Source organism: Bidens hawaiensis, unplaced genomic scaffold (genome assembly GCF_021521415.1).
Source record: "Bidens hawaiensis isolate Kalapana, Puna unplaced genomic scaffold, B.hawaiensis_p1.1 tig00002671_1, whole genome shotgun sequence".
NCBI classification, from domain to species: domain Eukaryota; kingdom Viridiplantae; phylum Streptophyta; class Magnoliopsida; order Asterales; family Asteraceae; genus Bidens; species Bidens hawaiensis.
This window is the reverse complement of record NW_027491145.1, coordinates 3,324,176-3,396,264: the sequence shown is the minus strand read 5'-3', so window position 1 is coordinate 3,396,264 and position 72,089 is coordinate 3,324,176. Positions and strand designations below refer to the sequence as shown.

Genomic DNA, 72,089 nt, shown 5'->3' with positions numbered 1-72,089 from the left:
TACATAATTACACTACTTGATGTTGGGTTTTAACAAGATTTTCAAAGTCATAAAATCCCAATTTTATGAAAAACGCAGAGGAAATTAGTTTTAAATCTTGTTAATTTCATATGTATAAAACCTATTTTACACATGTAAAACCCAAGTCCGGATCCATATACGAAATACATACTATCAAACACATGCATGTCACTATAAGTCCATGCATGTTAAAGCTACCTTTCAAATCCAAGGAAGAGGAAGGAAATGATGATGAAGAAGGCAAGAACTTGAATATGAAGCTCCTCAACCTAGCATACCCCAAGCTTTCCCACAAACACCACTTATAACTAGGATTTGGTAATACTTGACAACACTCCTTGGTTCCCTTGCTCTTGGCCGTCCAAAGAGAGGAAGAGAGGAAGAGAGAGTAGAGGATTTTTCCTCTAGTTTTGTGTTGTATGAATGTCTTGTGTTCTTCTTGTGTGTGTTATTTAAGTTATGAGAGATAGAAGAAATAAAGAAAACAAATAAGTATTTCATTATTGGCACCTCCCATGGAACCAATCCACGCCATTGCATGTCTCCGCTATCTCATATATAATAATAAAATAATAGAAGAGAACAAGGGGGGGGGGGGGCTCCTTCCTTTCTCATTATTATTATTATTATTGTTATTTTTATAACTTTCCATTTATTTTATAAAACATTATAGGTGACATACTTGGTAACCATTAATCACATATTGTTATTTAACCATCTTAAGTAACATTATGGAATGCTATCTCTCAAAATATAAATCATCCATATGATTTATTCACTACACAAGTACATTGTATTTAGAAACTATATTTATTTGAGCAATCACACCCTCGTTGTCACAAAAGATCTCTAGAGGGTCTTGAATGGTACGGACCACCCCTAGGTCGGCAATGAATTTCTTAATCCACGCAGCTTCTTGAGCTGCCAATGAGGCGGCGATGTATTTCGATTCCGTGGTGGACAAAGCTACCACATCTTGTTTTGAGCTCTTCCAAGAGACTACCCCACCATTCATAACGAAAATATATCCTGATTGTGATCTAGAATCATCTCGATCGGTTTGGAAACTCGCATCCGTGTAACCCTTTACCACGAGTTCCTCCTCACCCGAACCGTATATTAGAAACATATCCTTAGTCCTTTTAAGGTATTTCAATATACTCTTGACCGCCATCCAATGGCTACTTCCTGGATTATGTTGGAATCTACTTGTCATGCTTAAAGCGCATGACACATCCGGTCTAGTGCATACCATTGCATACATGATGGATCTAATAGCCGATGCGTATGGGATTCCATTCATTCTATCTTAGCTCTTCCTTTGAGCTTGGACATTGAGATGTACTCAATATTGTTCCTCTTTGAATAGGTACCAAACATTTCTTAGAGTTCTCCATCTTGAACCCTTTCAAGATTTTGTCAATGTATGCACTTTGGTTTAAACCTATCAACCGCCTTGATCTATCCCTATAGATCTTTATTCCCAGAATATAGGCGGCTTCACCAAGATACTTGATTGAAAAACAACTTCCAAGCATACTTTTACACCCTCCATGGTTGGAATGTCATTCCCAAATAGTAGTATGTCATCAACATACAATACTAAGAAGGTAATGATGCTCCCACTAGCTTTCTTATACACACAAACTTCATCACCATTCTTGATGAACCCAAATTTCTTAACTTCTTCATCAAAACGGTGATTCCAAATTCTAGATGCTTGTTTCAATCCATAGATTGATTTCTTTAACTTGCATAGTTTATTAGGATGTTGTGGATCGACAAAACCTTCAGGTTGAACCATATAGACATCTTCCTCAAGATGCCCATTTAGAAAAGCGGTTTGACATCCATTTGTCATATCTCATAGTTATAATATGCGGCTATGGCAAACAATATCCTAATAGACTTTAGCATTGCTACGGGAGAAAAAGTTTCATCATAGTCAACCCTTTGAGTTTGAGTGAAACCTTTTGCTACAAGTCTAGCTTTATAAGTGTCCCAGTTTCCATGCATATCGGTTTTCTTCTTGAAAACCCACTTACTTTCATCCGGTTTGGAATTAAGTGGTGGTACAACCAAATCCCATACTTGGTTGTCATGCATGGATTACATCTCAACGTTCATGGCTTCAAGCCATTTGTCACAATCGAATTGTGACATTGCATCACAGTATGTGGTGGGTTCATCCGAATCTACCACATAGCATCCATCCATGAAGAAACCATATCTTTCGGGTGGATGACTAATTCTACCGGATTTACAAACATTTTGTGTGTCTTGATCAACCATTTGATCATTCTCAACAACCTCTTGTTGAGTGCTAGTATCAACCAAACGTGTATCGGCTTGTGGTTCTCGATCCTCCTCGAGTTCCACCGTTCTACTAGTACCTTCCATAAGAAACTTAGTTTCCAAGAACTCGGCCTTTCGAGCAACAAGTACCTTTTGCTAGGTTGGGTTGTAGAAATAATACCCCATAGAATCTTTGGGATATCCTACAAAGATACACTTAGTGGATCGACTTTCAAGTTTGTTTTGGGTGTTGTTCTTGACATAAGCCTCACAACCCCATACCTTTAAATATGATAACGATGGAGCCCTTCCATTCCATATTTCAAAAGGTGTCTTGTCCACTATCTTGGTTGGGGCCATATTGAGAATACGGGTCGCGGAGAGCAAAGCGAAACCCCAAAATGATAGAGGCAATGTGCTTCTAGCCATCATAGATCGAACCATATCCAATAGAGTTTGATTCCTCCTTTCGAACACACCATTGTGTTGTGGTGTTCCGGGTGGAGTAAGTTGTGAGATGATCCCACAACTCCTAAGATGATCTTGGAAAGCATCACTTAGGTATTCACCTCCTCTATCCGAAAGAAGTACTTTGATGGTTTTATCGAGTTGATTTTGTACTTCATTTTGGAAGACTTTGAACATTTCAAAGGCTTCATATTTGTGTCTTAACAAGCAAACATACCCATAACGACTATAATCGTCGATAAAAGTAATGAAGTATCTTTCAGCATTCCTTGTCATTGTCTTAAAAGGACCACATACATCCAAATGTATGATACCTAATAAGTCTTTCGCCCTTTCGTTTGTTCCACTAAAGGGGTCCTCGGTCATATTTCCAAGTAAACAAGACTCACACTTGTCAAATGAATCATCTTCACTTGATTCCAAAAGACCATTCTTTTGAAGTGTATGTATGCGATCTTTGTTTATGTGACCAAGGCGACAATGCCAAAGATAAGTCTTACTCAAATCCATTTTGAGTTTCTTGGTGCTTGATTGGTACAATATGCTATCAAAGGATGTGTTATCATGAACTAATTCATAAATGCCATTAGACGGCATTGCTTTAAAATAAAAGACATTGTTCATGAAAACACAAATACCATTGTCCACAAATTTAAAATCATACCCATATTGTCTTAACAAAGAAACGGAGATAATGTTCCTAGTCAAACTAGGAGCATACAAAATGTCTTTCAAAATAACTTCCAAACCATTTGGAAGCTTCAATATGTAGTCTCCTCGGGCTTCGACAACAACCTTTGCTCCGTTGCCCATGAAGAGACTAATATCTCCTTTATTGAATCCTTCATTTCCCTTGAACCCCTGCAATAAATTACAAATATGAGTTCCACATCTACTATCCAATACCCATGTGTTAGAGGAAATAAGATTAACATCAACATGAATCATGAAAGTTGTACCCAAGGTTTGCCCCACATCCCTCTTAGTTTTCAACTCTTTGAGACGAGTTGGACAATTCCTCATCCAATGCCTAATCTCCCCACATCCAAAGCATGGATCCTCCGAGCTAACCTTTAGGTTCTTCGGTCTAGGTGGTTCCACTTTTGCCTCTCCCTTGTACTTGCCCTTGACTTGTTCCTTACCTTTGGCAACCTTTTCCTTGGGTTCCGGGTAATGCCTCTTCCTATTGCCTCCCTCATTGATCGTGAGAACGGGCAAACCTTTTTACCCATTCCCGACTCGGTCGTTTGAGCATTACGTGAAGCTCACCAATGCTCTTGTCCCACCCATTCGTGTTATAATTCATAACAAATGTCTCAAACCTTTTAGTTAAGTCATTTAGGATCAAATCCGTGGCTAACTCATTTGAGACGCGACAATTAAGGCGCTCGAGACGATCAATGTGGCTTTTCATCTTAAGTACATAAGATGAAACCGATTGGGTTTCTTCCATACGACATGCATGAAGCGCTCAAACCGTTTCGAAGCATTCCACCCTAGCTTGTGTAAGGAACATTTCCTTAAGTTGGGTGATCATGTCGTACGCCCCATGAAGTTCAAAATCCTTTTGAATCTCGGGAATCATAGTTCCCAACATGAGGCAAGAAACTTGCACTGAATCCTCATTGTGCTTAACCCAATCGTTATGGTCTTGGACATCGTCAACGCTAGGTTCATCGGGAATAGGATCCTCTAATACGCAGTATTTCTTTTCTTGCTTGAGAACGATTCTCAAGTTTCGATACCAATCCATAAAGTTGGTATAGTTTAGACGATCCTTATCGAGAATAGATCTTAGTGATAGGTTATTAACGGGTGGAATAATAACGTTAGGTGGATTGTTGATTGCGGCCATCTACAAATATTACAAAGCTCAATTTTAGTATTTTCGATATCAATTAATTTTAATCGTTAATACCCTTTATGTCTCCAAGACAATTAATGATTAAAATCTAGAACCCAACGTTACATTCAAATAGTAGTTAGGTGACCTTTATCCTACTATTTAAATTAACAAGGTAGTCAATGTTTGACGATTGCAACCCTTTGCAACTTCTAGTTTTATGGGATCGGTTAAACATCTCATGTTTAGTCGGCACGTTTAATCCCATCAACACCATTGTACGCCATGCTTCGGTGACCCTATTCACATAGTTTCCAATTTAAGTTGTCCTACTTATACACACATGTGAGTTTACACATACAAACGATTAGGTGACCTTTATCCCACAAATATGGCAAACCCACCTCAAACTCACAAGTTTCCTCTAATGCGGTTAGGTGACCTTTATCCCACACCGAGTTCCCAAGTGATTCGAGTGTCATATAAAAGGATGGTGTTCAACTTATTTTATAAAAGGGATTTTAGTTTTCAAAATTCTAGATTGGAAAACCTTTTATGTACCTTTCATTTGCATGCATTCAAATGTATGGTACTTAATTAAAAAACCCATTTTCAAAGTTCTTATTAATAAAACCCATTTTATTATGAAATCATTAGTCTTAAATAAAACCAATTTTTATTACCTAACGATTTTTAAGGAACCAATTTTATGCTAGTTATTGATTTTAAGTTGTTGACAATCCAAATTGTAATAACATACACAAAAGTAAATCAACCATGCAAGCATAAAATACATAATCACAAGTTCATAACCATAGCCTCATAATGTTGACTACACTTGTTGACCGAAGACAAGTGTGTCAAAAAGTCTCTCCTAAGGGACCCAAAAGGACATGAGCTTGTGTCGGTGAACTCTCACTTGATCCCGCATCCAAATGCTCCAAGTGTTCACCCCCGTGTTGTGGTCTCCATCATTTTATTTGGGCTCTCTTCCTTGCATCTTCTTTTACAAAACATATCCCAATACATTTTTCTAGTAAAAGAAATGCTCCTAATTTACTTATTATTACAAACCAATTGAAAGAATAAATAGATTACAAACCCAACTAAATATTAGAACCATATTGAATGAACAAACAACCATTTGAATGAACAAACATATCAACACAATCATTCAACCAAACACAAGGCCATGGCTAGGTTATGAACATCTATTACATAACCAAATATGCAATAACACAAGACCCAAATGGTTCCCCTTTGACCCTTGAAACTTTCGGCCAAATATGACGAAACCGAAAGTTCCGGGTTTTGTCCAAACAACACAATTAATCATCCAAATGACTTAGTTTTTCAAGTTTACCACATGCATGTAAAGTATAACCTTGGAAAACCATGGGGTAACCAAAACCCCCAAAATTTTCGGCCATATGGTAAAACCCCACCATAAACCCGAAAATTTTTGGGTCTAATGAAGCACGCATCCGTATAAGCGGCTCTTGATGCCATTGTTGGGTTTTAACAAGATTTTCAAAGTCATAAAATCCAAATTTTATGAAAAACGCAGCGGAAATTAGTTTTAAATCTTGTTAATTTCATATGTATAAAACCTATTTTACACATGTAAAACCCAAGTCCGGATCCATATACGAAATACATACTATCAAACACATGCATGTCACTATAAGTTCATGCATGTTAAAGCTACCTTTCAAATCCAAGGAAGAGGAAGGAAATGATGATGAAGAAGGCAAGAACTTGAATATGAAGCTCCTCAAGCTAGCATACCCCAAGCTTTCCAACAAACACCACTTATAGCTAGGATTTGGTAATACTTGACAACACGCCTTGGTTCCCTTGCTCTTGGCCGTCTAAAGAGAGGAAGAGAGGAAGAGAGAGTAGAGGATTTTTCCTCTAGTCTTATGTTGTATAAATGTCTTGTGTTCTTCTTGTGTGTGTTATGTATGTTATGAGAGATACAAGAAAGAAAGAAAACAAATAAGTATTTCATTATTGGCACCTCTCATGGAACCAATCCACACCATTGCATGTCTCCACTATCTCATATATAATAATAAAATAATAGAAGAGAACAAGAGAGGGGGGGGGGGGGCTTCCTTTCTCATTATTATTATTATTGTTATTTTTATAACTTTCCATTTATGTTATAAAATATTATAGGTGAAATGCTTGGTAACCGTTATTCACATATTGTTACTTAACCATCTTAAGTAACATTATGGAATGCTATCTCTCAAAATATAAATCATCCATATGATTTATTCACTACACAAGTACATTGTATTTAGAAACCTCTTTCTAAATAACTCAAGTGTTAATTTATTTGTTATGATCATATCATATATAAACAAATATTATTGGTGTTTGTCTAGCTTGTTATTGGGTATGACCCGACTTGGATCATGACGTACTAACCAAATCAATATTAATATTTGTCTTGGGCATACCGAGTCCAACACTTGACATATAATTACACTATTTGATTCGCATGTTTAGTACAATATTTTAATTTGTACGTTGACTTTTTTCTACATACACACACACACACACACACACACACACACATATATATAGGGTAAGGATCCTAAGAGAACCCTTTGCAAATCGAGAACTTTAAAAGCCATTTTGACCACTAAAAAAACCTCTAAAAATATTTTAAAAAATATAAATAAAAAAAAACAAAAATTTATAAAAAATAAGAAATAAAAATTCTTATATTTCATTTCGGTTTCATAAAAAAAATTAATTCGTATTATACCTATACACATTTTTATAATTTCATTTAATTTCTAGTTATGTAATGTACACATATGTACATTACCATTTACCTTAAATTATATATATGTGTTTAAAAACATGTGTGTATATATATGTGTAATTTAGCTAAACCGAGAATTCTTTTTAATGAAACCGGGATGATAAATAAGAATTTTGGGTTTTTACTTTCTTATTTTGTGTTTTATGATTTTTTGTTTTACTTTTGGGTTTTTTGTGGTCCAAAATGGTTCTCAATTTTCAAAGAATTCTCACATAATCCTGATCATATACATATATATAAGAGAACCCTTTGCAAATTGAGAACTTTGAGAACCATTTTGGACCGCTAAAAACTTCTAAAAAATATTTAAAAAATTATAAAAAAACAAAAATTTTAAAAAAGTAAGTAAACCAAAATTCTTATATTTCATTTCGGTTTCATAAAAAAACAAAAAAAAAATTATTCTTATTATACCTATACACATGTGTATAATTTCATTTAATCTCTAGTTACGTAATGCACACATATGTACATTATTATTTACCTTGAATTATACATATATGCATAAAAAACATGTGTGTACATATATGTATATATATGTATAATTTAGCTAAACCAAGATTTTTTTTATGAAATCGGGATGATAAAAATAATTTTGGTTTTTTTTTACTTCTATTATTTTTGTGTTATTTTTTGACTTACAATTTTTTTTAATTTTGGGTTTTTTGTAGTCTAAAATGGTTCTCATGATTCTCTATTTTCAAATAGTTCTCACATGATCCTTATCCTGTAATATATATATATATATATATATATATATATATATATATAGGGGTGGGTTTTAGTGAAAACTCCTCTTAAAGAGAAAACTTAAAAACTCCTAAAAACTTCTAAAAAACTATTTTTAAAATTTTTTTTGAAGATTCTTTTTTTTTCATTATTCTTATATGTTGTTATTGGTTCAAAAAAAAAAAAAACTTGTCGGTAACCTCGTCGGTATAGTGCGCATGTGTAATAGTGTGCATTGCATATATGCAAAAGTGTTTGTATTGCATAGAATACAACACTATTGCACATATTTGATATACACTATTGTATATATGCAATATAAGACTAATTCACACATCGAATACACATTAGTACGTATGTGCAATACAACATTAATGCACATGTGCACCACATCGACTTTTATTTTATTATTTTTTTTTCATATAATACAACACTAATACACATATACAATACACAAATATTGAATATATGCAATAAAACACTATTAAACTCAAAAATACATAGTAATACACATGTGTAATACAACGGTATCGCACAGTAATACGTATGTGCATTACAGCGGTTTTTTTTATATTTTTCGAGTGAAATATAAGAAAATATAAGAATAATGGCTAAAACAGAATTTTGAAAATATTTTTTTATTTTTAATTAAAAATAATTGTTTAGGAGTTTTTTAGTTTTCTCTCTAAATGTGAGTTTTCTCTTGATCCTCTTCTTATATATATATATATATATATATATATATATATATATATATATGGTAAGGTTAAAATAAAAACACACTTGAGTTGTGAAAACTCCAGAAACTCGTTCTCAACCACATATTTTTAATTAAAGTTTAAATCTTATGGTTCACAACTAAAGTGAATAAAAAATGTACATATAAATATGAAATTTTCTCTCTCCTGAAAGTATATTAAAAATTAGTAAACAAATGTTAAGAAATAGGAAAACAATTTTTTTTTTAGTTTTCGATGTTTTATATTAAATGTTACAACATATATTTCGTGTGTAAAAAAAAAACAAAAAAACAATGTTACATAGGGTTTTCACGGGTTTTTACAACTCAAGTGGTTTTCATCCTATTCTTTTCCTATATATATATATATATATATATATATATATATATATATAGACGATGACACATTCGTTAACTTAAACTTAACGAATGTGTCATTCGTTACATTAAACCTAACGAATGAACACACTCATTCGTTTACATTAATTCCTAACGAATGCCTTTCATTCGTTTGTCACATTCGTTAAACAGGGCTAACGAATGTGGCTTACAAACTTAACGAATGTAGCTTATTCATTACGGGGTAACGAATAACTTTACATTAGAGCGAATGGGGATATATTTACCAAAATACCCCTTACATTATCAACTAATATAATAATACTATTATAAAGATCGAGACGCTCAAGTCGTGTATCAACAAACTCCCCCTCGTCTCCAGCTCTTTATACTTTATTTCTGGAACATCTTCGTCTTCCAATCGGTGCAGCTGTATCTTGAATGCATAACAAACTTGAACAACTCGCTGAAACTGCATATAATCGCTTACGTTAGCAAATCTGATCTGATTTTGCAATAACGCGTCGTTATCAGACTCAGATAAGTTAACGAGCCACATCGGATCGATTACACGAATAACGCTCGTGTTTGATCCGCTGCCCAATACAATAACCGGTTCACCCGTCCTGTTATCATGATACCATCTGTTAAACGTGGTGAACAAACTCTGAGGAAATATCTTAATTGGAGCCCTCTTCATAGTCTTCGGCGGCTTGACCTGCAAAATCATTTTTCTCCAGCAAAATCATTTTTCTCCAGCCAGTGCGAGGATCGATCTCAACAATATATATGTGTTTCGGCACCTGCGGCTTGAAGAATTTGAAACCATAACAGGTTTCATGAAGTAGATGCTCATAGAACCACTCAGCCCATTGATCTTTTCCCCGATTCACAAACGGTCTGTTGGCTAGTGTTCTCACATCCCATCTCGGCATAGATAAAATATCGTGTGGGCGCTTGAAATAATAAATACCATGTTCCCACTTAACGATATATACCTTAAGCTCTGCATCATACTGCCATGCTACCAAGTCACCTCTGACGTATTTAGCACTTTTGTACTTCTTCATCTGGTATGCAGATGCTTGGACCTTCGCTAATCTGACTTCCTCCTGTTCGTGATATCGGAAGGTGTCGATCATCTTGTTCATACGTTTCACATCTTGCCCAAACATACCATCCAAAGCACGTTTTCGTTTCTTCTCTTTTGCAGATAAGTGACTTGTTTCGGCTTCTTTATTCCATCTCTCCCTCTCTTCATATAGACGTTGTTCTGCTGACTCAAAATGTTCTGTAGTAAAAAATGGAATATCTGAATCGTTGTTGTTATCAGAATAAAGATCAGGATACTCCTCAACAGTCACATCTTCTACTTCCACCTCTTCATACTCATGCAAATTCCCACGCGGAATGCCTAGATTTGTACTTTCTTTAAAATCTATTTCCACCTCCACTGTCTTTCCCAGTTCCTCGACCTCATCTTCATTCAAATCTAGAAGTAGGGCAATTTGTTCTTTGGTTAGCGAATGATCTACAAACTCACCCTCTTCAATCTCATCAGCATTTACCATACTATACACAATCCCGTTCATACCCACAAACAGAATCATATTTGCCGGTATGACGTCAATCGGTTTAACTCGAGTATAGTCCTTGTATGGTACAATCTGCAAATTAGTTCCCTCACTACCACCACCAATACTCGTTCCACCAGCCTGATTACCTGCCGACGGTGTAGAACTACCACCCGGTTCAAAACACCCCCTTCATCCGGATCATCTTCATCATTACTCAACTTTTTCAACTCGTCATCTTTGCAAGTAAGTTGTAGAATAATCTCATCTTGTTTTTCTAACCTCTCTCCCCGAGCAGCAACTAGGGCTTTAAGTTCCCTGTTTTTTCTTTGAATGAACTGAATATGTCTAAACATATTCCGTTGCGCTAGCTCATTAGCCGCTCGATCTGCTTGCATTTGAGTTTGTTGTAGATGCAACAGATTCAGCATATAAAACCATTGAGCTTGAGGAGACATACCATAGAAATTAGGATGAACTGGTTGCATAGGACCTTGAGGACGATTGAAAGCCATAAATGAATGCTCAGGTCTTGGCAACTGAGTCAGAGTGACTGGAGTAACAGGTGTAGTCGGTTGAGGACTATACATGCGTGCCAATACAATTTGCAACACATCACCAAAATACGGATCCGACACATATGTAATCGTCAAAGTCATTGTCGGAGGTACTGGAGAAATTGGCATATGAACTGGAGTCGGAGATTGAGTAACTACAGGAACAGGAGATCTCTGAATCATAGAAGTAGGAGAAGTAGGAATATAAAGTGGAATAGATACTGGAGGAGTCAGTCTCTCGAACGGTTGGCTTGGTATCTCAATACCCGAACCTCGTCTGACACGTTGCTTCTTCGGTTTCTCCCCCTTATCCATCATCGAATCTTTACCTTTACGTTTGCGCTTTTGTGCATAAGTTAATTCAGCGCTCGGCCCTTGACCACCATCACCACCATCATCACCACCATGACCACCTTCACGCTCAGAATCAGAATCATCATGAGCCCAATGATCATTAGGTAGCGCTTCATAATCAATATTGGCAAGATGGCCAATCAAACGCTTAAACCTCGGTCGATCCTGAATACTTTGACCACGGTAAGATCATAAGTGTCTCATGGTATCAGCATTAATATGTTCTAATCTCATCAAATCATTAAGATTAGCTGGATCTTTGATTAAATCAGGCTGGAGATCATTAATGATGAGCTGGAGAAATCTTGGATACATTAAGAACTTATGTCGACTTGTGAGATTCTCCTTTAAGTGTTAAAAGACCAATTCAGAGAAATTGAACGGTTTGTTTAGCACTAAGGCAACAAACACGGATTGCAGCATGACTCGGCATTCATCAAATCCTCCTTTTCGTCCACCGAGACAATGTATCAGTACATGTAGCAAATACTTGTACTGTTCCCAAAACGCCTTGTTATACATAGACTTTCCTAAGTCTCCATTATATTTAACCCTTCCAAACAATCCACGTATCAAACTCTTATCAAATTTGCATCGGTCATCCACAGTATCAACAAATCCCAAAGTATCTCTAATAACTCCAACATCAATCACCACAAGTTTCTCCAGAATGACAGCTTCCATCTGATTCTCGGCTTCATTAAAACGAGCTGTATTCCAAAAGGCACGTATAATGCTTTGGTTAACCACTGTGTCGATATAGCCTTGTAGATCCTGGAACGTGTCAAGAAATTAATCATCCCTCCAAAAATTGGTGAATCTTCAAAATTATCGTTTAAAAAGGCACATATGTCGTGCTTTTTATCCCACGATAATTGAACAGGAGCTTGTTCGGGTTCATCCACTTATTCTGGAATCTGAACCTCTGGTTGTAGCACTGGAATAATATCAGGTTGTTGCTCGGGAGCTGGATTTTGAATGATCTCGTCTGCCATACTGTTTAACAAGAATAAACTATTAGTAAAATATTCAAGAATATTATACTGATTAACGAATGAGATTCTCATTCATTAAAATATACTATATGAATGTTATACAATTAATCATTTACATTTAACGAATATACTTATTCGTTAAGACATTCGTTACAACAACGAATCAAGTCTTATTACTTTAACGAATCAAGTCTTCTTCGTTAATTACACTTATTCGTTATAAATTAGATAACCCAATCGCTGCCTTAGCGAATAAGATGATCATTCATTAAATCACAACGAATCTGAGTGGTCATTCGTTAAAAGAATAACGAATTTAATTGACCATTCATTAAACTAATAACGAATCTAATTTTAAATTAAATTTTGACTAACAACTGTCAAAATATCAATAATTTTAACTCAAATAAGTCAAAGACGATAAACATCGTCATTGATTCAATTGATTGTCGTTAATGTTTTTGATCAAACCACAATCAAACCTATTGGAAACATGATTAATACATTATCCTATGATCACACATCACTAATTCTATCAAAACATTAAGTATTTGATCAGTTAATCGATATGTTCATATCAGATTACTAAATATCCGTTTTAACCCTGAAACCAGATCATATATCAGAATTCTTGTATCATGTTGATTGCCAATACCTGTATAATCACAAAGTGTTAATCAATCAATCTAAAACGAGTGTAAAAAATTCTGATTAAAATTTGATAGAGTTTCGTTAAAAGAGACGATGTAATAGTGAATAGGCGAATGACGATTCATTCGTCTGCCTTGGGATTAAAAACCCTCAATAATTTCACGCAAATCGAGGTCATTCGTTCAAATTTGAACTAACGAATGTCCTCAATCATTAATTTAAAATAACCTAATTCGTTAAGCATATAACGAATCTAATCCTCTTCGTTAAATTAAACCTTATTCGTTCAAAATTTAAACAAATGTGATCTACATTCGTTATCAACTCAACGTGTGATACTTTAACACTACAATCATTAACTATTTACATGAATGCCTTCCATTCGTTATGCACAACGGAAGCGAATGACTTTCATAACGAATGAGATCATCCGTTATGTATAAATAACGAAAGGCTTGACATTCGTTATACCATTGTTAACGAATCACCAAATACCCTTAACTAATGAGATTAATTCTCATTAATGATTTAAATAATCATTTAAAAACAATTAGGGTTTAGTAAATGAATTAAATAATCAATTAAACCAATTAAAGTTCCAATTAAATACATTAAAATTCCCGATCAACCAAGGATCGGTAAAGTTTAACTTAAACGGATTTTTACATTAAAAATCAACTGTTACCAGTTGAGAATACATTAAGCACGAAATAACTTAAACTTTTGGGGTTAATAACTTTTCTTTTTGTTTTGAATGATTCGCTAGCTCGGTAAATCGAAAATAAAGCAGAAATATAAAATCTATTTGGATTAAAATTTTCAAATAAAGAAACAATGTAAAGCAGTAAACAATTAAACTGTCAATGCAGTACATATTTTTGTGAGTTCGAGAAGGGAATCATATTGATCAAGTTTTCCTTCCATCACAATTTTATTTTCGGTTTTTATTATCACTGATGTTAAGTCGATTATTGTTATTTTTGTCCACTTAAATCTTCTAACAAGTGTTTTAGAACTTTCAGTGATATGTTTAATTGGTTCAAATAGGCACGAATATTAGAAATTATCAGTTCCAATCTTGATTCAAGCTTAATTTGATTTTCTCTAAATCACCCCAACTTAACTTAAACCTAAGAATCAATTTGATTAAAATCAAATGATTTTAAGCAAACATAATCCGTAATCCCCACTACAAGATATACCCCCGTTTTCAAGCAAAACCCCAAGGTCCTTCCCCATGGATGAATATGCACAATTTTATCTGTCGGTTTACAGACATTGTGTCCCTTATGGTCCGTTTCTTAATGGTAATAAGACACGAGAAAGGGGACAATGTATGACTCACAGCGTGGTTTGATCAAGTCTATAATTCATTTTGTACACAAAGTACATTTTGCGATCAAGTTTAGAGACTTAAGCAGTTATACTACGGGTTCGCTTTTTCAAGCATTTTTAATATTCATTGAAATGAATACCAGATGTAAAACCGCATAAAGTCCCAATGGAGTCAGGAACCCTAAAGCATCCCATCAATATAGGATTTAAGGCCATAAGACCATACATCATTGAAGCGTTAACCACCAACTAGGTGCTTTTCCTTTAAAAAAATGTTTTTCAAATTGATTAGAAGGCTTGTGTATGACCGGATTATTACATTTCTGCCATCCTTATCAAGACCTTTCCTAGAACCAATAATCTAAATTATTCGGCAATTTAGATTTGTATCATTTACTTGAACTTACTTTTTTGTTAAAAGACCTGCCAATACATCAATGCAATTAAGCATACAGTCTTTTATTAAGCATACTTACTTGAACTTACTTGTTTGTTACATTTTACTGGACTTGGGAACAAATGACCAACGTACTATCATTTTCCCTTTTTGCTCGAGAACTCATTTTGAGGAGCGTTTTTGAATGTTTTTGTATTTTTCGATATTTGAATGTTTTTGGAGTTTTTAATTTTCTCTGTACAAACCGAAAATCACAATATTTTTGGATTTTTATATTTTTCTCCCCTAAAAAACGACAAACAACAAAAAAACAAGAAAAATAAAAATAAAATGATTCAACTGAGCTGTTAAATATCAGTTAATCTTTTTAAACCGTTTATACCCAGAAAATATTGAAAACGTGTTTTATCAAATTCCTTGGTATAAAGGTCAGCCTTTTGAAAATCCGTATGTATTATTTCAATATCAATAAGTTTATTTTCAAAGCAATCACGTATAAAGTGATAACGGATTTCAATATGTTTAGTTTTTGAATGTTGAACCGGATTTTTGGTGATAGAGATAGTGGCCAAATTGTCTATGTAAATAGGAGTAGTAAGAAACTTCAAACCGTAATCCCGCAGATGCTGTTGGATCCAGAGAACCTGTGAACAACAATTCGAGGCCGCCACATACTCCGCTTCGGCTATTGAAGTTGAGACCGTTGTCTGCTTCTTACACTGCTAGGAATCAAGCCGATTTCCTAAGAATTGACAGCCCGCTGTTGTAGATTTGAAATTGATCTTGCATCCTCCATAGTCCGAATCAGTATAAGCCGTGAGATCAAACTTATCGTCCTTGGGTATCACAACCCGATGTTGGGATTTCCCCTTAGATAATGTAAGATACGCTTAACTGCCGCCAGATGAGTCACTCAGGGACTCAATTGGTACATGGCACACAAACAAACACCAAACTTAATATCATGACGCGATGTAGTCAAATGCATAAGAGGTCCGATCATAGCTCCATATAAGGTTGGATCAACGGTATCCTCTAATTCATCCAGTGATAAATTGTGACCCACTGGAAGAGGTGTCGAATGGATTTTGCCATCAGATATCTTGAATCGGCTCAAGACATCGTTCATATATTTGGTCTGATGGATAAAGATCCCGCAATCAGACTAGTAAACTTGCAATCCCAAGAAGAAGCTCATCTCCCCCATCGAACTCATCTCGAATTTGGTTTGCATCGTCGCCTCGAAGTCTTTGCATAAGCTATCGTTTGTCGAACCAAAAATAATGTCGTCCACGTAAATTTGGACGAGGAGCAGATCTTCACCAACATTCTTATAGAATAAGGTACAATCCACAGTTCCCCTCTTAAATCCACTATCAACCAGATAGTCAGCCAGGATCTTGGGGCCTGGTGTAAACCATAAAGAGCTTTCTTTAAACGATAAACAAGCTCTGGATAGTCTGGATCCTCAAAGCCGGGAGGCTGTTTCACGTACACTTCTTCATGAATCTCTCCGTTTAAGAATGCCAATTTAACATCCATCTGATAAACTTTAAAATTCTTGAAGCCTACGTATGCAAGAAAGATACGTATAGCTTCCAGTCATGCCACAGGAGCATATACTTCGGTGTAGTTAATGCCTTCTTGTTGATTGTAACCCAGTACAACCAATCGTGCCTTGTTTCTCACGATTACCCCACGGTCGTCCTTTTTGCACTTAAAAACCCATTTCGTCGGTACAGCTTCTTTGATTTGATCGGGTTTGTCAATCAGATCCTTTACACCCAGTCTTACGAACTGTTGTAGCTCCTCCTGCATAGCCTCAACCCAAAATGGTTCCTTGAGTGCCATCGTGACACTGGTCGGTTCAATCTGTAATAAGAAGCAGGTGTATCATGCAATATTAAAAATCCTCGATGAGTGTAAATCCGCATAAGCACACAAAATTGGATCATCTGTAGAAGATAAGTTAACCACATCATCGCATACATTAGCCAATTGATGTCTAGTGCGAACACCATCGTTCACATCCCCAATTATCTGTTCCTACGGATGATTCGTGTGAATCCTTAAATAAGGATTCGCAGGCACATATACATTATCACCAAGATTGGTGATATTATCCTCCGCTGTGTCTAACGAGACACTTGATGATAAATCTTCAACTAAAATTGGCTCATTTGTTTCTTGAGTTTCATTCAAAGGAATTGAAGACGAGTCAACAAACTTAGCATCATCGGAAGATTCAGAAACATCATTAGATGCCTCAGATACATTAGGAGATACTGTCACATCAACAGATGAAGAACTTGGAATAGGTAGACATTTTTCTTCCAAATATGATCAAACTAAGTCTTCAGGTATTTCTTCAATTGTTGGTGTAAACGAATTAAATAATCGATCGTAGTCGAACATCCAATCGGGACCTGTACCAGCAGGAGGTGTAGTGTAGCTTTGACAATCTACGTGATACCTTTCTTCTACACAACCCGAAGAGAGATTGAAGATACGCTTCTTAGGAGAATTATAGCCCAAAAAGTACCCTCAAATGCCTTTTCGTCAAACTTTGTTGGGTCGGATTATGATAAGGAAGATTGGAATCTTCTCAACCTCCTCAGAAAACAGATAAGTATGGACTTCGAGCAAGCCTAGACGATCGAGCATGGTTTTACTACTTCGAGCAAGGTCTTCAGAACCTTAAATGGTTAATTCTTATAAGTGTTAACGCTTCGAGCAAGCTACACTTCAACAAGAAAGAGTATTCTTCTATCGAGCATGGATTGCCAATCGAGCAAACAGCTTGATCATACATGTTTTAACCAAGTGTTACGAGCACAGGATGATCGAGCACATGGGGATAAGCATGTATGCAATAAGAAGATGTCACGTGATCAAAGCAAGGACTTCGAGCACAGTTCAGTTCCCGAGCAAGATTTACATCCAAGCATGATAAAGATTGCTGAATAAGAAAAGCTGAAGACATCAAGAAGAATGAGCTTGCTTGATGGATTGGTTCGAGCAAAGCATGGACTAGTCAAGAAGAATGAAGTCTACTGTAAGGGAATATCTTCACTAAAGATATTCTAAGTAAGGTATGCTCGAGGACACTCATCGAGCATACCTATCAAAGGAAAGGTTTGAAGATGACTCACAAGGGAAGAAACGGGTTTGAAGAATGGAAGATTATTTGATAATCACATTGAGTTTATTTCTTTTGTGATGACCTTGTTACTTGAAGTTGATCTTTTAAGTTCAAAGCCTCATCCATATGCCCATACAACTATATCAAAAAGTGATATAAGAGTGATGATGGGAACAATGGTCTGGAGGGTGGACATGGTGTGGTCATTGGTAATGTTGATGCACAAGAGATTATTGAGGGACATATGCCTTTGCTTGAACAAGTTACACAAGAGAAAGTTAAAGCAAAAGTGGAGGTGCAGGAGGAGATAGATGCACACGATGAGGATGTAGTCAACCAAGCTGCAGAGCCAATGGATGATGATATTTTTGTAGCTTAGGTTGTAACATGTAAGGCCTCGAACCCCGGGAAACCCACAGTTGGTATTCATTCAAAACACTCGTAAAAATAATTAAACTTAAAATATTCATTTCATTAAAATAACCATCTCAGAGTATAATTCAGCGGAAAACATAACTAATAAAATAAGTTCCCAAAAATTCCGGGAATATTGCCCAAAACCAATTCAATTATGTTTATAAAACTTTTTAAATTAAAATGTTCAAAAATAAAATATTCCATCCACGTATGCCCTTCACCATCCAAGTAGCTTCGTGCACGTCCAAGCGATAAGACATCCTCTTCCTAACCTGAAACTCACACTAACATGCACACAAAGTCAGCTTGAGCTGAGTGAGTTCAAGTTTTAAATAAATAACATCAGTAAATAATAATCATGATAGTCATTCCAAAAGTTTTAAAGTAAAAAGAATACATTGGTTAAGCCATCATCATTGATAAATAATCATTCTCGTACATATATATATATATATATACATATATATAAACATCCTTATAAGTACATCCCTATATATATAAATATATATATAACATCCAAGTAATAACATCAGGGTCGAGCAAACGTACAACCCAAACACGTAACATCTCATCAACACATGCAAACACAAAGTAGGCATACCTAACATCAGTAGTCGATACGACTACAACATCGCCAAATATAGGCCATACAATAATTTATATATATATACACACACACACACATACAATAACATCCCAAGGCCAACTATATACTAGCAAGCCTATATAAAATAGTTTAAACGTTTCATCAAGAAAAATCGTTTAAGTGTGCATGCTAGCCCAAAACTTAAAAAGAGTAAAAAGGGGCATCATGAACTCACCTGACACGAGGCACGGATTCACCCCAAGCTAGGAAATCCCTAAGTGATCCCAAAACTCAAACACCTGTCGGTTTACATACAATCGTTACAATCGACATCGAAAGGACTCGTTTATCCTATAAGACGTTCTAACATGGTTCGAGTTACCTAAACCCTCGACCACATAAAACTAAACCAAAACAGCCCCTGAGGCCTCACATTCACCAAAACGACCCTTAGACACTCCCAGGAATAAAGAATTCCCAAATTACCCCCGGAAGCACTAGGTGATACCAATACCCGCGTTTAGGAGTCGTCTAGGCCGTTAACATCCAACTCAGCCCCATGTGGACCCATTATGATAGAATCACAGCCAAAAAGTCCACACGACGCCACACGAGTCAAATGGGTCGGTAACCCGCAAGTACGACGCACCAACTACTCAATAAACGCAATTGCGCGTTGTACCGACCCGTTGGAGTAACCGGCAACCAATTCAACCCCATAACTTATAAAAATGAATTTTGAACAGCTCGTACATCAAACCGAGTGTCCCCGAGCTGAATTGGTCATTAATCACTTCAACTGTCGCGTTAAACGCACCAAACTACAATTATAGTCAACCAAACACTAACAATCAAGCTACAACCAGTTGACCAATCTAACAAACACCAATGAACACGATACCTAAGTATGTTATACTAGACATACCTAGGAAGATCTCGGTTCACAAACCTCACTTCAAACAGCCTCGACAAGAACACAATTGAATATCCACCGGTTAAGCCTAAAACGAACCTATCGATAAATAACAAGTAAAACGTGCAGATTTTAGCATGCGAAGATGCATTTAATTACATAGGATAAACTTTGAAATAAATTATTAATATTTTACCATAACTTAATAAATGTCTTAGGTTTATAAAAATATTTTTATTATACTTTTCTAGTGGACATATAAATTATAAAAATTCCTCCAACACAGCAAGATACGTGCAGCTATTTCAGTGCGCAACAAAATGGTTTTATTTTTATAAAATTCATTACCGAACCAAATTAAACTATTCCAATTGGGTTTGATTCTTAACTAAAAATATTAAGTTCCAGAAGTGGAACCAACTAATTTGGACTTGTTGAAAAAGAGTTATGATGTCGGGAAGACAGACCAGAGTTCGTCATCCCGCATCAGCTTTGACACTCGATTTTTTAAATTCATAAAAACCATTAAAATGTCGTCCAAAAATTACATATTATACCTTTCTGGAAACTAGACTCAATGTAGAACATCATGGAATCAAGAATCGATCAAAAACAGACCCTACAATAAATATATACGAATCTGTCAGCAAACTGTTATCATCAAAACTCAACCTTAACGTGTTCAATAACGGGTTAAATGGTGAAAAAGACTTGTATGGACATTAGACTAACCTTTAATTGATGTTTTAGGCTCACGACATAGCCAGAAAATGAAAAAAATCACGGGGGGGGGGGGCAGAAAAGTTTCCGATCGGACAGAATGGGGCTAGGGTTAGGTTTTTATTTTTTATGTTATAACACTAGCCTTTCTAGTTTAAGGGATATGGAAACTAGAGAGGAAAGATTAGATGACTTAACGTACCGGGGAGATGGTTGGGTCAACGAGAGATGCCGGATAACTCCCGAGAAACATACATACTCTACATGCTGAAAATATTTAAACCGAAAAATTAGCGGGCGTTACAAGTCCACCCCCCTTACAGTGACAGGAACATCTGCGGATAGAGTTTCATCATCTCACCTTCGGACTCACAAGTAGCCTCGGAACCCCTATGGTGCCTCCACTACACCTTTACCTGCCTAACCACTTTATTTCTCAGACGCCTTTCCTGACGGTCAAGTATAGCAATAGGTTCCTCAGCGTAGTTCAGCTTACTATCAAGCTCAATATCATCAAGAGGCACATGGGCCTCTTCATCCTCTAAATATTTCCTCAAATGGGACACATGAAAAGTAGGATGAATCCCCGCAAGCTCTTCAGGCAATTCCAACCTATACGCTACCTCACCAACACGAGACAATATACGGAACGGACCAATAAACCTCTGACTCAGCTTCTCCCTCTTACAAAAACGGATAATACCCTTCCAAGGAGAAACTTTCAACATAACCCGATCCCCAGCCTCAAACATAATAGGTCTTCGCCTTTTATTTGCATAGGACTTTTGGTGATCCTGAGCGGCCTTTATACGGAACTGGTCGGTACAAAATCCCCAGATCATACTCCTTACTCAACTCCAACCATCGGCACTGACGCATAATCAGTTCCTTTTGTTCGAAGAAATACTTTAAGCTCTTATGATCGGTATAGATAACGCAAGGAACACCATACAGATAATGTCGCTACAACTTAAGTGCAAACACAACCGCCGCCAGCTCCAAATCGTGAGTAGGATAATTCGCCTTATGAGGCTTCAACTGCCGTGAGGCATAAGCGGTGACTCAGCCTCGTTGCATCAGAACACACCTAAGCCCCTGGTAAGAGGCATCAGAATAAACCACTAAATCATTGGTGCCATTGGGTAAAGCTAGAATCGGGGCATGCGTCAACCTGTTCTTCAACTCGAGAAAAGCCTCTTCCTGCTCAGTACCCCAAACAAACTTAACGCTCTTCTTAGTCAACTTGGTAAATGACGAAGTGATTTTTGAAAAATCGGGAATGAAGCGGCGTTAATAACCCACCAAGCCCAGAAAACTACGAATTTCGGATGGAGACTTAGGAGATTCCCATTCGTTTATGACTTCCACCTTTGCAGGGTCAACCAAAATACCACTCGGGTTAATAACATGACTCAAGAACTGAACCTCACGTAGCCAAAAGGAACACTTAGAAAATTTCGCATACAATTTGTTCTTTCGCAGAGCTTCCAAAACTTCCGTAAGATAACCGGCGTAATCGAATTCACTTTTGGAATACACTAGAATGTCGTCGATGAACACAATAACCGAATGATCGAGCATCGGTCTACCCTCCCGGTTCATAAGATCCATGAACGCAGCCGGTGCGTTGGTCAAACCGAAAGACATCACGAGAAATTCGTAGTGCCCATAATGAGTGCGGAAGGCAGTCTTAAGAATATCTTCCTCCCAAATCTTCAACTGATGATACCCGGACCTAAGGTCGATCTTCGAGAACCAACTAGTTCCTTGGAGCTGATTAAATAAGTCGTCAATTCTTGGGAGAGGGTATCGATTTTTAACAATGAGCTTATTCAATTCACGGTAGTCAATGCACATCCGCATGCTACCGTCCTTCTTCTTAACGAACAGGATCGGGGCACCCCAAGGTGAGATGCTCGGTCGAATGAAGCCCTTGTCGAGCAAATCTTCCAATTGAGCCATAAGTTCTTTCATTTCATTCGGTGCTAGACTGTAAGGGGCTCGAGCAACGGGTTTTGCGCCCGGTACAAGGTCTATCTGGAACTCAACCTCACGATCCGGCGGCACATCTGACAAATCATCTGGAAATACATCTGGGAAATCCCGAACAATGGGAACATCACCGACGGTAGCCACCGCGGTTTTCACGTTTATAGCATACGCTAGATATGCCCCGCAGCCCCGCTGCATCAACCTTCCCGCCTTAAGCATGGATATGATATGTGGCGTCGCACCATTCCGGTCACCGAAGACCGTAATTTGGGTCCCATCCGGGGCCCTTAGAAGTACAAGTTTCTGACAGCAAACGATCTGAGCATCAACACTTGCGAGGCCAACCCATCCCAAGCACCACATCGAAACTGCCAATCGGCATCAAGTACAACTACACCGGAAATCTATACCCAGAAAACTCGATGGAACAACCCTAAATAGCCCTAGACATGGAAACGGACTTTCCTACGGCGACTTCAACCTCAAACACATCGACTACGCGCTCGGGTGATTTATTTAACGAGGAGCAGAAAGCGGTCGACACAAAACTTCTATTGGCACCTGAATCAAATAAGACCGAAGCTTGTAATCCATCAAGTAAAAAGGTATCTGGGATAACATTACGCTCCTACTTAGCTCAACAGTTGCACATACATTCTTGAAGGAGCGAGTAATTTAAGCGGTCAAGTACCAAGGAACTCAAAGTGATAGCATGCTACTCCTCAGCTTAACAATTACGAGCAAAGCGTTCGAGAGGATGGGAAACGAACAGGAGAATTTAGGGAATAAGATCAACTTTAACGCTAACGACTCGAGAGTTAGCCAAATCCTATCCCTACAAAGACGGAACCCTAACATAGTCAGACACAAGTGGTATTTAGAACATGGAAGGTAAGAGTAAACTGCTAATAACGTTGATCAAGTGTTATTAGTCGTTTACTTCACTGACCCGTCCTAAGCACCCCCTGCCCCTAACCAAATTAGCATTCTATCTAACACTTAAACAATTAATCACATACTTGAACTTTAAAATTCAAAGGAATGACTAAACAATTTAAATTACCTCTTGGCGTGCAGCTACTCGCGGTGGGCATACTAGTTTCTTTCTTACAGTTCGAGTCCAAGCATTCGGGGATGCTCGGATCACTCGAACCATGGCTCTGATACCAACTTGTAAGGCCCCGAACCCCGGGAACCCCACAGTTGGTATTCATTCAAAACACTCGTAAAAATAATTAAACTTAAAAACAATTCATTTCATTAAAATAACCATCTCAGAATATAATTCAGTGGAAAACATAACTAATAAAATAAGTTCCCAAAAATTCTGGGAATATTTCCCAAAACTAATTCAATTATGTTTATAAAACTTTTTATATTAAAATGTTCAAAAATAAAATATTCCATCCACGTATGCCCTTCACCGTCCAAGTAGCTTCGTGCACGTCCAAGCGATCATCTTCCTAACCTGAAACTCATACTAACATGCACACAAAGTCAGCTTGAGTTGAGTGAGTTCAAGTTTTAAATAAATAACATCAGTAAATAATAATAATGATAGTCATTCCAAAAGTTTTAAAGTAAAAAGAATACATCGGTTAAGCCATCATCATTGATAAATAATCATTCTCCTACATATATATATATATATATAAACATCCTTACAAGTACATCCCTATATATATAAATATATATATAACATCCAAGTAATAACATCAGGGTTGAGCAAACGTACAACCCAAACACGTAACATCTCATCAACGCATGCAAACACAAAGTAGGCATACGTAACATCAGTAGTCGATACGACTACAACATCGCCAAATATAGGCCATACAATAATTTATATATATATATATATACACACACACACATACTATAACATCCTAAGGCCAACTATATACTAGCAAGCCTATATAAAATAGTTTAAACGTTTCATCAAGAAAAATCATTTAAGTGTGCATGCTAGCCCAAAACTTAAAAAGAGTAAAAATGGGCATCATGAACTCATCCAGAGATAGTGATAGCAGCAAGAAAGGCTCAACAAGACTTCATTAATTTGAGTAAAGAAGGAGAACCAAGAGTTGAAGAGCATGTTGAACCAAATGAGCCCATTATTCAAGAAGTAACTGAAGAATCTGAAGAGACTCATGTAGATGAACCTGTTATTGAAAAATCTGAGTTAGTGGATGAGGAAATCATAATTGAAGAACCAGAAACTGAAGTAGAGCAACCTGACACATCCACTCCATCTCAATCAAATTTGAAAAGAAAAGATACAGATGAAATAGAAACACCAAGGTCTAAAAGATAGAAATCCGTGAAGAAAACGGTGTACAAATTAAGGTTAGAAAAGTTAGAAGAAAGAAGAAGGGCTCAAATGCAAGAAATAATTAACCAATAATTGAGGCTCTTCATAACCTTGAAGAAGAAATTGATTCAGAGGATGAAAATGAAGATGAGGAAGGATCAAAGAATGTTGAAATTGAAAATGAAGACAAAGATTATCTGATTAGCTTTGGATATGATCCGTTATATCTCCAAAGACTATCAAAAGAAGATATATCAAAAGAAGCTGAAGGGTGGAGAATAAGAAAAACAAAAAGAGAATTGCTGATGAAGGCTGGTCACAAGCCTGCATTCCTTAACTTGCAACCATTTGATAAGATAGACAGAATGTACAAAAGGGCACTAGTAGATGATATATCTGACTATGTGAAGAAGGTATCAAAGAAGAAGGAAGAGGGTGAAAAGGTTTTAAAAGAATCGGACAGTAGTAGAAAGAGAACTAAAAGGAAAGCAACTGATGAAGCAGATTATGAAATGTTAAAGGCTAAACATAAAGATATCTGATTTCTTCAACTGTACGGCTACAGTTATAACTATTTGATAAATCTTTCTCTTGAAGAATTAAAAAGAAGAATTCAACAGATAAAGGATTCTCGCAAGGATCATACAAGTAGAGAAAAATTTGAGAGAGAACAGGAGTTAAAGATGAGGTTACAGAGGGGAAAAGATGAAGTTGAAAAGAAAAATCAAGAAGTGAAGAGATGGTTTGAAGACCCTCAGAGGGTAGATATGTTAAAGAAGATTGTGATGGAGAAAGGAATGACGGAAGAACAATTTCAGAACATGCATCTTGAACAATTCATGGAAATATATAATAGAGAGCAGAAACTGTATATTGAAAGATAGGATGAGAGCTGAAAAAGAAGTACGAGCTGAAATGATGAGTGCTCTACACAAGAAGGGAGTAAGAATGTCAAGGTTGTTGGTGCAAACAGACGAAACAATTAAAAGATGGTATGAGGAAGAAGGGCTTGGTGCACAAAAGAAAACTCAGCAAGGAAGCACAAGCCAGACTCCAAGGTCAGAGGTTGTGAGGCCTGAGCCACCAAGGAACTTAAACTTGCCCACACATCACTATTTCGACAAAAGATCAAAGACCTTGAGGGTTATAATTGAGGATAAAGAGGAAACTCTCATAATATTCATAGATGACTTGAGGAAGTTTTCAAAAGAACAAATGAAGAAGATGGCTGAACTAACACTATATGACAATCAATTCAGAAATCAGCCATCTGGTCAACAAAGAAATGATCTCTCGAAATTTATCAAAGAACAAGCAGAAAGGGGGTTCCCATTCTTGCTACAAAAGAAAAGAGAGCTCAAAAGCCAGACTGAGAGGCAGAAGAGAAAAAGGAGGATCAGTGAAGTGCACAGAAGAGAAAAAGGAGGATCAGTGAAGTGCACATCTCAGAACTCTTCCTTTTTGATACCAAGAAACAAATGCCTCAAGCAAGCAGCTCACACTATAAAAGGAAAACCTTGAAGGAGTGCTTGGCTATAAGAGAAGTGACGCCGAAACCAAACTCAAGGGTGCAACAATTCGGAAGAATCACGTACATAACGTACAATCATCATAATGATTCAATCACTTTGAGAAATGAGTCTGGAATACCCATTGCAGTGATAAAACATGATGAAGATCTCAAGTTTATGCATCCACAGGATCTTCAAGACTTAATTGATGCAAAGTTTCCAAATGACTCCTCAGATGTTGTGGAACTGGATATGATAAAACAAAGAGCTGCTTATGTCAAGAGATTAAAGGAAAGATCTGATACAAGGAGCAGAGGAAGAAGATGACAGAATGGAGCTATTGGATGATGGATTTTATTTCTGTTTATCTTTGTATTTTTGTTTAATTTGTAAAAACTTTAATTTGTAATGCCCATGAGGCAGAATTCCTAATTATGTAATGAAATGACATGTTCTTGAACGTTATATATTCTATGTCTGATACATGTGTAACTCTATGCAGGTATGTTTTGGGGCATCTGAGCTTGTTCCAATCTAGGGGGAGATTGTTGGGTCGGATTTATGATAAGGAAGATTGGAATCTTCTCAACCTCCTTAGAAAACAGATAAGTATGGACTTCGAGCAAGCCTAGACGATCGAGCATGGTTTTACTACTTCGAGCAAGGTTTTCAGAACCTTAAATGGTTAATTCTTCTAAGTGTTAAGGCTTCGAGCAAGCTACACTTCAACGAGCAAGATTATTCTTCTATCGAGCATGGATTGCCAATCGAGCAAATAGCTTGATCATACAAGTTTTAACCAAGTGTTACGAGCACAGGATGATCGAGCACATGGGGACAAGAATGGATGCAATAAGAAGATGTCACGTGATCAAAGCAAGCACGTGGAGCACAGTTCAGTTCCCGAGAGAGATTTACATCCGAGCATGATAAAGATTGCTGAATAAGAAAAGCTGAAGACATCAAGAAGAATGAGCTTGCTTGATGGATTGGTTCGAGCAAAGCATGGACTAGTCAAGAAGAATGAAGTCTACCGGAAGGGAATATCTTCACTAAAGATATTCTAAGTAAAGTATGCTCGAGGACAGTCAACGAGCATGCCTAGCATAGTGAGCTTGCTCGAGCAAGATTGTTATCTTGCTCGAGGACTCAACACTTGTATTATTTTGTATTTCATTATGTAATGATTAGGAACTTTTAGAAGGAATGTCAGGGACTATAAATAGGGGTCCTAGGATACCTTTTAGGACATGGATTTCCAGACGGAATACAGGCTGGCACGCACTGAATACGAAAAACATTCCAAAGAATATTCTCTTTGTTTTCTCATACAATCGCCATCGCCGTCACACAAAACCCTAGACATTCCTTTCTTTGTTCCATTAATGATGTATTTATTACAGTGAATCTTTGTCTATTGAATGAGCTTTTATTGACCATTTATTTCTGTTTTGTGTTTGTTATTCACACCCCTTCATTCCCACTCGTTGGATATCCTGATTCCGCCGGGATATTCAACAGGCCTTTTGGGTAATCAAGTCGGTGTGTTCTTGTCAACCTCTAGAAGGTTTCACCCGATTCACGGTCCTGACAAACTTTCTGGCATCTCTCTTAAATACAGTACAAGGACACCCAAAAGGTTCCAAATACTTTAGATTCGGCTTACAATGATCTAGAAGTTCATATCTTGTTTTCTTCAACTTCTTTACAGTTAAGACGCGATTCAATGTTTAGTAAGTAGTATGCACGGCTTTATTCCAAAATTGAACAGGAAGCTTAGAATCTGCAAGCATTGTTCAAGCAGTCTCTATCAACGTCCGATTCTTCCTTTCAGACACACCATTCTGTTGAGGAACATATGGTGTACTGAATTCCCGATGTATTCCCTTTTGAATACAAAAGAAATCCAATACATTGTTTTTAAATTCCATCCCATTATCACTCCGAATTCGTCTCACTTTCAGTTTGTAAAGTGATTCGATATTTGTAATAAGGTTTTGAATTAAAACAGGTGTCTGATCTTTCGAACCTATAAATAACACCCATGAATATCTTGAAAAGTCATCGGTTACGACCAAGAAGTATAAATCATCCACAATACTGGCACGATTCACTGGACCAAATAAATCCATATGAAGTCGTTCCAGTGGCGTGATAATCGAGTTGATCGATTTGCATGGGTGTGACTTTTTTTTCTGTTTCCCTTTCTTGCAAGCAACGCAATGATCATTTAACTTGAAGTGGATGTGGATATGCCCCATGCGTCGATGCCATAGAATCGAGTCTTTCTCTGTAGCTTTAGAGACAAAACACGTTTCCGAAGGGTGAAACGTTTACATTAATAATCATGTCAATGACATAAATATCATTTGATCTACGAAATCGCATGACAACCATTTCTTCAGGAATCGTGTATCCTGGTTGAAGGATAACACATTCCTTGTCTGTGAAAATCGTGGTATATTTCTTATCACATATCTGTGAGACACTCAACAGATTATGATCCACTTTTTCACAATAATTAACCTTCTCAAACGTAACTGTCCCGTTTGAGACTTCTCCTTTAGTGATCATCCCATCGTTATTACCAGCAAAAGCCACATAAGCTCCCTGAATATCTTTGACGTTTTTAAGAAGATCAAGGTTGTCGGTGATATGTCGAGAACATCCATTGTCCAATATCCATTTGTGACCTGATACAGACCTGGATGAACTCTGCACAAAACGTAAAATGATTAGTTCAAAAAGGCAGCCCAAACCTCATTCTTGGGCTCTCGTTTTGCGATTTTCAAAGAAAAATTTAAGTTAATACCTTTGTTTGGTACTTAGGAATATGTGACCGGTTTCTTGGTTTTCTTTTTCAGATAACCGTCATGAATTTTTCCCGAGTCCGTATTGTTACAAATAGGTTGAGCATGGTCAACGAATTCGTTTATTACATTTGGAACTTCAACCTGAACCACTTTCTCGGGTTGACGTTTGAATACATTATAAAACATTCATCAACTTGAGTTTGTTTCAATTTATGATTCATTTCAACCATTTGATTTAGTTGCTTAGATGATGAATTGATATTATCAACCATGGAGTTGCATTTCTTCAATATATGACCAGGTTCACCACACTTAAAACACAAACGAGTGTCTAAAGATTTTTGTGGTGAAACACTTTTCTTTATTTTGTGCAAAGGTTGAGGAATATCAATTTTTGGTTTTTCAATAGTTACTGACTTTGGAACCTCATGAATCAACCCTTTCTTATTTTTATAAAATTCCAGATTGGTAGAATTCGATGAATCCTCCAAACCTGAAGATTTCATAAACTTAATAGGTTTAAACACATTGGTGATTGGTTCCTTTTGAACATTATTTGATTTAGATTGGTAAAATTTTCGTTCGAGTTCAGTTACTTTTGAAGTATCATCTTGAAAGACACTTTCAATCATTTCGGGTTTTCAGAAGATTCAACGGAACTTCCTTATCCGAAAGTACTTTAGACAACCCTTTTAACTTAAAGACCTTCCCATTTGAAGATTCAGGTTGAGGATTGATAAAATTCATCAAATCCTCATCAGACACTAAAGGCTTGTCTGATTTCTTTACTTTAGAAGTTACCTTAGAATTTTTCAATGAATCACCCGAGGGCTTTGAACCATATACAGCTTGTTCAAACTCCTCGGGTTCACATAGAATGTGATTGTTAGAAATTATATTATCATTTTTAACAATCACCTCTGGCTCTGTTAATTCTTCAATTGATCCATCCAATTCATTTTCAGTAAAAACTGATTTACTCTTAATATGAATCGGTTCTTGAATTGTTGATTTAGTTTTTTCAACATTTTCAGATTTAACTGAATCAACAACAGGCATTTCTGGACTTATAGATTGCTCTACAACAAGAATGCTGCTATAATCTCCTTTGAAAGAAGGGGGAATCTCAACATAACCCAATCCTACTTTACCATTTTTCTTGTGATTATTATTGACTTCAATAATCTCATTTAGGAGAAATGAAGAATCACAGAATTTTCCAAGTTTATTTTTTAATTTCAAAATTTTATTTTCTAAGTTGGTAATGCAGGTTTGGAGTCTGAGAATCTCCTTGAAATGTTGTTCAACTACCACAATTTTGCAATTAACTTCAGCTTTTAGGTCATAATTGCTAACAGACAAATTTTTAATTTTCAAGGTCGATTGCTTCAATAATTTGGATTTTTGTCTGTAACATTCATTTACCATGAAAAGCTCTTTTGTGAGATTAGTATTCTGTTGTAATGCTGACTCAAGTGTGACTTTGTGTTCTACACAATCAGTACACTCAGTAACAACTTGAGAAGTTACTGTCTCTTTTGATTCATTAACAGATACATTAAATGAAGATTTGGTGCTTACCTCTTCAATCTTTGCCATACAAGCAAAGGATTCGGTTACCTCAGGTGCTGAATGCTCTGAATCAGTTTCAGAATCAGACGTATCACTTCCTTCTGTAAGTTATCACCGCTTGCATCTTCAAAATGTTCAATCGGTTCAACCATAGCAAGGTTTACTTGATTTACCAATAGTCGTTGAGACCAATCCAGACCTTCATTGGCAACGAGATCTTGTGAATTAGCCGGCTTACTCTAATCCCCTTCTGAAGAACTCTTCTTATTCTGATCAGTTCTAGATGAACTATTTCCCGAAGATCTCTCAGCATTACGAGGACCCGAGTATTCTTTCCTCGGCTTATCACATTCTTTGACGAAATGACCTAAATCTCCACAATTATAGCATTTAACTTTCAATTTGTCAAACCCAACTCTCTTGTTTAAAGTCAGTAGATCTTTTCCCATTCGTTGCATGAATCTTTTCACTTTCATGAAAATCATAGCCATATTCCACTTAAGATCCATCAACTCAAGATCATCGGGGTCATTCTGGTCATAATCCTCATCAACCAATTCACTTGTAGCAATCTTAATCCCAACGAGTTGTTCGTAAGATGCCATGAAAGTACAAACAAAAACAAATTGTTGCTTTGCTTCTTTATGATTTACGTTAGGCAAAGAGCTTGAGGAACTTGCATTTGACCCTGAATTGGAACCAGATGCCATGAAACATACATTAGGGGAATTATTACCATTAGTTGACTCTTCTTGTGTTGTCTGTGTGAAGAATGCTGTGATTGGGACTGAGCTTGAAGTATTATTAGCAGGTAATGAACCACCATAAAGAGAAGGGCTTTGATTCTGATTATCTGTAATGCCCGTTAATTTTCGGTTCAAGGACTCGAAGCTTGTAAAGTATGTATATTTCTTGGGATTTAAACGACATCTCTCGAAAACCTTTTCGTCATCCCGGTATGTTAAATCATTTAAATTTTCTTTCAAGTTGCCATATCTTTCAACTTTGAGGGGCTAGAATGAAATATTTTATATTATAACACAAATAAAAAAGAACCTAACCCTAACCCCTTGCTGTCCGATCGGCACTCTTGCAGCCCTCCCCCCCTGCGATTTTCTTCTTTCCAGCCAAGGTGTGAGCGTAAAAGATCAATTGAAGGTTAGTTCTATGATTCCCCAAGTCTTTTACACCTTCATTGATCGTTATATCACGCGTATTGATCGTGAAATTGCGTGTTGTAGGCTTACCGGGTGGCTGTCAATTCTAACCTTTTCGGGACTACTTTGGTTGAGGCTTTTGCACCAAAATCCTCCTAGGTATGTCTAGTATATCATACTTAAAAATCATGTTCATTGGTGTTCGTTAGATTGGTCAACTAGTTGTACTTTGATTGTTAGTGTTCGGTTGACTAGAATTGTAGTTTGATGCGTTTAACGCGAGGGTTGAAGTGATTAACGACCAATTCAGCTCGGGGGAACTTGGTTTGATGTATGGGCTTTTGAAAAATCATTTTTATAAGTTATGGGGCTAAATTGGTTGTCGGTTACTCAAACGGGTCGGTACAACGCGCAATTGCGTTTATTGAATAGTTGGTGCGTTGTGCTTGCGAGTTACCGACCCATTTGACTCGGGTAGCGTCGTGTGGACTTGTTGGCTGTGATTTTATCATATTGGGTCCACACGGGGCTGAGTTGGATGTTAACGGCCTAAACGACTCTTAAACGCGTGTGTTAGTGTCACCTAGTGCTTTCGGGGATAAATTGGGAATTCTTTATTCCCTGGAGTATCTAAGGGTCGTGTTGGTGAATGTAAGGCCCCGGGGGATGTTATGATTGAGTTTGATGAGGTCGAGGCTTTAGGTAACTCGAACCATGTTAGAACGTCTCGTAGGATAAACGAGTCCTTTCGATGTCGATTGTAATGTTTGTAAACCGACAGGTGTTTGAGTTTTGGGATTACTTAGGGATTATCTAGCTCGTGGTGAATACGTGTCTTGTGTCAGGTGAGTTCATGATGCCCCCTTTTTACTCTTTTAAGATTTTGGGCTAGCATGCACACCTAAGTGATTTTTCTTGATGAATTGTTTAAAATTATTTTGGATGGGCTTACTTGTTTGGGGTAGGCCTTGAGATGGTATTATCGTATGTATGTATGTATTATTGTATGGCCAATATTTGGCGATGTTAGTAGTCGTTATCGACTACGGATGTTACGTATGCCGACTTTGTGTTTGCATACGTTGGATGAGATGTTACGTGTTTGGGTTGTACGTGTGCTCGACCCTGATGTTATTACTTGAATGTTATATATATATATATATGTATATATATAAGGATGATTATTTATTGATGATGATGGCCTAACTGATGTATCCTTTTTATATTTTAAAATCCTTGGAATGACTGTTATGATTATTATTAATGATGTTATTTATTAAAACTTGAACTCACTCTGCTCAAGCTGACTTTGTGTGAATGTTAGTGTGAGTTTCAGGTTAGGAGGAGGATGCCTTACCACTTAGACGTGCACGAAGTTACTTGGATGGTGAAGGGCATACGTGGATGGAAGATTTCAATATTAAACATTTATTTTTAAAATGGTTTTATCAAATACATTTAAATTGGATTTTGGTCATAATTCCCGGGTTTTGGGAACTTATTTTATCAATTTCTGGTTTTCCGCTGAATTATACTCTGAATTAGTTGTTTTAATGGAATGAACTGTTTTCAAGTTTAAGTATTTTTATAAGTATTATGGATGAATACCAACTGTAGGATTTCCGGGATTCGGGGTCTTACATTATCCTTCAATGATGTTTGGCATTTCAAATCATATTCTCTTTCTTCAAGCTTGTTGATAAATTGCTCAGCAGTGAGTTGGTTGTTACGAAAATAACCGTTTTCTTTCAACACCAGTAAAAAAGTAGAATAAGAAGGTGGTAATGCATTCTTCAAGGTGTCAATCTTGCCCACTTTAGTCGGTTCAAGATTCACAGTAGTCATTTCCACAACAAGATGACAGAACCGACTTATCATCTCTTCCACAGTCTCGTTTTTCAACAAAGTAAAATTTCGAAACTGAAATTTTACTAGAGTCTTTTTACTCTCGAGTGTGTTTCCCAAGCTTCGAGTATTCAAAGTAGCAAATAGAGAAGCACAGGTCTTAAAAGTGCTATGTTGATGAAAGATTTGCTCGGGCAATGCCATCGTGAGAGTAGAATAAGCCTTGGTCTCACTTTCATAATCTTTAATCTCCTGAGCTTCATAATGATCATGATCTTTCGAAGTCCAACCAAGTGTGTCACTCCCTACAAGAGGTGCCTTGTAGACTAAATCCAGAAAACGTACACTACTCGGATGTACCGAACCCAGATGAGCACGAAATCTCGGTTCCCAACAAGCAAATTCAGATAATTTAAAAAGTTTTGGAAATTTGTTGTGGGTACCAATTTCGTTGTCCATTGTTAGCATCTGTTGCATTAACGCATTTTGGGACGCTAACGCATAATACGTGGCATTTTGAGAAGCCATGTTATCACAAGTTTGAATAGTCAATGGACTAAACTTGTCAAATGAAAGATCTTACAATTACAATTCACGAATAAGCACTGTTTTAGCGAATGAGATGAAACGAATGTGATACTGTTTAGCGAATAACAGGTATGCGAAAGAGTAACTAATGTGAATTACTCCATCTAACGAATGTGTGATGAATGTGAGTGTTGAAAAGGTAACGAATGAGAATTCGAATGTAATACTGTTTATACGAATGAGGATCAACGAATGATGAAACAAATATGATTAGCGAATGAGATTTGAACGAAGCGAATGTGTGAATGAAATTTGAATGAATGATCAGTTAATCCTTAACGAACCAGTCTTCAACCTGATTAACGAATCAGTTTTTAAATTGATTAACGAATCAGTCTTCAAACTGATGAACAAATCCTAAGTCCAAGTATGTCCAAATTTTGCCCAAATTCAACAATACATATACCAAACATCTCGAAATCCAAATCCGAACCTCAATTAATCAGTCTGTTTCTACAAACCTTCCAAATCCAGACTCAATTGAACTTTACGTTAATCCGCCATTAACGTCAATTCAATTCAGTCCAATTAACACTCAAATCAAACTCAATCCGCCATTAAACATTCAATTACTTTAAATTTTAAATCAATTATGCTTAATAGAAGTCAATTACTTTTATAACCTGTAACCTCTGTTTCACAGGAACATATTCAAACACAGATTCAAATCTATCTATGAAGAATTAGAACAAAGTCTAGATGTATGTATGAACGTAAAGTATATATGAATGTGTATTAGCAAATAAAGTACGAAATACGTATCTCCGGATGTGTATAAGTATGGATGTGAACGTATTGTATGTTAATTGATTAACTAGAACTCACTCGGCGTAACTGACTTTTAGTATGTACGCAGGTGAGTACGATGAGACAGGTGGCTTGAGGGAGACACATGGCGAATAAAGGAAGACTGGCATCAAAGAAAAGAAGAGTCACGTGTTATTTATATTTAATGTTTAAGACTTATGATATTTCCGTTTAAGACAAAGTATTTAAGTTATGTAAGAATGAATGACTATTATTTCCGTGAAATGTTTTAATTAACTCTGATTTTACGAATTATGTGAAAGAGTAAATCCAACCACCGAGAGAGTAGGGCACCCGGGTCAGGGGCTTTACAGGTTGGTATCTGAGCATAAGTTCCAGAGAATAAGCATCCTATATGCTTAGACTCGAACAGAGAATGGGACGTAAGGAAGAAAAGAAAGAAGATGCCAGTCAGAGAATGCCATGTGTCACTCAAGCAAGTTTAATACGAGAATTACCTTACGTATAAGTAGGGATAGGTAAAGAAAGTTATATGAATTGTTAGTGATAGAATTGTTTGTTTGTGTTTGAAATGTTTGATTATTTGATTGCTTTAAGTAGAACCGAGCACAAGTAGACTCACGAAAGGAAGTGTATGGGACATGGAGAGAAACGCGAGTAGCTAATCTCAGCTGGCCACTTTTATTACCTGCAGCTTTACTGTCCTTGTACTAAATATTTCCTGAAGTGACGATTTTTGTGTTTTTCCAATAGAATTCGAATGGCTGATGCTAAGACGACTGTTAAGCGAGGAGGGCGCACGGGACACATTGGTAGGCAACGTGTTAACCGGATACCCTCTGAAGAACCGATTACTGACTCTAGTGAAGAGGAAAGCATGACCGTACATGAAGAAGAGAACCAGATTGACCCTACTGTTCAAGCTGCCATTACTCGAGCAGTAGCTGCCGCAGTAAAGAATCTTCAATGGGAAAAGTCTACTGAGGGCCATGCAAGAACTGTGGAAAAGAAAGAAAGGAAAGGAACTACTCTCGCTAAACGGCTTATAGATAATGTGGATAATGCGCGGGAAAAGAAACGTCGGATTGAGGGGAGAGAGGCTTGTAAGGTGTGTGGCAAAATGCATCTTGGAGAGTGCAAGGCTGGTTCGAATGCGTGCTACAGATGCGGGAAAGCAGGATATTTCTCCTGAGAATGCTAGAACAACCATAAATGTTTTAATTGTGGAGATGGTGGTCATAAAGCTTACGAATGCAAGAATCCTAGGGCAGGAGGGGGAGAAGCAGGAAAGAAGGTGCAGACTTAGAGTTCCTGTCAAGAAAGGAAGCTGAAGGAAGGAGCATTCGAGAAGAATGGGCTATTTTGTTTAAGTATTATGTTATATATGACTTTAAAGATTTCGCGCTTACTGTTTAAGTTTAAATTTTAGACTTATGATTGAATGTGATGATTATGGATTGAATTATGATATGAATGGGTTCTTGTGAACGGCAATCATGTGATACGTGACCTTAGAATTTAAAGTAAGCAGTAATGTTACAACAGTATAATGCGATGCCTCTTTAGAGATGAGACGGGACTTGTTAAGTTAGGACAACAAGCATATCGTTAAAGGCTTCATGGGCAAGCTACCTTGAACAGCTAACACTCATGAACACCACACGGTGACTGCAAGGCCGAGAGTAAGAAGGACAAACCGGCAAGCTAGAAATTTAATACGGTTCAAAAAAGGGAGTGAATACAGGAGAGTTCGTTTATACAAGGATTAATCAGGTTTCGGGGACAAAACCTTTTTTAAGGGGGAGAGACTTGTAATATCCTAGTTTCGATAATAAATAAATAGGCATTAAGAGTTTATTTTAGTTATGGTGTCGTGTGATGTAAATTAATTAAATATTTTAAGAGATTGGATAAGGTTAAGTGAGGTTAATGGACTTGAGAGGATTATGGGCCTCGAAGCCTTTGAGTTTTGCCTATTTAAACCCTAAAACCCTAAAATCCATTCTTATCCTTATCACTTCATCATCATTTCCCAATCATTATCACATACACCCATACACACAAACATCCTGTACACCAAACATTCCACAACCCATCTTTCCATATATTCAAGATCTAATCCAATCTATAAGGTAAATATTACGTTTATTTTCATTTCTTATTACGATTAATAACCAATGAATAACCGAAATCTAAAAGTTGCAACCGAGCCAAACCGAATTCAAGAACCAAACAAGCGTCTGACAAATCTAATAATCATAATAACATTAACATGAAAGAAAAAAAGGGAAGATAAAAATGGTAATATGAAGCAAACAGGTCTTCAACGAGACCCGAATCCCGACTGTTCGGCCGAAACCGGAACCCGAGCCAGATCCGCAAGCCCGAAGCTCGAACCACCGGACCTGAGGTGTTCCTCGTCCTTAACGCTCGTCACCGGCGGCTCACGTTGTGACCTGGGTTCGAGTTCCGGCGAGAATGGAACCTGGCTCCGGTGTTCAAACGACAAGCACGGAACCCGAGGTACGTCATAGCCAAACCAGATGCGATTACATGTGAACCCTCTTCATGCGACCAGATCTTGAAATAAGTCGCGCGATTTCCCCGTGCGAATTAGGGATTTCGCATGCCGTGCGAACTCCAGCATGCGAAACCTCAAGCAAATCCCTTATGCGAAATCCCAAGCGAAAATCCCTTATGCGAAATTCCAAGCGAAAACTCCGATGCGAACCTGGTTATGCGAACCATCGAGCTTTGGAGCTGTGGGGGTGGCCGAAATTAAGGAGGATGGCGGCGGTGGTCGCTGGGAAGAAAGAAAGGAGAAGAAGCAGAGTGGCGGTGGTGTGTATCCATGGAGCACGGTGAGGGAAACAAAACCCAAACCCGACCTGAAACTTGGGTAGCCGAAAAACGAGAAAGAGAGGAATGGAGGTGGTGGTGGCTCTGGTTATGAAAAATGAGGAAGGAAGGGGGTAGGGTTTGGTGTGGGTAATGGGTATATATATATATATATATATATATATATATATATATATATATATATATATATATATAATAATAAGGATAATGATAATAAATAAATAAACATTAACGGTAAGAGTAAAGGATAAAAAGGTAAATGAAACCTGAACCCGTGACCCGGCTCGTCTTGAACCCATAACCCGTCAATGACGTATGGGACTCGGGTAAGGTTATAAATAAGATAAGTAAGGAGGGGTGTTTTGGAAATTGTAAGAAATAATAATAAACATAAATAAGAACTTAGTTGAGCATGGATCAAATGTGTACCCGACACAAACCCGGACTCGCTTATGGAAGCGTTAACTCATTAACACGATAAAGTAATAATAATGAAGAAAGTATAATATAAATAATAAAGAAACGAGTATAACAAATAAATAATTATATAATAGTAATAAATATGAATAGTAATGAACTAATATAATAATAAAAATAAATGCGATAATGATAAGTGTTGTTAAGAATGTAAACAAATAAAGACGATTCATTAATAAGATAAAGCCAAGTATATTAAGTGAATATGAACGGTTAAAGAAGAATGCATGTCGGTTCCGTTAACCTAAAAGTTAACCCCGTTAACTATAGAATTGAATAATAAGAAGTTATAAAGGATTAATGCATGTACATTATTAACAGTTAGTCGAGCCCAGTTGAAGAGAGGAATTACCATTAATTCAGAGAGGAATCGACTCCATGTGAGTTCTAGCCCCTTTATCTGCGACGTTTTTTCGGGGCTGTGTGCATACTCCTATGTGATAGTTAATACACTTATCCTAAGTGATAAGTGTATGATATGTGTATGATTATTTATTTAATGTTATTATTAATTGATTGTATGAAGGTGCGTGTATAAATATAATTATTATATATGCAATTGAAAGACGTGTAAAGTATGCACGTATGATAGGAAACATATGAAGTAAATGTATGGACGATTAACGGGACATGTATGGATGTATGGTTAAGCGAGACAAAGGGACCAGACCCTAAAAATATCTAAAATTGTGATAGAAGGGACCTGGCCCTAATAATATCTGAGATTGTGATAGAAGGGACCAGACCCTAAAAATATCTGAGATAGTAGGGACCAAACCCTCATAATATCTGAGATTAGAGGGACCGGACCCTATTAATATCTGAGAGGAGGGATCAGACCCTAAAAGTATCTGAGATAGAGGGACCAGACCCTAATAATATCTGAGATAGTAGAAGTAGAGTAGTTTACGATATACCTTAGGAAAGTACGAAAGGAAGTGTGTAAATACGCATGTATGAACGTATGTATATATGAATGTGTATTAGCAAATAAAGTACGAAATACGTATCTCCGGATGCGTATAAGTATGGATGTGAACGTATTGTATGTTAATTGATTAACTAGAACTCACTCGGCGTAGCTGACTTTTAGTATGCACGCAGGTGAGTAGGATGAGACAGGTGGCTTGAGGGAGACACGTGGTGAATAAAGGAAGACTGGCATTGAAGAAAAGAAGAGTCACGTGTTATTTATATTTAATGTTTAAGACTTATGTTGTTTCTGTTTAAGACAAAGTATTTAAGTTATGTAAGAATGAATGACTATTATTTCCGCGAAATGTTTTAATTAACTCTGAATTTACGAATTATGTGAAAGAGTAAATCCAACCAGCGAGAGGTCGGGTGCCTTACAGGGTATTTTAGTCTTTTTACACTTGAAGAAGTATTTGTGTAACGTAAATAAAAAATAGGGTCTCCAATACAACTGTTATCAAACATATTTTATTAATATTACGTAAAAACTAAATAAAATTATTAATCAACCCTAAACTTCATCCTTTCAACCATCTTCAGGCTTCATCCTTGCCGACAATCCTCTCACCGGCATGCCACCACTAAAACATTCGTCGAACTTGCTAAACGACCGCATCAATCTAAATCGAACCATCTCCTCATCAAAACCGCATAATGGAACCTTCAATTCCAATCGGGAACCTCAACCAAGACCTGCAACCATCTTCTCAGATAAGAGCGGCAGAGGTTTCACCAGCGATTGCATCTTTTACTGGTATTTTCCCTTCCCGTCACGACCACCGTCATCTTTAGTTACCATCTTAAGGTGAGAAACCATAACTCCCACGTCATCAAATCTACACCTACTAGATCTTAAAGTTAAAGAGAGATAGACGAGGGAGGGAGGGAGGGAGAGGGAGAGAGATAGAGAGAGAGAGAGAGAGGTGATCTTGTGCGATGTAGTGAAGACGAAGTGCCATAAGAAGTTACAGAGGCGGATCTGAGATGTAATCGACGGTGACAAGGGATGACGGTGTTTTGGTGGGGGCTACGATCGGAGATGCAAAGTTAGGAGATAGAGATGGTGGGTAGCTTGTTTTTAAGGTGTGGTTGTTCGATTGTACTATTGCCGGAAAATGTGATGGTGGTCGGAGAAGGCAAACAGTATTGGTAGTGTCTGAGAATACTAAACGGTGGTGATGGCAAAGTGAAGGGTGGTTGATTTTATAGATTAATAATTTTTTTAATATTATTTAAATTATATTTTTTATAATAACTGTATTGGAGACACTTATCTTTGTTTATATTACACAAACAGTCCTTCAAGTGTAAAGAGACTAATATGCGCACATGAGATAACTTAACGGAAAAAGTTACCATTCGTTAATGTAAAGGACAAAAATCAAACGAAACATACAAAAAAATAAAGGATAGTAAGTGTAAGTTGTGTTCGTAAACGACACATTCCATAATTCAAAAGGATAAAATTATAATTTTCACTTATTTTTTTTTTTTTCAATTCCGGTGTAGTACAAGTCAAAGTGGATGAACATTTCTGAATATTGAAGCCGTCCGCTAGATTTCCCAATATTCTCCGGCGACCCCGCCACCAGCTCCCTCATCTCCATTCAAACCTTGTCTTCAACTAATCCAAGTGAATTGAATTGAATGTTATGTTGCCTAATTCCATCATCTTCACCACCAAACCCCCAATTACCCCTTACCTAACTCCAATTCCACTTCTACGCACCTCCACCCGCGCTACCTCCGATAACTGGTCCTTCGGTTTGTCCGAATCCTCTGCCAAACTCATCAGCAACGACTTCATTGCCGCCCCGACAGCCGTGGAAAAGAAACAACGCACTAATAATAATATTATTATTAATGCCAAGGAGCGATGGTCACGTGACCGTGAGAGTTACTTGACCGATGATGACGATCCCCTGCCCTTACCCATGACGTATCCTGATACTTCACCCGTGTCCCCTGAAGTTATCGACCAGAGGTTACGCTGTGATCCTGAGATTGAGGTTACCCTTCTCTTCTCTTCTCTTCTCTTCTCTTCTCTTCTCTTCTCTTCATTTCATCAAATTAAGCTTTCTATTAATGTTATCTTGTGTTGCTTGGACAAGACAATGCACTACATTATCTGGCAATGGAAGCCACACACAAACCTAGTGTTAGGCTGGACACCCAAGATTGCAAACCCCGATTGGGGTACCAATGAGCCAGCTGTCATATGACGGTTCAAACGGTCGCATTTTAAAAGAAAAAAAAAAGGCTTAGGATCCTCCCACACCACCTTGGATTCTCACACACCATTATTTTTTCTATACGGCTCGTATAGGACTATACGGTCGTATAGCACCTGAAGCATATCAGTTTGTGTCGGAGCTTGTCGTACATTGTCAGTAGTGCCTCGTATAGCCCTATACGACCGTATAGACCTATACGGCCCGTATAGGGCTATACGGTCGTATAGACAATTTTTTAATTTTAAATATTAATACGTTAATATGACCGTATAGCCCTATACGACCGTATAGGTTTTATGGTGTGTCAGATAGCAATACGAGCCATTTAGCACCTATCCGGCTCGTATAGGTCTATACGGTTGTATAGGTTGAAAAAAGCTGTTTCATCTGTCCCCCTTGTCAGTAATGCGTAGCCTATACAAGCTGTATAGGCATATGGGGGTGGTGTAGAAGGATCACACCCCAAAAAAAAAAGACTAAATTTACCCTATGTAAATATGGTAATTCATTAATGCTATTTATTCGTCAATTTTTAGATATTGTATCTTTTAAATTTTAATTTTACTTCATTACTATTAATAACATACAGCTAGTTATAATTTTAATAATTAACTTTATTAACTATAATTATCTATAATAATAATAATTTGTCGATATAGTGAAAGTTTATTGATAATGCCACATTATTTTTAGAATCAATAATATAATATTGAGAAGGTCATTCCTTAATAGTGTCACTTCAACGCATTGGGATAAAATCGAATAAAGCCAAGGTTTACTTATTTGCCCTTACATTTTCTTTTATCTTATCTCACTCCTGTTTAATTTTTCTTAAAAAATGTACAAATATATGCAAGTACATGTATGTATAGTGTATGAACACATATGTATAAACATGTACATATCCTATATGTGACAAATGTGTAGGGCTGTGCAACGGTTCAGAACTGCGAGAATTGAACCGAAATCGGAATTGAAAATATCGAAAAAATAGAACCGCAACCGGACCCTATTATAGTAAACCGGTTCGGTTCCAGAACCGGTAAAGTCGGTTCTCGCTAATTGGTCTTGTGCTAGAACCTGCTCAGCCATTTATTTATCAAAAAGGTAGTGCAAACTTTGCAAATTGCAAAACAAATTTATATAATTGTATATTCCTTCACGATAAAATTAATTTTAATTACAACATAAACAATCATTATATTTTTTTAGTAAAAACTAATTGTTAAAGTTAAATAAATTATTGGTGGTAATAGATTAAAAGAAGAGCATATCACTATATATCATATTACCTTGAAAGCGTGAATCAAAATTGATCTTGGCTACTTGGCATTGAACGCAAAGAAGGAAGATTTTGAATTAAAGAATGATTGAATGGATGTCAGCTAATAAGTTACCCTATAAAAAATGGTATTTCGTAATTTATTTAAAAGTTTTTTAATATTTCAGTTCTTCGGTTCCACGTCTTGAACCGTCGGTTTTACCTGGAACCGAACCGGGAACTGTTTAATGCAAAAACTGAGAACCGAGAATCATAAGGTAACACAAGTTAGCTGTTCTGAGACACCGGTTCGGTTCCGGCTCCTCGGTTCCAGTGGTTCCGAACCGTTTCTTGCTCACCCCTACAAATGTGCATTCAGACAAAGTACATAAATACGATATTTATAAAAATTAAATATTAAACATATGCTGTATATACAAATAAACATAGTATTGTTTCATATCTCCTATACCAGTTAGTACCGATAATGACAAACAATTTATCGGGTGTCATATACAAATTCTTCAACTTTTATTGTTAGCATTTTGCATTGTCAGTTTTTTGATGGCCTAATTAAATCAATAAGTCTAATAGTTATTGCTTATTTTGAAATTGTTGTACAAGCCATAGTACAACGATGGTGTATTAATAGTGTTTGATAGGTTTATTGTTTATTTTATATCAATTATGTATTAAATATTGTATTCACATGACGGAAATTAGTATTACACTATAGTATTATTACTATTTACGTAGAGTAATAATAGGCTACAACAAAATGTGCTAGAGTAATTATTGTTAGTAATTTACTATACTTTAAAACTATAACGCAATAATAATTATTATAGTGCTAGCATAATTATTGTAATGTTCCTTACACTTAAGTTAAAAGCTGTTTATACCAGATCCCACACCTAACTCAGACCCGTGTGCTAAACGTAAATAAACCTTAATCTAATTTTTAACATTGTGAAAACTTCAGTTTGTGTTAACATTTTGCAATTCTCAATTTAGGATTGCAAGGAAGTAGTTTATGAATGGACTGGAAAATGCAGAAGTTGTCAAGGATCAGGTTATGTTAGCTATTATAATAAAAGGGGGAAAGAAGTTACCTGCAAATGCATACCATGTCAAGGAATAGGTGTAATGCATATCTTCAATACTGTTCATAGTTGTTGTTTGATTTAAATATATGAATGTGGATTTTATGTTGGTTTTGTTTATACAGGTTATGTTCAGAAGATAACAGCGCGTAAGGATATTGATTTAATGGAGGATCTTGACAATGGAAAACCGCCTTGAGTTACAGATATTATATATAATTATTGTTGTATTTAGGCTCTGCAAGCTTATTTTATTTTTATTCTTTTACGGCTTAATGTTGCAATTCTTGTGCTTTCGACTATTTTGTAAGGCTTGAACAAGAAAAGATGGAGGCAATTTATTAAGACGGTGAATAAAAGTTATATACGATGTTGCGACAGAATCAATCAGGGCTTGCATTTGTTTTGAAACTATGCAAACAATAATTTTTTTAATCTTGCTGCATGTTATATGTCATGTATAATGTATTCCTAATTGTAACCTGATTTCGACTTATTTGATAGAATTAGAAATTGAAGGGGTATAAAACTTAACACACATGATACCATTACGAAGGCACTTGTAGCCACCATCTACTCTGACAGTCGCAGGCCGCCAGCTCATAACGGGTATTATATGTGATTGAACGTTTTTTATGATCTATTGTTTGCGTATTGTTAATGTTTCATATGATGTTTTTTTGTTTAGATTTCTGTAACTAATTGCAATTTCTGTTGTTTTCTTCTTTCATATACGATGATAAGATCAAACATTCTGAGACATTGATGGCCTTTTTATGCTTATAGCTGCTCAATGTTATTTTGTGGTTGTGTATTTAGGTACGCATTTCTTAATGGTTAATATTTGTTTCACGTGAGACTAAATTTGCAACGAGATAAAGAACTAGAACTGTATTAAAGCAGGTTTGCTAGCTGATTATTCTCTCTGATTAGCTGGCCCTAAGTACGCACAAGCAAAACTGATGTAACTACTTGACTGTCAAGTTAGTTAGGAATTTCCACATAGACCCTTTAACTACTAACACTTAGAAGTTACAGCTAGACCCTAAAGAAGAAAAATTGTTGTGTTGGCATTTCGAATAGCGTAAAGAAAATGGAAAGGTAAGACATGTCGCAAGCTCGTCTCAATTGAGAAATATTTATTTTAAGTATAAAGACTATAAAGAGATAATATGCTTTGGCCTATGTTCAGATGGTATCACTCCTTTTGGGAACATAAGTAGTTGTCATAGTACTTGGCTAGTTCTTTTATGCATATACAATCTTCCACCGTGGTTATGCATGAAACAAAAATACATAATGACGTCGTTGTTAATTCAGGGTCCTAAACAACCTGGTAGTGACATTGACGTTTAGTTACAACCTCTTATTGATGACATGAAAACACTATGGAGTGCAGGTGTGGATGCTTATGGTGCTTATAAACAGGAGAAATTTAACTTGAAACCCATGATCTTTTGAAAAATAAATGATTTTCCAGCATACAGTAATCTCTCTGGATAAAAAGTAAAAAAACTTGTTCTGTATGTGAAGAGAAAACAAATGCGATATGGTTAAATATTTGCAAAAAATTGGTGTATATGGGGCATCGGAGATTTCTTCCAAAAAAGCACCGTTATCGAACAAAAACCAAGGAGTAATTTAACGGAAAAACCAAGCATAAGGAGGTTACGAGAGAATTTGATCCATTTTCAACAGTTGAAAAGATAAATATCGTGTTGGAAAAGGACCGCGTGCCAAGAATGTAGATGACCTAAGAAGAAGAGGTCAGTATTTTGGGATTTACCTTATTCGAGATTTTTGAAGGTAAGGCATTGCTTAAAATGCTATGCATATTGAAGAAAAATGTGCGCGATCGTTTGTTGGGTCTGTTGTCAAACATTTATGGGAAAACTAACGATGACATTAATGTGCGTAAAGAGTTGAAAGAAATGAAAATTTGAAAAGAGCTTCAACCTGAAAGAGTTGAAAGAAATGAAAATTTGAAAATAGCTTCAACTTGTTGAGAGTGAGGACTCGTTTAGACTACCATATGCATGTTACACAATGTTAAAAAGGGGAAAAAAAACAATTTTGTGAATGTTTACATGGCATTAAGGTTTCATCATCATATTCTGCAAAGATTAAAAGGTTATTGTCTTTGAAAGATTGTAAGCTGCTTGGCATGAAGTCTATCAGGAACTTTTTGCTTCGTGATAACGATAATGTCGGAGAAGAACACATTGTCACACCCCAACCTACGGCGGCATATGCCGGGACGCAACATAATTGTATCATATCTCAAAAGGCACTAAAGTAAATACACGTGCCAATATCTAAATTATTCATTTCATATTATTCAAGTACGCAAAAACACAAACATTGTCTCATGGAAATAAACATTACAATTAAATAAAAAGAAATAAATACGTATTTATTTCATCACGCAACCTAAGGTCAACTATTCCTTAGCTTGTTTCTTCATCCCAAAAACCTATATGCGCCATGCGTGAAAATACATAGTTTGTCAATATAAAGTTGAGCAAAGTAATCACGGTTTTAAATACATATAATATTAAAAATGACAATTTCTTGCGTAAATATTAAATACTACAACTAGCATAACAATAACATAACAATAATACAAAAGTTGTCTTTTCACTCGAATCCCATGGATAACGAGCTACTCTAACGACGTATGATCACACTAATGAGGATGAGGATGAGATACCAACTACCAAAACATAAAATAAACACATAGTCACATTTGCACGTATAACTAATTGAACAATATCATATAACACAAATAGTGGAATTGTAGTGAATAATGATTAACGCATAATGCCCTCAAAATATAAAACGGTAAAAAGGGGGATGTGAATTAATTACCTTTTCGAATAAGTTAACGAAGACGAAATGATGATTAGGAGTTATTATGGACTTTGTCACGCTTCTCGAGATATGTCAACAGAAGGCCCTATTTGTTAACAATAATATTAATAATCGACGAAAATCAAATAAAACATAATGATTTCAGTTTTGATGGTGGTTTGCGTTTAACATATTACTAGTTTAATTGTTAACATAAATTTGGAGTCTTGTAGGGTTTAGGTTATTTTATTTGTTAATTATTTATTAACTAATTTTATTATTATTAGTATTATTATTATTATACCTATTAATGTTACTATCATTATTTGGTAATTAATATAAATGATATATTTTATTCATATTTATAATTTTCAAGTAAACGAATTTTACTAATAACTAACTAGCATTAAGTGTTAATAACTTTATATTTATAATTTGATGAAACATTGATGTTAATTATTTAGAAAGTTACACATATGTATATATTTAGAATAAAAAATAGATAGGACAAATATGACGCGAAGTCATGGCCAAAATAATACCTCTTGGGTTCGGTTTCACTAAATTAATATTTATTAGATATTATATTATTAATAAAGGGTTTAAAAACAAAAGAAATTGAAATATTAGACGAAACCGGGCCTGGGAGGGATCAAACCCGGGTCCCAGCCCGTTTCAGGCTTTAACGCGCGTAGACAGACCAACAGACCAAGCTGCTTAGTTGTGAATATCTTGGGAAAATAAACAGGTTCAGTTGTTCATATCCATTACGTAAACCCCAGTTCTTAAATCCGATGATTTGTTTGTTGTTCATTCCAATTAACTTAGGGTTATTGATTAATGGACAGAAACGATCTACAAGCACATAATAATTAACTGTGGTGGTGACGGATTAAAGGGAGATCAATGGTTATGCTTCACGGCTCAAATTAAGATCAAGACAGGTATTGACGGCTTCGAAGTGTGCAATTGGGTTAGGATTTAGTTTCGATGTTATGAGGAATGTGTGTGCACGTTTAATTGAATTATAGATGAGTATTTATAGTGCGTCAAGGTCACTTTAGTTGCGGGTTTGTTTGCAACGAATTAGCTGTCAATTTTTAATCAATTTCCATGTTTAAGGTGTCGGTGGGATCGTGTATTAACGGAGAATCATTTTTGTATATACAATTCCACGATTATGGCCAAAAACGCGAGTTGCCATTGTAAAGAGAGGTGTCGGCGGGTTTAGGAAGGAGCAAGGAGAAAATTTGAATATTATTTGCAGCCTAGTCTTTGCTTTTTGATGTGTTATGCAAAATTGGATTAAAGTTTAGTTTAGGGGTTAGTTTTGCTTATTGCTGATAGTTTAATAAATATATAAAAGAAATAATTAAATAAAAGAGATCTTTTATTTATAATTTTAACCGATTACGAACCGGGTCGGGTACAAAACATGAAACGGAAAACCGAAACGTTACACACATGAAACAGAAAAATGTGAACCCCTAGATGTAGCCGGCGGAATCAACTACAAATAGTAAGAAGCTAGAATTAGTAAATAACAGAAGATTAATTAAACTTAAAAGATTTCCATATCATTAATAAGAGCAATCAATGAGGTACAATGGAAATATTAGGGTTTGAGGGAATGTTGGCTCTGAATACAACAAAGTTGCCAGGTGAAAAAGTGTGTAGAGAGGTTTTTTTTATCAATGTGACCTAAACATTCTATTTATAGATAGGGCTACCTGACATTCCTTCTAGAAATTATAATCATTAGAAAATACAAATAAACTACAAGTGTAAAAAGGTCTTCGAGTAGACTTCTTCATGATGAGCATGACTCCTTTGATCTTGTAATCTTGAGTATGCTTGGACTTTACTTCAAGCAGACCAATACTTGGAATATTTGAAAAGCTTAAATATTCCTTTGAAGTAGACTTCATCTTCACATGCACACCAAACTTTGCTCGGATAGCTACAACGAGCAAGCAAGTTCTTGCTCGAATCTCTTCACTCTTCACTTATGTTTATTTAAGAAAGCTAAGTATACTAGGGTACTGATGTAAGGCCTCGATCCCGGTGCCCTACATTGTGTAACATTCGTTAAATTATATATTTTTTTAAACCTGAAACTGACCCGTTTTAGTTATACATATAATAACCATATGTTACATATTTCGTATGTAATATTTTCTCTTTCCTAAAGTTGTTTAATGATTAATATATATATATATATATATATATATATATAGGGAGAGAATCAAGAGAAAACTCACCTTTAGAGAGAAAACTAAAAAACTCCTAAAGAATTATTTTTAATTAAAAATAAAAAAATATTTTCAAAATTCTGTTTTAGCCATTATTCTTATATTTTCTTATATTTCACTCGAAAAATAAAAAAAACCCACTGTAATGCACATACGTATTACTGTGCTATACCGTTGTATTACACATGTGTATTACTATGTATTTTTTAGTTTAATAGTGTTTTATTGCATATATTCAATATTTGTGTTTTGTATATGTGTAGTAGTGTTGTATTATATGGAAAAAAAATAATAAAATAAAAGTCGATGTGGTGCACATGTGCGTTAATGTTGTATTACACATACGTACTAATGTGTATTCGATGTGTGTATTAGTCTTATATTGCATATATACAATAGTGTGTATCAGATATGTGCAATAGTGTTGTATTCTATGCAACACAAACACTTTTGCATATATGCAATGCACACTATTACACATGCGCACTATACCGACGAGGTTACTGGCAAGTTTTTTTTTTGAACCAATAACAACATATAAGAATAATGGGAAAAAAAGAAACTTCAAAAGAAAAAAATTTTAAAAAAGTTAAAAATAGTTTTTTAGAAGTTTTTCGGAGTTTTTAAGTTTTCTCTTTAAGAGGAGTTTTCACTAGAACCCACCCCTATATATATATATATATATATATATATATATAGGGGTGGGTTCTAGTGAAAACTCCTCTTAAAGAAACCCCCGCAACATGGGTATAACTTATTAATATGTTACAGAAACCCCTACTTGAGTCCATTTTTTTACCGCAAAAACCTGTGCTCAAAAATAGATTATTTTTGAGCACATGTTTTTCTGGTCCAAGTGTATCTTGTCTTTACTACGAACAAATTTCCTTGGTTAACAATTATTGTAGTTTTATTAATATTTGCAGGTTCCTTAAGTTTCTTTCTTCCCCATAAAGGAAATATGGTAATAAAGTGGTATGCTATATGTATATGCATATTAGAACTTCTTCTAACAACCTATGCATTCTGTTATCATTTCCAATTGGACGATCCATTAATACAACTAGTAGAGGACTATAAATGGATCAATTTTTTTGATTTCCGTCGGAAATTAGGAATAGATGGGCCGTCTATAGGACCCGTTTTATTAATAGGATTTATCACTACTTTAGCTACTTTAGCGGCCTGGCCTGTTACTCGGGATTCTCGATTATTCCATTTCTTGATGTTAGCAAAATACAGTGGTCAAATAGGATCATTATATAGGGTTAGGTTAAAATAAAACCCACTTGAGTTGTGAAAACTCTAAAAATCCATTCTCAACCATATGTTTTTAATTAAAGTTTGAATCATGTAATCCACAATTAAAGTTAATAAAAAATGTAAACATAAATATAACTTTTTCTCTCTCCTGAAAACATATAAAAAAATTAGTAAAAAAATATTAAAAAATAGCAAAACAATTTTTTTTATGTTTCTATGTTTTGTATTAAATGCTACAACATATATTACGTGTGCAAAAAAAAAAAACCGATGATACATAGGGTTTTCACAACTCAAATGGGTTTTCATTATATACTTCCCGTATATATATATATATATATATATATATATATATATATATATATATATATATATATATATTATAACAGGCATGATTTTTTTCTTTATTCAAATATCACATAAATAACATTATTGATGCATAACCAAAATACATCCATTTAATTTAGTTATGCCACATTTTTTTAATCTAAAGTTAGTTTTTTTAAAAGATGAAAAAGATCCTCCTACACCATTTAAATTTTGGTCAAAAAACTTTTAATAATTAAATAAACATGTTCAAAGATTCAAACATTGTTTTCAATTCTATTAATTGAGTCAATGGTTAATTCAAAGAACTAAAATCCATTAATTAGCTTGACCAAATTCAAATTATTTTACATTTTTCTTGACCTTGTTCTCCTATAAATAGTCACTCATTCCTTTGATTTCACTTGCCATTCTCCTTCTTCCAAATTCACTATGAAGAATTGTTTTTATTCTCAATTTGACTTTGAAAGTCAAACCGTGAAGAACTCAAGTTGTCTTTTTCTTTCTTTCTTTTCGTCATCTAATCCGGGCATGTCATATGTTGTTTTTCAACGTGTTTGGTTTGTTTAAAATAAAATACTTTGTTGAACACAACTTGTCATAAATGGTTGTTCATTAAAAAATGAACCCAACTCGTGTTTGCACTTATTTGTTCAGTTTAGTTATATATGTTACTTAAACATTGAAAATTCAAATGAATATATAACTAAAGAAAACGAATTGAAAATTCAAAAAGTCATGGTGATACATGAACTGAGTCAATGGTCGATTTAACTGTTTATATTAAGTTTGTATTGGGATACGAAAATCCATGGTGGTTCATGGATATTCTAATTTCAAATTTGATATAATTTTCATTTGATTAGTTATGAAATTCTTATTGAAATCCGAAAACCCATGGTGGGTCATGGACATTTGAATCTCGAATTCAAAATTTTCTTAGTGAGATTTTATTTAATTATTTATATAGAGTAATCCTGATTTTAGGAATGTTTAATGTAGTGTTTCTATTGTTTGGTAATTTGAATTTTCATATTTACTTCCCATGTCACACGAATCATTTCTGTTTCGCAGCATGTCTTCTCGTTTTCCTCGACGTCGCCCTCGAAACTCAACCCGCAAAGTGACAACCTAGATTTTCAAACAATAGGCCGTCGTGATCCCGACCATGGTGACCCAAATGCATCAACACTCATCAACACCAACCACAAAAACAAGCGCAACCACTAAATCTATGCCCTAACCAATCTAAAACCCAACACAAACCCAAGATACCCAAAGCCAACCCAACCATTAAAAAAATGAAAAGCCCTACACGGAAACACAACCTTTGTTTGGCTCGTTTATGCGTCACCACTCAATCACCTCACAATATCGAAATGCTTCCCACGACCCATTACTCAACCATTTACCACACCTTATGTTTTACCATATGCTCATGTTGTGAGCCTAGTACCATTGTAGTAACCCAAACACACCAACTATGCTCAGGAAGACCTAACTTGTTATCTAATTTGACTCCCGTTCTTCGGTGACCTCAGATCCACCGCTCCCTTCCTTTTTCCGGCCTCCTCCCTTCCTTCTCTCATCCTCCGGCCTCCTTCCTTCCTTCCCTCACCTCCGCCGCTTGCCCTCCTCCCTTCTTCCCCTCACCCTCTGCCGCTCCCACCACTACCACCCTTCCTTCCCTCCGCTGCCCCCACCCTCCGCCCCTAAGATCTCCGCCTCCTCCTTCACCCTCCGCCGCTCCCGCCACCACCACCACCACCACCACCCTTCCCTCCTCCCTCTGCGACCACACCCACCCTCCTTCCTCATCATCACCCCCACCACCACCACCACCATCTCCGACCACCTCCTGACTTTCATCTCCGGCACCCAACTCAGCCTCTCCACCGGCCCTGCCTCCCCGTATCCGTTACTCTCATGTTTTCTCTTATTTATTGGTTATCCTCTCTAGAATCAGTCATTATGTGATTCTTTGTGGGGTTCTTCCCCAATTTGGTTCCTTGACTTTCTTGGTCATAGAACCGAAGTTGGTTTTTTTATGGTTCATTGACCTTCTTAGTCAGCTAATCAGAGTTTGATTTATGGGGTTTTGAGGCCGGATTGGAGTTAGTGGTTTTCGGGGTGTTTTGTTGGGAAGAGGTTAGTGGTTTTCCTGGTGTTTTGTTGGAATAGGTGGTATGACCAGGGCTATTGATGATGGTGTTTGGCCGTGTTCATTTAGAGGTTTCCACTGTTGCCTGGATGGATCACCGGGGTCCAAGGGGGTGTGATTGGTCGCGCATATTAAGCGACTCCATTTGTCATTGGATGACAAGAAGAGACCTTACGGGAGACGATCTCCACAGATTTGGATTTGTTTGTTTCGGTTGGTGAGGCTTTAAAGGTCTCGCGCCAATGGGTGTGTGGGGTGTGTATGGAGTTACATGCTTTCCGTCGGGGGTGCCATCATGATGGCGGGGCGGTTTGGTTCAAGTGGGTCGCGGGAGATGTGGAGGAGTTTATAGTGGGGATTTCTAAGCCGCATGTCAGGAGGGAAGCTGTCGCGATGGGAAGGTGGGGGTGGATGTAGCCCTCCTCGACCGTGTATTCGCTCTCCCTATCACAACTGTTAAAAGCATTCTTCATAGTTGTCGTATGGCTTTTTCCCAAGCCTTAGGGGCTGCTCTGGGTAAAGTGGCGGCTATGCTAGAGTCTGTTGAGGCATGGGTGAGACTTTTGTTGTTGCCACGTTGCACCTTACGAGTTTTCAGACCGTCTAGTCAGCAGGAACGCGGATCTGGCAATAGGAAGTCTCTGGAATGTCTTAGTATTAAGTGGGCGCTGGCAGCCTGGGGTGACAGTGACGGTTTCTTTGACCTTATATTATCGTTTTTTGACCAACCCTTAAGAGGTGCTTCAGGGGGTGATAAGTTTGTCCCCGAGTCTGGGAGCTCCGGGTTGTGCGCTAACGTTAAACAATGTTTGCGGAAAGTTGCGGATGGGCATTTCACTGCTGCGGTTAAAGTTTTAAGCTCTTCAGGGGTTGCACCTTTCGGTAAGGATACTTTGGATGCGTTGGTGTCTAAGCATCTCATCCTACCCCCTCCGAGTATGTCTGTTTCTTTCCTTTCTGACCCTCCCTTTGTTATGGACGTTGATAGTGTGATCAGTTGGATTAAATCTTTCCGTAAAGGGACTTCGTGTGGGCGAGATGGATTAAAAGCCCAACACATTTTAGATGCGCTGTGTGGAGAGGGGTCTCCTATTGAGGAAAGTTTGCTCAACGCTATTTCTATGGTTGTTAATTTATTTTTGGGGAGAAGGTACCCTGGGGTGTTAGCAGATTTTGTTGCGTCTGCCCCTTACGCCATTGCTTAAACCGGACAATGGGATTAGTCCTATTGCCGTAGGGGCCATTTGGAGGAGATTGGTCTCTAAGGTAGCTATGAGGGGTGTCAGGAAGGAGATGGCTAAATACCTTTGTGACTTTCAATTTAGGGTGGGAGTCCCTAGTGGGGCAGAGGCCGTGCTTCATAGCGCGAACAGGTTCTTAAATCAGTTTCACTCGGATGGGTCATTGGCTATGCTTACTGTTGATTTCTCTAATGCCTTCATTTAGTCGATAGGACGACCCTTCTACATGAGGTACGTAGTTGATGTCCTTTTATTTCCTTATGGTGGATTTTTTATATGGGCAATCGGCTAGGTTATATGTGGGGGATGCTTATATTAGGTCCACCACTGGGGTTCAGCAGGGGGACCCTCTTGGGCCTCTTCTCTTTGCCTTAGTTTTGCATCCTCTTGTTCACCGAATTAGATATCGTTGAAAGCTTCTTTTCCTTGCTTGGTACTTGGATGATGGTACGATTATCGGTGACACTAAAGAGGTGGCTAATGCATTAGATATTATCAGGGCCGAGGGACCTCGGTTGGGTCTTGAATTAAACGTTAAGAAAACAGAATTATTTTGGCGAACGTGTAATGGAGAAAAGGTGCATGATGGGTTGTTCCCTTGCAGGATTGAAAGGCCAGTGTTTGGTGTGAAAGTCCTCGGTGGCGCTTGACGCTGTAAGTCGGGATGCGAGGTTTATCAGTAGTTTGGTGGTGAAAAGGGCATCTAGTGTTGTGGAACTGATGAGTTGTCTCCCAAGGCTTCAGGACCCTCAATGCGAGCTTCTTTTGCTTCGCTCATGTATGGGGGTCGCAAAGCTGTTGTTTGGCCTAAGAGCATGCCAACCTATGCATGTGGAAGAAGCTGTTTCTATTTTTGATAATGGCCTTCGAGGGGCGATTGAGGACATCGTGGTTTGTCAAGGGATGTTCTTTGGGGATCTCTAACGGAGGTTGGCATCACTTCCGACCCGTTTTGGGGGGGTTGGGTTTATGTTCGGCCAGGATGTGTCTACATATGCTTTTGTGGCTTCGAGAGCACAATCATGGAGTTTACAGGACCACATTCTTCGGGGATGTGGTATTGATGGGTTTGACACTGATTATGGGTGTGCGATGGATCGTTTACGTACTTCACTTCCTGATTTTGATCTTAGCGGGTTCTCTAATAAGGAAACCGCCCCCCCTAAAGCCCAACATGCTTTGGCGAGTGCCTCATTTAGTGGAATCGTCCAGAGTTTAGAAGCGAAGTTTGATCTATCTCCTCGCCAAAAAGCGGTGCTTGAATGCCTTCGAGCTCCTCGGACTCATGATTTTCTAACAGTCATCCCTATCGAAGGATTAGGCCAACACATGTTGGGGTTGGAGTACCGGGCTATCCTTAAGTACCGGCTAGTGATCCCTATGTTTCCGATTGATGAGCCTTGCCCAGTTTGCCGTAAAGTTTGTTTGGATTCCTTTGGTGACTATGCGGTGCATTGCAAAGAATTGCCTGGTTTTAAATACAGACATGATTTGGTTAGGGATGTTCTGTGTGATGTTCTTAAACGGGCAGGAATCTCTGCTAAAAAGGAGGCCCAATTAACTTTCTTATAGATCTGCTCGAAGGGAGGTCCACGTTACGTCCAGCTGACATTCTTGTGTTTGGGTGGGCAGGGGGAACACACTTATGTGGACCTTACAGGAGTGTCTCCTCTTGTCGGGCTTAGGGACCAGGGTTTGTTGTGGGTCAGGCTGCGTTGAAGGCCGAATCGGGAAAAGTTGCCAAACACGAGAAAGCCTGTTTAGAAAATCAACATGTGTTTCTCCCCTTCGCGTTTGATACATTTGGGTTTCTGGCCCCGGAGGCTGTGAATTTTCTAAACAGGGTTAATCGTGTCGTTCATAGTACTTTTTCATCTCCTACGACCCAACGCTTTGTTTTTAGTAGAATTGGTTTTGCTATTCAAAAGGGGGTTGCGGCGCAGCTTGTTGCCCGTTTCCCTGCCACTTTATTATAATCGTTTTGATTTTAATGAGAAACTCAAAATTGATCTCAAAAAAAAAAAAAAAAAAACCCTAAACCACGTTCCCTGGCCTCTTGAAGCTCACTCTTATCCTTGCACCAATACTTAGTCCTTTCATACTTGTCAAACGTACCTATTTTTTTAAAACCTTGCATGTTTCTCTTCATTCATTTTTTTATGAACACCTTACACTTGTAATTTTAAATCCTTGATTATTTTAAATAGTTAATTAACAAGTATTTAATCAAGTTGATTTTTTTCAGAAAGACTCTAAGTCAAATCAAATGCTTTATTATTATTATTATTATTATTATTATTATTAACGTTTTTATTATTATTATTATTATTATTATTTTTATTATCATTACTACTATTATTACTATTATTATTATTACTATTATTATTATTATTATTATTATTATTTTTTCAATGTTAAATAAAATCTTTTGTTTCAAACAAGTCCCAAGCTCATTAGACTATTATATTATTTCTATCAAAATGTCTCATTTTATTTGACGATCCTCTCTAAAGTTTTCATAATACGCCGCCAAAAGGGAAACCTTTATTTTACATCAAAAAAATTTCATAAAGTTTCGTAAGCCTTAGCACTAATTCAAGACTTTCATATATCATAAAGAAAAAAATATTAACTTTGAATTTTAAATCATCATGTTTTGCAACCGATCCACAAATTAAAATGAATCTTAAAAATCATTTTTCTCTCCCCCTCCTTTCATCAACACCAACGAGTTTCAGTTAAGAAATCATGTTACCGCCCTCACCCTAGCCTTCATACCTCATACCCACCTACTTTCGAGAAAATTGAAAAGGGATGCGATCTTGAAGTAGATGACAATAAGGATCCCTAGTCGTTACAGCTTGTATCTCAAAGTGCGGAATCAATTGAGATTAAACACATCCAAGTAAACATTAAGCAGATTTTCATATATATCAAGAAACAATACAAGATACGACACTTTGCACACTTTCTCTCTCTACTCTCTCTCTCTCTCTAACAATCACCAAAAGTCTGAGTAGAAACGCATAAGTCCCCTATCTAGGAAACATGAACAAGCTCATCAAGTCCGTATATGAAATACGGCGTATATCATATACGCCACATATGATATGCGTTGACTTGAAGACTTATGCTTTGACTAACAAACACAAACTATACATTTAACATTTTAGCTCTATACAATCATATCTAGTACATCTAAGACCCTAGAAATAGACATTATGTTCTAACAGACTCCCCCTTGGATGTTGCTAGGTCTTCGATCCTTAATCTTTCAGTCTTTCTTCTTAAACACTTTGCAACAAAACATCATACACTATTCATGGACACCTGGTGTAGTCTTGATAGCACCTCTTTTTCATGAACTCCTACGATGTAGTCTTGGAAGCACTCGGGTTACATGAAGTCATATAAGAAGGATATGATCAGATAATTACTTGTATCTGATCCGTGCAAGTTTCGTTCAGTATATGTTCTCGAAAAACATGATATTTGAAAGTAACGACTTATGAAAGTTTGATATTTGAAAATAACGATTTTGACTCTTAATCATTTCCATGAGACTCTCATCATCATCATCTTCATATTCTTCCTCCGTTATCCTATCTTAACCTATAAACATCACACCAAATAGATCATTTTAAGTAAAAATGAGATATTAAAGATTTTCCTGACAAGATTCACCCAAAATTTGAAATCAACTTTTCAACACCATCAATTTTACTTCCAACCATATTACCTGAAGAAGCTTATCACTAAGTAATGATCAATATTATCAAGAAACTATTTTTGATATGTTTTGATAATTTCCGAACACTTGTTCTTATAACCAGAAATAGAAATATCTTTTCACTATGAAACACTGTATTCCTCGAGACCAGACTGTCACCCTTGTATCAGTATTTATGACACATTTTGTCATTATGCACACGGATAAGAACAATATCATACACGATGGATATAAGAACATATACGGCGTATATCCCATATTTACTTAGTTGACATACGCGACGTATAACTCTCTTATATATGCACGGGGGCGTATAAGTGTAAGACTTATACGGTGCATAACTTATGCGGCGTAAAACTCTCATACTTATACGTTATATAAGTATGTCTAATCAAATTTGAATTTATGCCCTGTTCACACCAATGCAATGTCACAAGTACAATTTAATGTCCTTGTACATTAAAAGAATAACTTAAATAAGCTCATTTTTGAAAAATCAATATTTTTCCAAGTCCAATTTAATGACCTTGAGTAAAACAGATAAACATTTGATTCTTTGAATTTTGTTTGGTAAAAACAAGATTTTTTGATCCATGAAAAACACCCAGAGAGATAGTTCACCCGCCCATCAACAGTTGAAAACTAAATCATAAAGAAAATCTTTTTGAATTTTTCAGCAACAAATATTTACAGAAGTTTAACAAAACAATCATGAAAACTAGTAAACATTACAGAATTTACATATTTTGTGAGTTTGAGCAGGGAATCATATTGACCAAATTGCCCTTCCATCACAGTTTTATTTTCAGCGTTTATTATGACTGGCGTTAAGTCGGTCAATGGTATTGTTGTCCACCTAAACCTTTCAAAAACAAATGATTCAGGAATTTCTGTGATACTTTTAATTTGGTTCAATTAAGCACAAAATATCAGGTAATTATTAGTTCTAATCTTGATTCAGGCTTAATTTGATTTTCACAAAGTCACCCCAACTTTACTTAAACCTTAGAATCAGAAGATAAAAATATTTTTATTTTAAGCATATCAGCAAATAATCCCCATTACAAGACATACCCCCGTTATCAAGCAATACTCTAAGGTCCTTTACCATGGATGAGTATGCACGATTTCATCTGTCGGCTTTCAAACGTTGTGTCCCTTGTGGTTCATTTCTTAATGGTAATAAGACGCGAGCAAGGGGACAACGTGTGTCTAACAGCGGATTTTGATCAAGTCAGTAATGAATTTAGTACATAAGTACTTGTGTGATCAAGTTTAATGACTTATAAAGCAGCTTAATCTGCGGGTTTGCTTTTTACAGCTTGTTTAAATATTCATCGAAATGAATACCTAGATGATAAACCGCATAAAGACCTAATGGATTCAGGAACCTTAAAGCATCCCATCAATACAGGATTTAAGGCCATAAAACCATACATCGTTGAAGCGTTAACCACTTACTGATAGCTATGTTTTAACAATTTTAAACAATCATTCTGATTAAAAGGCTTGAGTATGACCAGCTATTACATTTCTGCCATCATTATCAAGACTTTTGTTAGAAACTAATACCCCATCGATTTGAAAATTTTAGTTTATATCACTTACTTTTCCTTACTTGTTTGTTTTTAAAGGCCTACCAATGCACCAATATAGTTAAGCACACAGCCTTTTATGCCTACTTTTTACTAGATTTGGACCAGATGATCAATGTACTATCATATTCCCTTTTTTCTTCAAAAACTCATTTTCTGAGGAGCAACATTTTTAATGTTTTTGAATTTTTTAAAATTTTCAATGTTTTTGGTTTTTCTTGAAATTTCTCCCCCTAAAATCAAAAAAACTATATGAAAAACTATTTACAAAAGAAAATTTGACTCTGATGCTCAGGATCACTAGGTATCTAACACACCTGTAATCTCGGTAACCCCCTTTTCAACACCCACCAAAACTTTTAAACCATTAGGTTTTAATAAGTATTGAAATTATGACTTATCAAAAGCTTTGGTAAAAAGATTTGCTTTTTGTTCATCGGTGTGAATCTTGTCTAAGGTAATCAACTTCTTTTCATAGCAATCACGAATGAAGTGATACCGTATCTCTATATGTTTAGTTTTAGAATGGTTTACCAGATTCTTAGTTATTGAAATAGCTGCATTATTATCTACAAAGATAGGGGAAGTAAGAAAATTCAAACCATAGTCCCGCATCTATTGTTGTATCCAAAGAACCTGAGACCAGCAAGTGGAAGCAGCTACGTACTCAGCTTCACATGTAGACAACGAAACTGTGGTTTGTGTCTTGAATTGCCAGGTGACAAGTCTTTTGCCAAAGAACTGACACCCTGCCGTTGTAGATTTGGCATTCAGCTTACAGCTTCCATAATCTGAATCAGAAAAAGCCCTTAACACAAACTCATCAATTTTTGGATACCGGAGACCGACCCCTGGACATCCCTTGAGATAACGCATTATTCTTTTGACGATCATGAGATGTGAAACCTTCGGATTTGACTGATATCGGGCACACAAACAAGTAGGATACATGATGTCTGGCCGAGAAGTAGTCAAATACATCAATGAGCCTATCATGGATCGGTATAAAGTTTGATCAACCTTCTCCCCATTGGGATTAGGACCGATACCATGATTCAATGGTAAGGAAGTACTGATAGCCGATGCATCAGACATGTTGAACTTTGTCAAAACGTCATTGACATATTTTGTCTGATGGATAAAGATACCATCTGGCAATTGTTCAACTTGAAGTCCAAGAAAGAACTTCATTTCACCCATCGCACTCATTTCAAATTTCTGTTTCATGACTTCTTTAAATTGCTTGCACAGAGCATCATTCGTCGATCCAAAGATGATGTCATCGACGTAAATCTGCACGATCAGTAGATGTCCATCAACAAACTTAGTGAAAAGTGTACAGTCAACAGTTCCTCTGATAAAACCGTTGTTCAACAGATGTTGTGATAACGTCTCATACCAAGCTCTCGGGGCTTGATGGAGACCATAGAGAGCTTTATCTAGTAGATACACTTTGTCTTTGTGGATCGGATCGACAAACCCCGGCGGTTGTCCCACGTAGACTTTTTCACTAATCTTACCATTAAGAAATGCTTATTTCACATCCAATTGATAAACCTTAAAGCCTTTCCAAGAAGAAAATGCTAGAAAGATCCGAATAGCCTCTAGCCTTGCAACTGGTGCATAAACTTCATTGTAATAGATACCTTCTCTTTGATTGAATCCCAAAACAACTAATCTTGCCTTGTTTCTTACAATAATACCATTTTCATCTCTTTTGCACTTAAACACCCACTTGGTGTTGATCTGCTTTTTATCTTCAGGTAAGTCTACCAATATCCAGACCCCGAGCTTTTCAAACTGCATAAGCTCTTCTTGCATTGCATTCACCCAGCTTTCTTCTGCTAGGGCCTCTTGGTACTTCTTTGGTTCTACCTGAGAAATAAAACAATTTAATGAGAATTGATTTTGTAAAGGAGAAATATGAGTATAGAAACACCTAAGATTCTGATCAAGTTGTCGTCTTGTTTGTACTTCAACATTCAAATCTCCTATAATATTCTCCTCAAGATGATAAGATATAGTTCTCGGGACCACCTCTAAAGGTACTGACACTTCGGATTGAAGATTTGTAACATTTTCTTCAGTATGAGAAATGGATGGAGAGATTGCTTCAATTATCTCCTCATCTGTGTCACCATTGTCATCAAAAACTGGAAAAGTTTCTGGAACATCATCGGATTGAACATTTTTAGGAACATTTTGAGAAACAGACACAAGTTCTTCAGGCACAGGTTCTTGATTTCTGAAAATTGTTGATTATAAATCATCATCAAAGTTTCTTCGGATGAATCTTCCTCCGGAAGTTGAAAACTTTCCCATAGACTCTCATAATCGAACAGCCATGAATCTCCTGGTCTTTGATTGGTAGGAGTGTATCGTTGACAGTCATTGTTTTGAACTTGTACAATCTTATGGAGGCTAGGAATGTAAACACGTCTGAGTGGACTAGCATACCCCACAAAGAATACTTCCACGGATTTAGGACCAAATTTCCCAGTTGGTTCAAGAACAGTAGATATTGACCCAAACGGTTCAAGCCACTTCAGATTGGGTTTCCGACGATTCAGAAGCTCAAAACATGTCTTACCAAATCTCTTTACTGTAAGCACTCGATTAAGCGTATAACAAGCTGCCGCTACTGCTTCAGACCAAAAGTTAACTTGTAATTTTGAATCCGAAAGAATAGTTTGAGCCGTTTCAATCAAAGTCCGATTCTTTCGTTCAGCAACCCCATTTTGTTGTGGAGTATAAGGAGCGCTGAATTCATAAAGAATTCCCCATTCGTTATAGTACTCAAGCATTTTGTTGTTTTTGAATTCCGTCCCATTATCACTTCTGATACGACGGATTGGCAGATTGTACAATGTTTCCAGTTTCTTGAACAAAACCATAAAGGAATCGTATGTCTCATCTTTAGATTCCAAAAACATCACCCATGAAAATCTTGAGTAGTCATCGGTGACCATAAGACAATACAATTCTCCTGTGATACTTTTGACATTAACTGGACCAAGTATATCCATGTGAAGACGTTCAAAAGGTAAGTTGATGGAGTTGACAAGTTTCTTTGGATGAGATTTCCTCGTTTGCCTTCCCTTCTTACAATCCAAACATTCTTCACTCAATTGAAAGTTTCTCAAGTTAACTCCTTCTACTAGATTCCTGTGAACCAGGTGGTTCATTTTTCTCAAGCTTATATGTCCCATCCTCCGATGCCATAATACAGATTCCTGTTCAGATGCTCTTGAGATGAAACACTGAGCAGACCCTGATGAAGTAGATGTCGTACTCATGTTCATGACGTAAAGATTATTCACACGAGGAGCACGCATAATGATCCATTCCTTAGGTATTTTGAAACCCGGTTTCAAAATCAAACACTCTCTATCAGTAAAGTATGTAGAGAATTGTTTATCACAAATATGTGATATACTGAGTTGATTATTCTCCAACTCCGAAATGTAGTTGACATTCTCGAATGTAACATTTCCATTTGTTAAGGTTCCTTTACCAACAATCTTTCCACCTTTATTACCAGCAAAGCCCACATACCCTCCTCTTATTAATTTTACATCATTTAGCAAGTAAAGAGTACCCGTCATGTCCCTAGAGGCTCCACTATCCATTATCCAACAAGAATCGTAGGATCTTGGAAGCCCCTACACATACAGTTAACGAATTAGTGAAACAAGGAAACCCAAGCCTTCTTGGTCTTGGGTTGTTTAAAATGTTTAAACAACAACCTATCATCATCAACCTCTGAATCACATGATAATGAATTTTAACTTAATGTTGGTGACTCAGATGTAGATTTCACTTTCTCATCACAATCAGGCATTTTAACAACAGATTTTTGTACCCAGTTTTGACCAACAGATTGTTGCTTTTTATAAAATGATGTTTGACTTGTTTTTGAAATTTTTGATTTTAACCCATCATTTTGAACAATCTTTTTAGCATCCACTGACTCATTTCTTTTCAAAATTTTCATATTATCAATGACACAGCCTGGTTTCTTATCACACAAATAACCTAAACCAGGTCTCTTGCTCACAATCTTTTGAGATTTTTGAATAGAAATGTGATCTTGTTTGTATCGATTAGGAAAAGCGTAAAACACATGTCCAACCTCATTACAACCAGAACAACGTCTCCTGTCAATAAACTTATTGATCTGAGATGATGATTCAACATGATCACGTTTAGCTTTCAAATGATAAAATTCATCATTTGACTGTTTTCTGAATTCAATTTCCTTTTCAGACTCTGAAGTTTTACCAAGTATAAATTTTATCCTTTTCTCTTGAAATTGATTCACTTGTGAAGATTGCTTGTTATAGAAACTTGTTTTTGCAAATATTGTCGAGTTTTCAACTACTTTGTTTTGATTATCCAAACCACTCTTTTGATTACCCAACCCATGAGGTTTAACAACTTTCTCATTCAACACAGCTTCTGCCATTTTTATTCCAGTTGCTGAATCACAACCAGAACTTTCATTATCAACAACAGATTTAGAAATATCATGCTGTGGCTTGTTTATTTCCACATTGAGTGCCTTTTTCAAACCTTTTGGTTTCTTTGGAACATAATCATTCCACAAAGGTGGAGGCACAGCATGATAATCTTCTTTTAAGTTCTCGGTATCATTATCCTCACTCTTTGATGATGTTTTGGGGATAATGTGATCAAGTACACATGACGACGCAGCGTAGCTTACCAATTTCAGGTTAACTCGTTCAGTGTCAATCTTGAGTGTTTGAAGCTCAAGTTTGAGTGCTGCATTTTCATCAATGTATCTGTTAACGGAAATCTGTTTGTCTTCAACCGTGTGCTTAAGAACTGAAATTGTCTTTTGGTTTTGTAAAATCTTTTTCCAAAGACCCTTTTCACACGATTGAAGCTTCATGTAGGCCTCACTAACAACATTTAAATCAAACAAAGATTTATCAAAGTGTCTCTTTAATTCTTTGATTTCTAGATTTTTAAAATCACATTCATAGCATGGTAATTCACATTTTTCACATAGTTTTGAGTTTAGAATTACCTCATTGGCCATGAACGCTTGATCAATTACTTCTTCACGTGCAGTTTCTAAGTCAACATTAGTGATGTCTTCTACCACTCCTTTAACAAACTTATTCTCAACAATTTTTTCATCAACAGAAACAAACTCATCCTTATCTTCTGACTTGATGACGTCTGGAATTTCATCATTTTCTTCCACACCAAAATCAATTTTTCCTTGTGGAACATCCTCCTCATAAAACTAACCTGCAAAACTTTCAGCAATATCAGAAGGAAATAATGAAATAAGATAATCAGAAGGAACTTGATGAATTTTATCATAGGTTTGAGGATGTTCATTATCAGAAGTATCACAAACAACTTTTTTCTCATTGTTGCTATCTTCATTCACATTCTTTTTTTCAACTGCATCATTAGACTCTTGAGTCTCAGTCTTAACTTCATTCTTGTCTTCAACCATATTATCCATCTTGATCACATTTCAGCAATAACCTCTTTTTTGTCTTCATCAACCACTTGAGCTACATTTGCTTGGAATACAGAATTCCAATTGAAACCTTCATCAACTTGGGCTGTAGATGCTTTTTGTTGCGAAGTTGATGCTTTAGTAGGTTTCTTTTCCATATATGATCCACCTTCTGGACGATGATATATAGCCTGTTTGTAGTAGTCTCGTCAAAAAGGATTCGCAGCATTATCATCAACACTCTTACTTGTGCATTCCCTTTTAAAAGGACCCTTCTCTTTGAATCGAAAACATCTAACTTTAGACTTGTCAAAGCCTAATTCAGACATTGTACCATCAAGCACGTTTCGAACAGTAATCTCTTTGAATCTCTGAGAACGTCTAATAACACTAGCCATACACCATCTTATATCAATCATTTCCATTTCCTCTGGGTCTATCTGGTTATAATCTTCTTTAGTCATGTTGTAATTTCCAATGCGACCAGCCACTAAACACTCATATGATTCTAGAACAGATCCTAGAAAAGCCATGTGTTCCTTGATAGTGTCAGTGGTCATGTTTCCAGTATTTGTTAGATTCACTGCTACATTACACTGGATAACATCAGAATCCTTTGAACTTGAAGCTTGAGTAATTGGAGTTGTTCCAGAATAACTACTACAACGTTGAGGAGTAGTAGCAACATTTGTAACACACGCTTGACTGATTGATTCAGCACTAAATGCAGTAGGAATCTTGGGATTTGGAGTAACACTTGAATTAGAATTCTTGTAATACAATCCCACATCTTGTGATACGACTGTAGATTTCATCTTCTATTTCTTACTCAGTTCCAAGTCATGAGCTTCAAGTTTCTTGATAAAACTTGCCAAATTCAAACGGGCATAAGCGATGGGGTCTAATTGTTGAATCAAGATAAAAGTGCCCCAGTCTTCAGGTAAAGCATCTGCAAGTTTATCTATATACTCATAGTCAGACTTGTCAATCTTCAGCCTCTTCATCTCATTCACAAGATAACAGTATCTTTCAATCAATTGATCAAATAATTCACCTTAACTTGAGTGAATATGTCAAAATCTCGAGATAAAAGTAAAAGTCTTCTAGACCAAAAGTTGGTTCCGAAAAGAAGTGATAGAAATCGATTGGTTAACGTTGTTGACCAATATGCCCTTAAACGGGTCGGAGTCCAATTGACCCATCAATTCCCCTCAATCTCATAAATTGATTGAGGGTAATTGACTACTGAGCAACAAGGAAAAACTTAACAGAAGACTGTTGATGCATAAATGTCAGTAGTTCATATGTCTAATGTCTGTAATCGAGTTTGTAATATTGTTTATGTATTTGTTTGTTTAAAGCGAAGTTGTTGACAAGTTCGCTTAGGTGAACTTGTTAACCAAGCGAAGTTGTTGACAAGTTCGCTTAGGCGAACTTGTTAACCAAGCGAAGTTATGGACAACTTCGCCTGAGGCGAAGTTGTCGTGTATTTATATAGGTTACGGCTGATTGTTTAGGAGTTGTTCAAGTTGTTCGTGTAAGTCAGTTATTGTTCGTGAGTCAAGTGACGTGAGGTCGAGAGTCTGTAACTGTGATTATATCACGTGTTGAGTTATTAATATAACGTGTGTTTGTTCGTATCGTATTCGTGTGTTGGTGTGTTTGTGTTCTACGTCCGTAACGATCTACACAGGGATTCCGCACCTGTGTATATCGGGATATCTCGTGTGATCCGTCCAGGGAACCTACAATTGGTATCAGAGCATTTGCTCGATTGTGTGGTTCGGGATATTCACGCGGGTGTAGATTTCGTCCCGTTTCGACTTTTCGCGGGACGTGTTTTCGGTGTTTTTGCTCATTCAAACCTCCTACCAGTGTGTTCAAGCCTTTAAACCGTCAAAAACCTCGTTAAAATCCGTTTTACAGATCTGCAGAAACTGTGTTGTTCGTCAGGCGAAGTTGTTGTTCATCAGGCGAAGTTGCCGTCAGGATACGTAGGGTTTCGGCGAAGATATAAGGAGAGGCGAAGTTATTCACAACTTCGCCTACTTTTTCAAGTTCGCCTAACTCAGCGAAGTTCTCTTCAAGTTCGCCTACTTCCTAAGTTCGCTCACCCTAAGCGAAGTTATTCTCAACTTCGCCCAGTCACGAGAATTTAAGAAAGATCCAGCGAAGTTATTACTTAAGCGAAGTTATTCTTAACTTCGCCTACAGTACTTTATTAAATAAATTTTTTTTTTTTTATTTTTCAGGTTTCTTCTCTTCAAGAAGGATGTCGTCGATCAACATCTCGGAGCTTGTAAAGATGGAAGTTGAAGCGGGGTCAGCTACAAAGGCCCCAAGGTTGCTGAAGGGAACCGATTTTGTCGCATGGAAGGATCGGTTCATCCAATATGTAAAGTACCAGGATGCGAAAATGTAGGTGTGCATCCAAGATGGCTATATTCCACCTATAATGGAGTACGAAGGTAGGGACCAGATCAAAAAGTACAGTAAGATGGAAGAGGAAGAGAAGAAGATGTATGAGGCCGAGAGCAAGGCCCATGCTGCAATCACAATGGCTCTTCCACAGGAGATCCTCCATACATTCAGAAAATACACATCAGCTAGAGAGCTTTGGGAAGCTCTTGAGAACAGATTTGAAGGGAATGTAGGAATTCGAGCTTCAAAAATCAAATTGCTCAAAACTCAGTTTTCCGTCTTTAAATTTTTGAAGAACGAATCTCTAGATGATATTATCACCCGATATTATCATCTAATGACTGAGCTGAGCAACTATTCTATTTCCTACCGAGAAGAAGAAATAGTTGAGAAGCTTCTCGATGCCCTCCCACCAAAATGGGAGATGTATACTGTACTGATGAGGGAAGACAAGGACTTCCCTACTTATGATCTTGAAACCACTGTCAACAAGCTCAGAACTTTTGAGCTTAATATGGTAAGAAAAGAAACATCTATGGATCAGGTTCAAGATCCAGGCATGTACGGTGCTAAAGTAAACTCCAATTCAAGTTCAAAGACTGATTCTGCCGCCTACTACACGAAGGGCGAGTCGGGTGCCAAGTCTTCACAGGAGGGGCATGTGTCAGTAAACTCAAATGGGGATGTTTGCTTTGTAGCCGGTGGATCAAGTGGTACTAAACAGACAGCAAGCCAGAGTAGTGGCTCTTCAAGTTCTTCAAGCAATAACTACTCTAAGATGCCAATGAGCGTCAAATCTGCTGAAGAGCAGTTTGGCCTCTATGCTTCGTTTATTGCTTCATATGAGAACTATATCCAAGGGAAGGTTGTTGATCCAGCGATGCTGGATGAAGACTATGACCAAATAGATGCTGATGATATGGAAGAGATGGATCTACAATGGCAGATGGCCATGATTGTGAGGAGGGTGAAGAGGTTTATGAGGAAGACAGGGAGAAAGTTTGTTGGTGGCAGGCCTGGGTTCGACAAGACTAAGGTGAGGTGCTATAACTGTCAACAAAACGGCCACTTTGCTAAAGAGTACAGAAACGAGAGAGTTGAACGTGGTCAAGGCAGGTCTGCACAGTATAATGGGAGTAGTAAAGATATCAGTGCCATGATGTCTAGAGAAGCAGGTGAATACAACTGGAACCTGCATTCGGATGAAACTTTTGAGCAGGCAAATATGGCTAAGGTTGAGAATGAAGAATGTGAGAATGTCACTGGAGAAGTGAAAGCTACTGGAGAGGAAAAAGCTTTCATGGCAGATCTCAAGGACCAGTCCTCCGAGGTATGTTCTAAACCTATATGTACTAAATGTGAGAACTTGTCTGAGCAACTTGCTACCATAACTGATCAGTATGTTCGTTTAGATGCTGAATTTAAAACTCTTAAAGAAGATCATCACTTTATGAAAGCAAGAGAGAACAGTTACAAAATTAAAATAAAAGCGTGTGAAAAAGATGTTAAAGCTTAAAAACAAAACTTGCTGAAAAAATTGAAGTGAAAGATCTAAGTTATGAGGTTTTGGAAGAAAAGACCAAACTTATTGCTGAACGAGAAAAACAGATTGCTGACCACCAGGTGAAAGTGGTGGAACTGAACCGAAAACTTGAGCAGTTCAGAAATTCCTCAGCTATTCTTGATCACCTTGTTAGTGATCAAGGTACCTCTGCGAAGAGGGGAGGAATTGGTTATCACGAGGTTCCACCACCTTATAACCACAATTATACTTATAACCCTAGTGTTCAGAAATCTGTTGATTTTGAAGTTCTTCAGACAGTTCCAATCAAGGTTTCGAGTAAAGAACCAATTGTTAGTAAAGGCGAAACAAGTTCGCCTGTTTCAAGTGTGAAAATTTCTGTTGCAAGTCCAGTATCATCAGATTCGGAGAAGTCGTCCGAATCAGGTAAGACAAAAGAGGAGAATGTGTTACTCAATGGTGGAGAAAAAGATAAAACTAATAAGAAAAGTACTCCACTAAACCCGTACGTCCCACCTTATGTGAAACGAACGGCCGGTAACACAGCCTCGAGATTCAAAACAACCTTTGAAAAGAAAGTGGAGCATAGGTGTTGTTTTATGTGTAATAAATTAGGACATCTTGTTGTAGATTGCCCTCTGAAGCCGCGATTCAGAGGTGTGAGGCATAATAAAACTGAGAATAAGACTAATACTATTAAAAATGAAAACCATTCAAAATTTCGAAATGTAACTAATTCAGGTTTTCACAGAAACAAACCTCAGTTTTACAATGCAAATAACCAAACCACAAGATATAATTCTTTCAATTCACTTAGGTTTGGAAGGTCCCACACTCAATCTCCAAGGTGGTTTCCTAATAGGGCTTACAGAAATTATACGAATACTAACTGTGAAAAGCCAAAGTTCGGGATGTATAGATCCAAGACCAATTGGTCTTGGGTCCCAAAATTCTAATCTTTTGCTTTATTGTGCAGGAACAGTTGAACAGGGCTGCCCACAATCTTTGGGTTGTAGATAGCGGCTGTTCCCGGCACATGACGGGTAACAAATACTTGTTACACGATTTAAAACCTGTTCAAGGAGGGAGAGTTAGTTTTGCCGGTGAAAGTGGTGGCAAAATTACTGGAAGAGGAACGGTGTCGAATGGAAAAATGACTCTTGAGAATGTGAACTTTGTAGAAGAGCTGAAGCACAATCTGCTGAGTGTGTCGCGGATTTGTGATAAGGAGTACACTGTTCATTTCACGAAGAATGAGGCGATCGTGTTGAAGCCTGGTTTTCAGATACCAGACGAGTGGATAGTGATGAAAGCTCCACATGATACAAATACTTATGTGATGGATATGAGGTCTACTGAAATGGCCACGGAAGAATCATGTTTAATGACGAAAGCAAGCGAATCGGAATCCGAACTGTGGCACAGGAGGATGGGGCACATTCATCTTCGGAAGATGAACCACATTGTCAGGAATGGACTTGTGATGGGCGTTCCCTTGAAAAGTTTTAACTTTGAAGACAAATGTATAGCATGCAAGAAGGGAAAGCAACACAAGAAATCCCATCTCACCAAGAAGGTCAACTCTATTGCCAGTACTCTAGAATTGCTTCACATGGATCTCTTCGGTCCCGTATATGCAAAAAGTCTAGGAGGTACTTCTTACTGCTTGGTGATCACTAATGACTACTCGCGATATTCGTGGGTATATTTTCTGAAATCGAAAGATGAGACGGCTCAAATGGTGAAGAATTTGATTACCAAAGTTGAGAACGTCATGGGTAAAACAGTTAAGTTCATCAGGAGTGACAATGGAACGGAGTTCAAGAATTTTGAGATGGAGATCTTCTGCCTTCAGAGAGGGATTGAACACCAATACAGCGCTCCGTATACACCACAACAGAATGGAGTGGCTGAAAGGAAGAATAGAACGTTAATAGAAGGAGCCAGAACAATGCTGGCTGACTCGAGGCATCCTGTGGTGTTTTGGGCTGAAGCTGTTGCTATAGCCTGTTATGTCATGAACAGAGTCTTAACGGTTAAGAGGCTTAATAAAACGTGTTACGAGCTTATGCATGGGAGAAAGCCCAATTTGAGTGGTCTTGAACCATTCGGGTCCCCTTGTTCGATTTTGAAGACAAATTCTAAATTTGGTGAAGTAGCCGATGAAGGAATGTTAGTCGGTTATGTTGTTGGGACTCCTAACAGACGTGTCTTCAATACATCGACCAGCAAGGTTGAGGTGGTGTGTAACACCGACATCACAAGTTACCAACCGCCAAAACCAAGCAACGGACCTGTTGAGTTTTTCGACTATGTTAAACTCTTCAAGTCTTTTAACGTACCGGTTTTGGATATTGCTGAAGAAGAAGAGAGAGTTGCAACGAAGATGATCCTTGATGAGGAAGACATTCTATTACAAAGACAGCTGATTGATAAATGTCAACCTTCCTCATCAAACACTATCGGTACCCCTGCTGCCTCGACTGAAGAAGAATTTTTCAATCCATTTCACTCTCAGCATGAAACAACCATTGACGATCTCTCTTCTAACTTGGAAGACAATTTGCATGTCGGTTCTGTACCAACCACGAGAATTCATAAAGATCACCCTTTGGAGAATGTGATTGGTGATGTGTCCTCCGGTGTACAAACTAGAAGTAGCTTGAATGAGCACACCTGTGTTTATACAAGCATTAAGGAGACAGGAATAATCAATGAATGCCTGTACACCTGCTTTATAAGCCAGATTGAACCGAAGAATTATCAAATGGCTTTAAAGGACAGCTCGTGGGTCGAAGCCATGCAAGAAGAGTTGGCTCAATTCGAGAAGATGGAAGTTTGGACTTTGGT

The 72,089-nt window shown here is 36.9% G+C and overlaps 1 protein-coding gene across 1 annotated transcript; it reads left to right on the top strand.

The window, feature by feature from the left end:
- Nucleotides 1-38,116: 38,116 nt before the first annotated feature.
- On the top strand, nt 38,117-44,725 carry LOC143620782 (uncharacterized). The gene is made up of 4 exons (XM_077092392.1): nt 38,117-38,332; nt 41,420-41,791; nt 44,292-44,418; nt 44,506-44,725. Exons 1-4 carry the CDS (start codon nt 38,117-38,119, stop codon nt 44,577-44,579), a joined length of 789 nt encoding a protein of 262 aa, XP_076948507.1. The 3' UTR covers nt 44,580-44,725.
- The last annotated feature ends 27,364 nt before the right edge of the window (nt 44,726-72,089 follow it).

Coding starts and splice junctions, on each gene's coding strand:
- LOC143620782 (XM_077092392.1), top strand. CDS start 38,117: ATGCGAAACCTCAAGCAAATCCCTTATGCGAAATCCCAAGCGAAAATC. Junction 38,333..41,419: donor GTGTGTATCCATGGAGCACG/GTGAGGGAAACA, acceptor TAATCCAAGTGA/ATTGAATTGAATGTTATGTT. Junction 44,419..44,505: donor CATACCATGTCAAGGAATAG/GTGTAATGCATA, acceptor TTGTTTATACAG/GTTATGTTCAGAAGATAACA.